Source organism: Clarias gariepinus, chromosome 17 (genome assembly GCF_024256425.1).
Source record: "Clarias gariepinus isolate MV-2021 ecotype Netherlands chromosome 17, CGAR_prim_01v2, whole genome shotgun sequence".
NCBI lineage: Eukaryota > Metazoa > Chordata > Actinopteri > Siluriformes > Clariidae > Clarias > Clarias gariepinus.
This window is the reverse complement of record NC_071116.1, coordinates 24824708-24896796: the sequence shown is the minus strand read 5'-3', so window position 1 is coordinate 24896796 and position 72089 is coordinate 24824708. Positions and strand designations below refer to the sequence as shown.

Genomic DNA, 72089 nt, shown 5'->3' with positions numbered 1-72089 from the left:
CACAGGGTTTCTGGTGTCAAGAGTATTTAAACAATCAAATCTTTCACTGGGAGAGTTCTATTAAAAATATACACCTGTTGTAAGTCTTCCATACTTACTGCTTTTGCTCTTTATATCCTGCAAACCATATTGAGTGAACACGCCATGTGTTACCATAAACACCTGCATTATAATAATTTGATTTATTTTTATGATATGCAGCAGCTTGCACTGAAATAAGAACCTCCACCTTGTTCAAATAGGATTTAGGTGTGTTATATATACAGGAGTAACCAAATCATCCCTCTTTATATATTTTATTACGAAAGGAAAGGGCCATTTATGAGCACCTCACAAAAATAACAGCCACTTTGCATGGTCTGTATCTCTGCCGAATCGTGTCTGATGCATTGTTCAGTGGTAATTTAGGTCCTAAATGCATCATTCAGTATTCAGAATGACTTCAGAACCTCCTGTTCCATGATGCATCAGGAGAGAGCTATTGCCCTCTGCAGGTTATACAACAAAGTACATGGAAATCTTCTGAAAGGAAATTATAAGATTCATTTAAGCAGCAATTTTGGGGATTTACATAAAAGTCCATGCATTTACTTGATACCTGATTATATATATATATATATATATATATATATATATATATTTTTTTTTTTTTTTTTTTTACCTTTTCAACAAATTGTGAAACATAGGAGTTTAATAAACTACCTGGATTAAACCATGCCCATGCCATGTAAATTAGTTGGAATAAGATAGCGATTGAGCCAAAGTTATGTTAAATGCCTTATTGATTAAAAAAAATAAAATTATAAATAATGATGATGATGATAAAACAGAGCATTCCATATGAGTTAACTTTTAAATTGATTTAAAATGATTTTGCATAAATTTTTACTGGAACTTGAATTTGCACTCAAGATTGCATGAATAATGTTTCCTTGATGTCTTTTGTTTTCAACTTAATTAATATCATTCTAGTGTCAATCATTATGGATATGAAAATAAGCATCAAAACCTGATTATCTGGAATGCTTTGTAATTAATGATCTGCACTTTAATCAGCAATTTGGAGCCCATCATTAGGGCTTGCAAAGTAATTATTAAAACTCTGTAATTCATGCTCGGAGTCCATCATTCATTTTCTACCACCAAGTCACTTACCAGTGCTCAGGAAAAGATTTCCAATTTTCTGAAGCTAGTGATTAGAGCATTATAGCAATTACAGCATCAACACTTTAGCCCAATGTTGAGGATCTGGACATGAAAATGATCATCAAAGACTTGAAGATAATCATTAAAGCAGTGCATGCAATAAGAATCAGTCGTCACATAAGTCAATTACCCGGAGTCTGAATGCTATAATTAACTCTAGCATGCTGTCACTATCAGTAGACCAGGCCTCTGGATGTTATCATCATAGCTTTCCATCCACCATCTAGGAACCTCTGTAGACCAAATAGGGACTGTGGAGGACAATGGTGATTATCATTGTATTTATTCCCATTTCATGACTGTGTTGGGACCTCCAGTCCACATTGACACGTGCATTCACACACTGTGGGCAATCTGGGAACACAAATTAGCCTAATCTGCATGTCTTTGGGAGGAAACCGGAGTACCCAGAGGAAACCCACCAAGCATGGGAAAAACATGCAAACTCAATGCACACAGAACCCAAGGTGGAATCCTGGAGGTGCAAGGAGTGTGTTAACCACTAAGCTGCCATGCCACCATCATAGCTTAATAGATGATTATTATAACTTTGGGTCTGATCCTCAATCATTAACAATGTAACCAATGATCAATATTATAAACTCGATATATATTATAAACATTGATTAATGGTCGATAGCACTTGTCAGAGCACTGATTGCTAATTTGACCATCAGAGATTTGGAACCAACCAGCTTGGTTGGTCAAGGTGCTTGAGGTAATAAGCAGAACACTACTGCAAATTAGTTTATAGTTATCTTAAGTGGAATCTTAGACTGTGGAGCTAATACTATTACAGTTCTGAAGTAAATCATTAGAGGTGCTTTTAGAGGGGATAATCAATATTCAGGAGCTCATCATCTTAAATTTAGTTGACCTGCTTCTTGAAATTACAAGCAAGCTAGAATGTATTTACTAATGCAATTAAAGATTAATTTTATTAATGATCATATAACAAACAAAAAAATAACATCAAAAACCCAACCATGATGAAGTTATTGTATGAAAGAATGTGACAAAATCTGATATATCAGTGAATTATGTTTATTAATTTATTTATTAATCACTCATCTTCATTAATTACATTATCATGGACAGGGTCTGGATGGATCTGGAGGTTTTCCCATGAGTATATGAGGGTGTGAAGCAGGAGTTCATTCTTGAGACGGTGCAGCCATTGCAAGGCACCATGCGCATACACACACACACACACACACACACACACACACACACACACATATATTCACAAATATATTTACACCTAGAGGTAATATGGAGTAGCTGGTATGCCTTCTAGCTTGCATTTTAAAAATTAAAGCAATAGAAAGAACCTAAAAAACATCGATGTGGACGTGATATGGTCAGGTGAGTCTATATGCTTGGCAATTAAATAAGTGAGAAAAAAGTAAGAGGATGCAGTAAATCTGTTATGCAGCTTTCTCACTTTTTTTGTATACAAAATATGTATATAAAAACGCCTACAGTAGCATTTTTAAAAGGACTATCTCAAAACAATTGCATAGAAACTATAACCTTTTCGGTAGATTATCATAGGTGGAAAATCCCTGAGCTTGAGAGCCCTCAGAATTGGAGAGGCCCGTTTCGATGTGTGTATCACAAGGTGGGGGTGGGTAGAAATATTCTAGATCTACATTGTCCTCAAACTCCTCATTGCCCCCATAATCATAATAATCCACTTCTTGTGAGTACATGCTCTCAGCTCCATAGGCATCGGGTGCACAATGGATGGCTAATCGCTCCATAGACATGCCCAACTGCTCCTCCTTACCTGTGATGTAGGATGTGTCGTTAGAAAGATTAAACTTAGAAGGTGAACTAGAATGGTGGTCCATGTTGTCAGGGCAGACAGTCAGATTAGGCGAATGACGTTCATAAAAAAAATCGCCTGTGCTGTCAAAAGCTTCGTTCCTGCGTCCATAATTATCAAAATTTTTCACTTCTGAGTAAACTGTTTCTGCTTCATAGCTCTTAAATGAAGTATGTTTGGGTGGTGGCAGTGGAACATCTTCTTCTTCCTCTTCAGTGTGGATGAAAAAGTCAGGAAGCGGCCCAAGTTGTTGGTTCTTGTGGTCCTTGCTACTCTTCGGGTGTGATTTTGGTTTGCTAACCAAAGCATAAACCGGATCTTGGACGTCACCTGAGGGAGGAGGAATGCTATTGATGTTCTTCCCTTTGCTGTCTTTGCCGGGATTATTACTCACACTGATAGAACTTAATGAAGAACTTGCAGTTAGTTTCTTCTTTGGGTGTTTCACTTGTGTCGGAGGTGTGTGAGGTTTTTGCGAATTCTCGCGAGTGCTCTCCTCGTCTTTTAGTTTTGCTCCGGGTGCGTCCCCCTTTGGAAGTTTCTTGAGAGAATCGCCGATGATGTTGAACAAGTTCTCACTGTGACTCGTGGCAAATTCAAAGTAGCCTTCACCAGACTCGCACCTACGCCCTGCTTCGAAGTTAAAAGTTAGCTAGGGAGAAAGAACAGAAATAAAGCATGTCAAGAGCAATATTGAACTTCTTCCTATGAAAAATGAGATACGGGGACATTTAACAAGAAGTGCTGTAACATTTTTACTCTGAGAGAGAAATTTTTATTTTACTAGTTGTCTTTACCATGTCTTGACCAAACTTCCTGACGTAGCGATACGGCCATGTGAGGAGAACCTGCTTCGTCTTCTTGTCTTTCAGGAGCAAAGAGTCATGTTTTGGTGTGAGTATGTATTCTCCATACAGCTTACACCGTACTGCTGCCTCTGTAGCCACGGTAACAACCAGGAAATCCCTGACTACACATAAAAAAAAGGATAAAAGTTCATTTTCATTTTAGATGAAAATAACCTAATTCATTTATAAAGTTAAACCTGTATTTGTCACATATACAATGATTCTTTTTTTCTTTACATACACCAGCCTGGGGTCGGAGCACAGGGTCAGCCGTGATACAGTGGCCCTGGAGGAGACAGGGTTAGGAGCCTTGTTCAAGGGTCCAACAGTGGCAGCTTGGCAGAGGGGTGGTTTGAACTAACAACCTTCTGATTACAAACTTAGAGCCTTCACCCCTTTAAGCTACCGCTGCCCAAATAAATTCTTAAAAGCTAACAATACAGGAGCACAAGTGATAAAGCTAGGGTAAGCTAGAGAACTCTGAAACGTAACAGCATTTTATTCCACAATGAAGAAGGACATGCAGTATATTTAAAACTTAAGACAAGAGTTACAAATTGCACTAGCAAACCAAAATTGAACAGAGAACATGATAGGGAGGTTTTTTTGTTGCAATTTTGCTAAACAAGTTCTTTGTGTAATAAAATTTTTTTAAAAAGCCGTTCAAAATTGGATGTCCAGAGGCGGCGAAAAGGGGCCATTTGAGCTCGGCTTTTATGTGAGAGTGTGCAAGCAGGAATGTGTTATTCGCTCGTGTTCTTTCCTTTCCTTGCCTCTCCTGTGTCATTCTGAATGAAGCACATGCGCCTATTGTTTTATCTGTTTCTTCTCTTCCCAGGTGTTTATCAGTGCTGTTGTTCGTGCAGACAGCCGATCCGGACACGAGCTTATACACAGCCCTTTTGCCAAACACAGCTGAAAAGATAATCAGGCTGTGGCAGAGTCTGCACCTGTCTTGCTTTTTTTTTTGCCCACAATCCTTTGCACCCAGAGCGAGAGAGAGCAAGAGACTCGATTACTTTGCAAAAGATTTCACTTTAGTCAGGTGCCCACTCTTTCGGAAGCGTTTTTCCTCCTTCTTTTTCACGGCTGTTTAATTTCATCCTCTGATGCTCAGCAACAGGGTTTTTTCTGTGTGTTTTTTTCACAGTCCATTTTAAGACATCTTCACTTTGATGCCGTCTTTGATTACAGCAAAATCGTTGTCAAACACTTTACACTTTACGCTTTTTGACGCAGGCGGCTCAGAATTTTCCACGTCGTCTGTCTGTCAGCGTTCAGAAACATTCCACTTTGAAATGCGTAATTGTTTATTTCCACAGACATATAATCTAGAGAAATGAACACACTACTAAAAGATGGTTATTTTATCCATGTTTTACACCCAGACTGTTTTATGTGATATTCCTTAAATGTAAGATGTTATATGAGGACATGGAAGGGAAAGTCACCGAAGGAGAATTCTGATGCTTATTCACACTGCATTAATTTTGGATATTTGGAGGTCTCATGAGTGTGTGTGTGTGTGTGTGTAGGACGAGTCTTTCGGCTGCTCCTATCTAAGGGATCGCCACAGCAGACCATTCGATCCGCACAACAACTTGGCACAGGTTTTTACACCGGATGCCCTTCCTGATACAACCCTTCTATTTTCTCCACGATTGGGACCGGCATTGCCTCCAGTGGGTGGGGTTTGTAAATTAGGTGGAAATTGCACCTGGGCCTTGTGTATGTGAAAAACCTACCACTAAGCCACCAATGCTCTTAACCCTCTGAGCAGACAAAATATGAAAAATATATATAAAAAAAAAAAGAAAGAAAAAAAAACATTTTTGTTACATATGAAAACACTGCTCAAATTTCTTGCCCATGGTGATGTCATTCCAGGCAAGAAGGGAAAAAGAATAGTGTGGAGCCATTTGCATAACCCCTCCGCCAGCTCGGCTCCTGGAAATTGTTTTGACGAAGGTCCTGCATCGTGTTCTCTGATTGACTACAAAAATGCACTTTCACAAAAAGGATGTGGGGGAACAGAAGCACATTTACATTTAAAGCTACAGGGTGATTTTAGAGAGCCCTTAGATTCATGCTACGTTGTTAAATATGATAAGCCTATGATATAGCATCTTAAAGAAATGTGCATGCATTTCCAATGAAATGATAAAGGAAGTTTCATGTAGGTATCACAAGAGTTAAGTTTACTTATTGATACAAAGTGTGGCCAAAGTGCACTTCCTTGCACAGGAAGAGGGCACAGGACTTATGTACACACAGCAACAAAGTTTTATCACACTAATGTAATAAATAAAAAAATCTAGTAATTTTACTTTGGAAATGTCATCGTCATAGTGTTTATTTTCCCATAGGAAGATATATACTGCATTCAAACATCAGTGATGATTCTGGTCTTGTGTCCAAACAGGTAAAAGGGGACAATATTTGTTTATCAGTCCAGCAAACAGAGCAGCTCTACACGTCTTTCGAAGCATGTCTTGCGTCTGTAATTCTAATGATGTTAAAAATGTGTGGCAGCCTGGGAAACCCGACACATTGTATCATTTCGCTAAATATAATCCTCTGCAATGCATAGTTGTGAAAATGACGGGGTTTTCTGTACTGAAGAAAGTTCCTCTTTCGCATGTATCACACTCATAAGTCAAGTTTTAACAGTTTACTCCTCGGAAAGTAAAAAGCAAGAAAACTTTCATTTTGGTAAAAAAAAAAAAAAAAAAGCACAGTGTATGATCAAAAGTATATACACACCTGACTATTACACCCATACAGTATGTTGGATACAAAATTGGAAGCACACAATTGTATATAATGTCTTTGTATGCTGTAGCATTACAATCTATATTTACATTATGCTTATACAAGGACTGTGCCGTAAGTGAAAATTACATTTTGTTCAAATTCTTGCCATGAGTTTTTTGTGCATGGAGTTTTTAATGTTCTTCTCATGCTTGGAAATTTTCCTACAGTTACTTTGGTTTCCCCTCACAGTCGAAAGACATGCCATTTTCAGATACCCTGTCCTGCAATGGATTGGCACCACGCCTAGTACACTACTATAGGCCCCAGGCTTCCAACAACCCTGTATCTTATAAGCGTTATACAGAATCAGTGAGTCAGTACGGTTGTTTAAATTGCACTTGTTGGTAGAGTATGGTCAATATAGTCTACATCACAAATGATGCATTTGCACCATTATTGAATCCAGCTCTCAAATCCTCTTTGAAAATCCCCTTCTGTTGTGGTTGATGGTCTCCCATAATGTTTACAGAGGTGACACCATCAACAAAAGCAAAGTGCACAGGTGGATAAAGAGTTTAAAGAAGGGGAAAGCAGCACTGATAAAGTGGTTCTGATTAAAACATTGGTGGTTACATTAACATGGTCATTAACATATGTAAATGACCTATGAATCCATACCTAAAATTTATAATACATGAATATGGAAAAAAAAATTATGAAAATGCATAAGACATTACACCATTGTTTATTATTAAGTAATAAATAGAAACTGACATGTCCTTACTGGAAATTTAAATAAATTTGTATTTGATTTATAATAATCTCATAATAAAGTTTTTATCCCATGTATAATGTATCACATATTAGAAATACATTTTAATGTCATATTACAAATATTTTGTACAAGAACTATTAAAGTCTTCTTATAAAGTAATAAACTGCGATTTTTTCCATTTTGACTGTGTTTTATATGTGTACCGTGTTCTGTGTGATATCATTATTAACACTGAGAAACGTTCATCAGCGCTGATCGTCAAATCAGTAATTAGGAGGTTCCGCAATGACCTCAGGTCGCCAAGGGTACAATACAAAACAGTGTTGCTATGAGACAGCTATGAGGAAACCATTGGTCTGCTAAGAAAGTCTTTTTGTATATCAGTATGCAAGACTGCAGTTCGACATGAGCTGTAATTATTAGTAGTATGTGTTACGTGGTGCGGTATGGAGAGCCGCACCACGAGATGTTATATGGGTTATAAGAGCCCTGACGCAGGGCTTTAGAGGCAATCAGTGAAATAGGCGTCTTAAGGAGGCAGAAGTTGGGGCTTTGCCTCTGTCTTTCTTTGCGGGCTTGTCTTGTCTTTTCTTTTCTTTGTCTTGGCCCTGATACCTTACCAGTGCTACCTAATATTTGCACGAAGTGCGGAGGTATCAGGACCCTTATATAGACGCGCTGCCAGGTGCGGTTCGTTCAGGCTGATTGCCTGAAGGCGGTGTTGCCTGGCAGCCGTGTGCATAAATGGCCGCGTCTTTGCCTTTACAGTTTAAGAGCGGCTCTGGCTTTCGCGCGAGCTGCATCGTTACAGTATGTTATTGTGTCACTATGTTCTTAGTTGTTTCTTTTTTTTGTTACCATTATTTACATTTTTTTTAAATTTATTTTATTAATTTATTTATCAGTTTACCGTTTTATTATAAAACACCTTGCTGTTTATGGCCTGATTGTTGACTTTTGTACAGCATTTTGGTCAGCTTTGTTGTTGTTTTACAGTGCTTTAGAAATAAAGTGGTTTGGTATGGTATGGTATGGTATGGTATGGTATGGTACGGTACGGTACGGTATGGTATGGTATGGTAATTTTTTTTTTCCAGTAAATTTTGAGCCCCACCTAAAGCAAATGTCTGGTTCAAGACCCGTCTCATGTTGGATGTCTGGTCTTGAGTGAGTGACTGAACTGGCTCTAAATAAAGTCTATCCTGTGGTTGTGCATGCTATTTCTGCTTGAGCAGCATACACTCTTTAACCGACAAGGAAGGAAGTGGCAAGTCTGCGCATCTTTTGTTTCAAGTGCATTGAGATTGTTTAACACCATACATTTGAAGTGTACTGTAGATCCTTTGAGCTTTTCTCTCTCCTAATTGATCCATGATCATATTTATTTGGTTTAAAGCCTGGTGTTAGAAAACTAAGTTGCATAGTCATGGGTTCAAACATAAGCATATTAATTTAAATTTTAGAGATTTTATGTACAAAGGAAGATTTTTTTTTCCCTTATGGAAAGAGATCCACTTGGTCATGGCATCACAAACTAACAGTTTATGCCTTCACAAAACCCTACATCTTTTATTAAGTGCACAGTGTGAACCGAAAACAAAATAACAAATTCAAAAACAAAATAATTAAACTGAAAAAACTAAATAACAAAACTACAAACAAAATGAAAATTCAGACTTAAGACAACATAACAACAACATATCCAGAACTAAACTACCAAATGAAAAAAAAACAATGACAATTCATTCAAACCGGAAAAGGTAGTTATAGCTAGCCACTAAGATTCTTATCGCTGATCGGAAGAGACATTCTTCACTTAGGATATACAAGAAGTTCTACAGCCTCACGGCATTTTAATGTTATGTTGTTTTTGGTTTTGTTTTTTTGTTTTAATTTTTGTTATTTTGTTTTTGGTTTTGTTATTTTGTTTTGCACTTCTGAGCCACCGTAGTGCCATGTTCAAACCCCACTACCACCAGGTTGCCATTGTTGGGGGAACGAGGCCCTTAACGCTCAACTGATCAGATGTATAATGAGGTTCCAAATGTTGTAAATGTAAATTGTTCTTTCACCAAACTGTTACCACAAAGTTGAAAGCGCAGTATTGTGTCTTTATGCTGTTTAGAATGTGTGTATGCTGTAGAATTACAGTTTAGCTTTAAAACTAAGATGAAACTAAGAAGCTCAAACCTGTTCCAGCATGACAATGCTCTCGTGCAACAAAGCGAGTATATGAAGACCTCGCTTGCAAACATAAGATTGAAAGAACTTAAATGCCCTTCACAGAGCCCAGGTCACACCACCACTGAAACACCTTTGAACAAACAGGAGCACAGGTCTCCATGCTTAACATTTATGCATGACCTCATTAATGCTCTTGTGGTTAAATGAGCAGGATGTTCTATATCGGTTCATATTGGTTTTGATGGCTAGATGCGTCAAATTAAATATGCAAAAATAAAGTTTAACAAGGTTAAAAACGAGCAGAATGCAACAAGCAATGGTAATCAGTTATTGGCCATTGGGAACAATGGAATTTAGTGATTTGTTGATGAGAACATAATTTTGCGGCAACACACTTAGGCTGTACACACTGGTGGTGAGTCAAACAATACACCTCTCTGACCTTGTATAATCAGCAGCTGTGAGATGAGCGGGGGGCTGTAATGAGTGCAGGATGTGTGCTCAAAAGCCGCCATAGCTAGTGATAGTAACAACCTCTGACCTTGTTGATGCATACGCATGATATATGCAACAAATGTTATGTCTGGTTTAATGGTTGACCAGCCACTATTTATGTTGTCTGTGTCTTAACAAAAACATTTATTCGCATAGATGGCCAGAAGTCTTACGCTTTCTTATATTTAGCTAGCTGATATACTGTAACATGGCCTGACGCTTAGGCATTCTGTTAATCATTTGCTGGAAATCAGTTATTTGGTGATTTGCCGTTTTAGTCAAATTGGGAAATTTCTGGTGAGTAAAGACGTAAAACTAATATACTTACATTTACAGAATATTTCAAGCACAATACAATGATATGACTTTTTTGCTGAAGTAAAACATTTAAATGGTGCAACAACAGATTCTTGAGAATTGACTGATAACTTGTCAACAACTGCTGAAAGAGACGCATCTGTATGTGGGAACTGTACACACAATCATTCACCAACACCACTTGCCTGTGATATGAACTATTCTGAGAGTTATTGTCACATCCCCTGTACAGTCCCGATCTCGCTCTAAACTATTTCTACTTATTTGGGACATTAAAGGAGTTCCTGGGAGGCCAGCGTTTCAGATGTGAAGAAGGCAGTCGGATAATGGCTCTGGCGTACTCAGAAAACGTTCTATCATGATGGGGTCTAGCACTAGTGAAACAATGGAATAAGTGCATTGGTGTAGCAGGAATTATATAGAGGGTTTTTTTTTACTCTCATAACTCTGTTTTGTTATCCTGCATCTTGTTACCCACAATCAAAAGTCCTGGTTCGACTTGAACGCCACTTGTATGTATTGAATAAAACACTTTAGGTGATGTTATAGGATAAATAATTATGAATAAGGAGTTACTGTTACCACCAAGTTTTTTTTGTAAACAGTGTGTTATTGCTCTTATATCATGAGAATTTGGCAAATTCCCATGATTTTATTTATAAGTGAATGATATTTCATGCCTTATTAACTGTTTATAGATGCATTAAATGGTGAGTTTACACTTGGTAGTTGGTATAAGGTCCTGTTTAACTTAGCATTCACACTTGTATTTTCAACATCAGCTCAAAAGACACAACAGAAGACATGTAAGGAGGAATGTAGCTCAGGGTCTGTTGGGAGACTGGACTTTACTACGCAGTGTGAGTGCGACACGCGCGCAGAACACGGAAGAGCGGCATGCAAGCAGGGCAATGGAACGCGCCCCAGGGACTTCAAAGAGGCGAGTACGCCTTTGATCGCCACATATGGTGGTATTTTTACCAGCAAAAATCTATTAACAGTTCATAAAATGTAACGTCATACATTGAGAACAACAAAACAGCTTTTATTTAGACAGCCGGACACTTCTGCGTCTGCCTGCCAAGACAAAACCGTCCATAGTGAAGGTTTTTGGATGATCATTAAATTAAACATTTAATTTGGCAGTGTTTCATTTATTTATGTAATTTTTAAGTAAATTTTTTTATCCTGCCAGCTTTTAAGCTAACACATATGATGTAGCTAGGACTTTTCCCTTACTCCCTGCCTGTCCACATGCTGCCTACTCTACTGTACATCAGATGTCACAGATACAGAGAGAACAGTGAAAGTTCTCAGGTACCGTCATTATTATCAGATAATTCTACAAAAGCAGATTTGGTTCGAAGCGTTTTAAACATTTCAATCAAATCGAACCAGAGCTCGATTGCACGCCAAGGTTCGGCAGGCAACGTTCACACTTGTTCAAGTTAAGCACAATAACAGAACAACCACAACAGAGTTTGTTTTAATGGAAACCAAATATGTCAAGTGTGAACACACCCGAATATTATAGAACATTTGCAAAATAAGTCTGTTCCTGTTATCATTTATAGCATCTACAAAAACGTTACTCACTCATTAGTCTTTTTTTTTCTGATGACTTCAGTGAGAAAAAAATGGAGCTTATTATGTTATTTAGAAAATGTAAAGCACCAAAATGGAGCATAACACTGGCCAAATGTCTTTATTTAAACTGCTGCTCATGCTCTTGTTCACACAAGGAGGAATGTGCTACACAGATGCTCATGACGTCTATTGTCTCTGTGATTGTCACAAATTTAACAGATATTATAAAAACAGATAGCCTTTTAAATATACACAGCGCATGCATGAAGTACAACCACCATATTCTAATCTTTGCATATCCGAGTTTAAAATAATTTGAAATTAGGGCACGGTGTCAGACTACAATGTGAAGGTTGCTCTAATGTCCAACAGATGCAGCGTTTTAGCCTAAAAAGTCTGAAAAGAATACTTCTTTAACATTTTTAAGCCACAAGGTTTATTTGGCAGGCAGTTGCTCTCCCCTCTTTCCAGTGCGGCAGACCGTATCAACCCACTCACTCTACCCACTGTCACGGCGTGCGTCTTTGATGGGTGTGTCCCCAAATCAATATCGTTCCTCGCTCACTCCTAAGCTCACTAGATAGACGGCCTCCCCTTCTGCAGGTGCACAAAGAAACAGGGCCGCAGAATTAGGCACGGCTGGTGAGCCATCACCAATAATGATAAAACACAGTGGAGAGTGTAGCTTGGGGTCTGTTGAGTGACTGGATTTTACTACGCGGTGTGATTGCGAGAGGCACACAGAACGCGAAAGAGCGGCATGCAAGCGGGGCAATGGAACGCGCCCCAGGGACTTCGAGTACGAGGCGAGTACGTCTTCGATTGCCACATTACAGACAGCCATGAGCTCACTGCCGGAGCTCCTGCGGCTCTTCAATTCTCACAAGGAGCCAGATTATGGTGACCATGCCGCCAAGGAGGAAAAAGCCACAAGGAGGTCACGTTACAGTCCCTGTTCCCAGCCGGGGAAAGCCGCCCAGCTGCCAGATGTCAGAGGGGACTCACGTTTGGAGCCGCGCCCACAGAGAGAGCTGGGAGGGGCGGGTCCGGCCATCCACCGAAAGCAAAGTCAGCGCAAGTGGACAGAGGCATGAGCTGCCGCACTGCCCACCAGTCCTGCACGTGCACATTATTTCCTATCATTTCCTTCCATCCTTTCTCCTTTAACCCTTTCCTTCCCTATTTACCTAAATAATTACCCCTTTTCCCATAAGACCTCGCCTCGTGTCTGTGCTTTATTGTGCCGGCCATGCAATGTGGGTTGCACCCGTTACACCACTAAGTATCATCACTCGTAGAATGCCTCTCGTCCAATCAGATTACTCAGTCAAAACTAACTTTATGTAATTTGCATTGTACTCTTGACTTGACTTCCTAGTGCAAAGGTCATCAACCTTATCTGAACAGTGCCAGTGTAACCACAGATCTCCATTCCAACCAAACAGGAGCCACACCTGATATTCGATTGAGAGCAAAGATGTACAGGTTAAATAGGTGGAATCAGAAGGTCAGGAGTAGCTCAGTGGTTAAGGCATTGGACTACGGTTTGGAAAGTCGCAGGTTCAAATCTCACTACCACCAAGTTGTCCCTGTTGGGCCCTTGAGCAAGGCCCTTGACCCTCAATGGCTCAGATGTATAACGAGATAACAATGTAAGTCGCTCTGAATCAGGGCATCTGTAGATGGTTAAAATAAAATCTCAAGGCCAGATCTGCTTGAATACCTCTACCTATGTAGTACCCAAGTAAGTTGTAGCAAAAGGAGGTGAACTGCTACTGTACATCCATGAACTGCTGGAACATCCTGTAGAGGAATAAAACATGGTCTTATGTCTAAAACTTTTACTATTTTTATGGCTATGCTAAACTTTTGTGGCTGAAAAGGGTTTCGATTCATTTCTTAAAAGTTCTGATTCACTCATCATTAATTTATTTTGGGTAAGTGCTTTATCCTGGTTATTGGGATTTAGGTGGATGCAAAGACTAAGAAAAAGAATGAGGTAGGAATCAACTTTTGATGAGACTTATTCAGAACAGGCAACTTTTACAGAGCTAGTTCACAGAAGGAAGCCAGGGAACATAAAGGAAATGCCATACAGACTATCGCCCATGATCAGAATTAAAGATCTCGAGCTGTGTGGCAACAGTGCTAACCCGTGGTGTCACCATGATTCTCGGTGTAATGCATTACAACTCACTGAGGTTCCCGCCTACTTTTTTCTTCCTCTTTCTTGCTTGCTGTCTTTGTCCTCTGTCGTTCTAACTTATACAGTACTGTAGCTGTCTCGAACACAAATCGGTTTCACTTCTTCTCCACGTTTTCCCATGACACTGCATATACAGAGCCCATTTTGAACTAGAACACCTTTGTCTTTTCGTTCTTGCAGGACCGATAAAGAGCAGGGTTAATATGAATTCACTCATCAGACATGAGCTTGAACGCCCCGGAGCATCCAAACACTAAGTCCTCTTGACGCAGAGTGTGTTGACATGTCCCATAAGGACAGAAGAATCAGATCTATTTTTCGATTTGATTTGAGATTTAGACGCCCACAGCTGGAAAAACCAACCACCCAGTTTTAATGGAATAAAGCTTGCACAGCTGTGGTCCAATGTCTCAGGCCTGAGGATCTGAAAGTGGAAATAAAGAAAACACACATAGACAACTAACCTTAGGAGTCTATTGTGGAGACTTTGTGGAGACCTATATCTATATATTCCGTAAGTTAGTAGTTAACCGCAGAACTGTATCTAAATCTTAATTTTCTATGACAGTAACTCTGATGATACTGTAGTGCTAACTGTAAGAAAAGTCATATGTAACCTTGCGTCACATAATATACATGGGGAGGCGGGGGGGGTGGTCTCCAGTGTTGGGACATAGTAACTGTCTGAGATAATGCTGTAACTTAAAGAATTAGAACAGAAGGTTGTTTTTTTCATGACAATCTGTGTATCCATTGTCTACATCTACATCTAGGCAGACACTCTTATCCAGAGCGACTTACATTTTTTTTTTATCTCATTACACATCTGAGCAGTTGAGGGTTAAGGGCCTTGCTCAAGAGCCCAACAGTGGCAACTTGGTGGTTGTGGGGTTTGAACCTGGGATCTTCCGGACCGTAGTCCAATGCCTTAACCACTGAGCTACCCCTGGCCCTGGTCTAATTAACTTCAGGAGAGAAAATAAAGGCTAGCATGTGGGAGGTTTTAATGACTTTGTTTTGTGTTCACTTCTTTTTTTTTTCATTTACAAGCCATAAGAACGTTCTGTCATGGTGTCTGTGTTTATCTGTTCCAACTTTTACTTTTATTAAATATCAGTCTAAAAGTGGTAATATTTGCCATCAGCCATGCTTTTAATTTATTATCAATTCTTTATTGAAAGAGGGAAAGGTCACACACTGATTCAGTATGAGTAGTATACTGTACATGGTCTCGCTGTTGCAGTGTATCTGGTGTAGTGATGTAATTTTGTTCCAGTGAGAAAAAATGATTTATAGCATGAATTATAAATAATAGGATTTGACATATTAAATATACAGGCGACATATTTTATGGGTCAGGTTTCTAAGCATGCAGACAGACGTGCATTTTTATACTTTATTCGAAAATGCAACACAGTCGCTTCAATTTCAAAAAGTTTTTTTTTTTTTTTTTTTTTCCATATGAGCAAACTAACCCTACCCAGCAGCTAGAAGCGGTCAGGTTTTAATAACCTTTACTTATTAGCTTCCTGTGCTATTACATAAAATGCTGTTATAATTATATCGAACACTTTCATTTTGTCTTTTTGAAATAATTTTTAACTTTTGTCTAACCAAAGACAACATATTTTAGATTGCCATAACTGAACTGTTTCCCAGTGTCTGCAATAAATTATAATAACTCAGACGCTGTACCACATCCTTTATCACACCATCTTCTCATCAAAAACAGCTTTCACAGTTTAATTTTGGTGCTTATGTGTGTTCCAGTTTCTGTTACACTTTTAAAAAGAATGAGATCAATATTTTGCAAGCTTAAAAATGCCAATTTAGTACATTTGTGTTACTTTTAAAGACTTGGGAAGATGGGGACCTTGTCTAAGGCTTTGTTTTGGGGATATTAACTGGTCCTTATGAGAAAACCTGCGTTCATGCAAATACATGCAAAAATGGAATTAAAATCGAAAATTGTATTTAAAATTATCATAAGCCAAAATGTGACCTTTTGGGGATATTGTGATTTTGAAATAGCATATTATCACTTTTCGGCATTGTGGCAGTAGAAGTTTCGCTCAAGGCCAGAAAGGAAAAGGTGTTTATGTATGTGTGTGAACATGTTTGTCTTACCACATTCAGTGGTGGCATACAGTGTGTTCTCCTGCATGTCTACAGGTTGATGCTCCTGCTTCTGTGATCTACACTCAGCCTGATTCAACTGAAAAGCCAAAAAAAAAAAAAAACAGTAACCCTACTACTACTAATATTAATAATAATAATAAGCATAATAATAATAATAATAATAATAATAATAAGCATTATAATAATAATAATAATAAGCATTATAATAATAATAATAATAATAATAATAATAATAATAATAATGAGAAGAAGTGTACATACAGGAAATGCCAGCTTGCACAGCTCTGAGATCCAACTATAGACCTCCAAGGTTGGAGAGGCAAACATGTGTGTCTTGTCTGCAGTTTCAAGCAGGAAGGTCCTGCACTCTTTTGGACATCCCTCATCTTCCTTCTCCCTTATCTTGATGCAGTCTCTCATCACGATCACCTTCTTACCCTCAGCACGTTTCTTACTATCCTTCATGGAGGACTTGCTGAACTCGTAGAGCTCCAGACGAGAGACACTTTGCATGCTGTCCGCTACAGCCTCAGCCCATATCTTCTTCCATTTCTAAAACACAAACAGACGCACACATCCATTTCATGCGAAAGTCTTAAGCCACCATTTCTTCATAATTTTCAGTCCAGTCCGTTCATCTGAGCAGTTTCAGAAATAAGATTTTGGGGACATATGCATCATTGAAGCATAAAAAACATGTATATTTAGGCATGAACCAGTGAGAAACAGGTGCAGATGTGGACAGATGATGAGGCGTGTGATTAGTATACTGGTGATGCTGAATGCTAAGTGGTTGGAACAGACGAGACGGGAAATGAAGTTGCTGCTGAGGTGGTTATACAAACAATCAATTTTTAAATTGCATCTTTAGTCACTTTGCAGCCGCCACAATAAAATATTTGTTAACATTTAACTGAATTGAATTCAATTTAATTCAATTTGAAGAAATGTGAGTTGCCTCAAGAATTTTTCCTAGTACTGTATGTCTTACTATCCTTATAAAGACCTTACTTTGACATAAGTACTAATGCAACAAATTAATGCTAACCCTACACCTAAACCTGAGTCTAGCCTTGGGCATATACAGGACATCTTCAGGACCCTATCACATAAAGACCTATTGGGGATGTCTTCAGGACCCCATTAAAGGCTTACAAAATGTTACGTAGGTCTTCAGTACTAATTTCCCATAGCCCTTATACCAAAGTCACCTTTAGGGAAACTTCACAAAGTAATTAGTGAAATTTGGTTCTTGTGAAGACATTGTAAAGTACTCTTAATGAGTCTTGAGTTTTATCTACGTTCTAAAGAAGATCTGAAAGCTAGCCTGTATAATTTAATAGAAATGTTAAGGAAAAAAATTGTGTTTGTAAAAACGTTTCTTACTTTCTTACTCTGTAGTTTCCTTTCTATAAAAGCAGTGTTTCATTTGGGAACCAGTGACATGACCCCATATGGTCAAAACCGTCAGATATTCCTGTCCTTCTGGGGTTCATTCTCACTGCGTACTAATCTGATATGTTACCACTTGTTCATTCCTGCTGGATCAGACTGTCTCTTCATTGCGTCGCTATACATTGAGAAATTCCGTTTTGTTGAGGGTTCACACATTTTACACATGCTGCACATGTCCTCAGACTGTTTACACACATCGATAGACACTTATGAGTCATGTTTTCCATGCCTGTACTTCTTCTTTTGCTACTTTATTTTTAGAAGCAGAAAGAATAAGAAATTCTCTTTAAAAAACAACTCAACGTTTAATATACTTACTCAATCAGAATAACAATAATCGTAGAAATGATAGAAATGGTAGAAATGATAAATCCATACGGAATTAAAAAGAACAAAAAGTAAGGGAACAACGTATTAGTAGATAAAAGCGCAGATGATTTGATGAAAATGAGATCAATATATCCAGGGAAATCATTAAGCAGTGAAGGGAACACTGTTATAAAATATTTTGTGTCTGCTTTTCTTGCATAGTAGAGGAGATGAATGCAGCTTTTACAGTGAATTAATAAATGTACATCATTTCCCACTTTATTGCTTTACCTATTGCGTTTTAAATAACTTTTCCACTCATCTTATTAAGGAAGGAATAAAATATGACAGGAAATGGTCTTATCAAATGCATAAGATTGTACTGTATTTTTGGTCTCCTATGCCACTCCCATGTCTGAATTTTTTATTAATTTCAGAATGATATGGAATCCTCTTAATCCTTTAAAAATAACATTTAATATTTTGATTATTGGGGATTGAAGGCGACATCCACAAGGTTCCCAATTTCATGCACAATGAGACAAGTCAAAATTGAGGTGCATATAAGCACATTTCATTAGGTCTTGGTTGTTATAACTGTTGCTCATGAGCCATAAAGTCTGTCACCCTGGACACGAGTACAATATAAATAATCTGGGTCAAATTGCACGACACCCATTCTGCGCACAAATGCATTCCAAAGTTTAGCTGAGGCTCGTATAGAGATTCTGCACTCTATCATTGAGCTAAATCGAGTTGGTATGTTTCAAAGTTGCCCTGCATTTCATACAAATTTTACTCTTTTCTTTCACCAGAACTAGCCATATGGTTAAGCTCTAAGTAGAAGATTCAAGAGTCTCAGCTGGACTTTGGAACGTATTTTTGCATGGAATGAGGGTTGTGGAACTTAGCCCCAATTACTCACATTGTACACACGTTGCGTGTGTACAAACTTATGTGCAGAGCAGGGATGTTTATAACGACCAAGACCTATGTTAATGTACCTATATGCACCTCAATTTAGATTTAAGACTTGAAAAAAAACTATTCCCTTAACTACACCAACATGTTCTGTCTCTCATACATCCTGCTGTTGTTAAGATGGTTGTCAGGAGCTTTGTCTCAAATCAATACCCTGCCATTTGGCAGACGGCTTTATTCAGAGTGACTTACATTTTTATCACATTACACATTGTACAGTACATCTGAGCAGTTAAGGGTTAATGGCCTTGCTCAAGGGCCGAACAGGGGCAACTTGGGTGTGTTGGGGTTTAAACCTGGGACCTTCTGAACCATAGTCCAATGCTTCAACCACTGAGCTACCCCTGCTTCATTTTATATTTATAAAAGTATGTAATAATGTACGATATCTAATATGCATGACAGACCTTTTGGTAAGTTTGTTGACTTAATAAACATTTGCGTCTTTTTTTTAAATTATTTTAATTCAAATAGAAAGTTTTGAATAAATGTTTAGAATAGTGCATACTGTAAGTATGCATTTTGAAACATAACCCTATTTGTTTGTTTGTTTTTACTTGCCACTGTTATTTTTGATACAGAACCATATATCAATATATCATATCATTTTTAAGGATATGCATGATGAATCTTGCATATTTGTATGTTCAAATAGCAGCGAATACTGTATAACCAGGCTAAAGTTTTCTTTGACAAAAAAGAAAAACAAAAGCAAGCAGGCATTGAGAAATGAGTGGAGGAGTTATGAGATCTGACTTTTAAAGACCTTTAAATCCAAATCTCATCGGAACAACCGTGACACATTTGCATGATTCTTAGAATCGACGCATGCAGTGACTCTTTTTCGTTTTTGCTGAAATCGTGGCTGTGCACTTAAACAGGAAGTTAATGGTCATTTGTCATTTGTTACTGCAAACACAAAGTGACACTTTCTAAAGTCTATCAATACGGAGATCATACGATCAGCCATAAAAGGATAAACATTAACGTTAAAACCACCCATAGGTTTTAGGTTCCCCGTGTGCTCTGACTGCTTAAAGACACGGACTCCACAAGACCTCTGAAGGTGTTGTGTTGTATCTTGCACCGGGAAATTAGCAGCAGATCCATTTAAGTGCTGTAAGTGTGTATCCTCCATGGATCAGATTTCTTTGCCCGTCACATCACAAGGATGTTCGATCAGACAGAGATCTGGGGGATTTGGAGGAGAGATCGACGTCCTTGAACTCTTTTCCTGTTACGGCTGTAATGCGTTGAGTGCCCTGATACCTTCATCACACTATAACCAGCATGAACTTCTTTCAGCTACAGCAGACTTCTAGCTTTTGGTCCCCATAAATGAATCCTGTGTGCCCATGATCTTGTCATCAGTTTACTGATATACCGTATAATTCATAATCAGTGTTACTCACTTCACCTGATAATGTTATGGCTGATCGATGTAAGTTATATGTTGCTATTGTTAGCTGTATTAGCAGATGAAATCTCACCTTCCCAAAGCGCTGCTGCTGCTGATAGAGCATTCCTTTCTTTCTGACGTCTCCCTCCATCATTCTCCCGCAACAGTCTCTGAGTCTTCCTGTCTCTTTCTGTTTCTCGCTCTCTGCTTGTATCTCTTTCTCGTATCTGTCCTTCCTTCTCTACTTATGTTTTTCTCTCCGTTAGCTCGTCTGTCTTTCTTTGCACTCTCTTCTTCTCTCCGGCAGCGTCCTCTTTTGACTTCTGTGTTTTCATTCCGCTTGTCGTGTTCCTCTTTTTTTGTGTGTGTAATGTACTGGGTTGTAGAAGTTTGTGTGTGTGTGTGTGTGTGTGTGTGTGTGTGTGTGTGTGTGTGTGTGTAAATCATATACTTTGTGTGTGTGTGTGTGTGTGTGTGTTTGTGTGTGTGGAGGGGGGGGGGTGTTGAGAAAGACCTTCTTAAATTCACTTCCTGTGAGTTGAGGATCTAAAATAAGCCTCACAGTTAGATGAGTGGGTGTACATGTATTCGCGTGTTTAGTGTGTGTGTCTGTGTATGTGTATGTGTGCATGTGTATACGTGAAAAATGTGAACCGCTGCTCCTCCTGCTTGCAAAACAGAGCTGATATGCAGAACAGAGTTAGATTGATGTGCAAATAATTCAGCGTCTTTTTCTCTTTATCTCAGTGATAATCAATATAAAAATGGTTATATAGTGAAAAAAAAAAGCCCTGACATTCTACTTTCAACTTGAAGATCATCCTCACATGCAGCTGTTTTTGCAGATGTCCTGTGACCCGTATAAAAGACTTATCCTGTTCAGCATGCTCTACTGCCTGCGAGATAAGTTCCATACAGTACATTTAAAGTCAGAAGTTTGCATACACTTAGGATGAAGTTATTAAAACTTTGTAAAAGCTCTGGCAAGTCATTTGGAACATCTACGTACTTTATGCATAGCACAAGTAATTTTTCCAGCAATTGTTTACTGTACAGATGAATTATCAAAATTCCAGTGGCTCAGAAATGTACAAACACTCATCTAATTCTGCTTTTAGACAGCCTTAAAAAAAAAAAATCCAGGAAATGATTTCATGGCTGTAGAAGCTTCAAAAAGGTTAACTGACATCATCTGGGTCACTTGCGGGTGTACCCGTGGATCATCTGGCCGACCTTCAAACTCAGTCCCTCATTGTTTGTTTAACACCATGTTAAACTCTAAAGAAATCGCAAAGATTTCACAGGGGGAAAAAAGAGGAAAAAACCAGCAGACCTTAACAAGTCTGGTTTATTTATTCTCAGGCAACAATCTCCAAATGAATGAAGGTACCATGTTCATCTGTACCAATGGTACTACGTGAGTATAAACATCATGGGACCTTCATTACAAATCGAATCCAGAGCAATAGCAAAGAACCTTGTGAAGACACTGGGGGAAACAGGTACAAAAGTGTTTATATCCTCAATAAAAAAAAACAAGACAAGTATAGGAGGTAAAAAAACATCTGCAAATTAGGAGGCCTACAAAACAGAGTGAGTTACACAGGTACACCAGTTCTGTGAGGATGAATGGACAACTTTTTGTAAGAAGTGCTGGAAGACTACCGAAGAGTTTGCTCCAATCTAACAGAAGACAGAGAAATTACTGTCTTCACTAGGAATAAATGTCACAAAAAAAAGATGCGTAAACTTCAAACTTCCTGAAACTATGTATGCCTTGCACATTTTAGTGCAGAAATACATGTCATGATTTCATGACACCATGGCACCCCTGTGGTCTTTACTGTCATGTATAATCTTCACTGAAAACCCCTTTCACACATTAACAGCAATTAAATTATATTTGAATACTTTTTATTTGTTCGGTAAATCTGGTTGGTTATGTCTGTAAAAACATTAGCTTTTGAATGTTTGAGCTGGAGCTGACAACTTTTTCAGAAAAGCTTGGAGTGAGATTCTGACAATAATTCTGTGCATAGTCGCACATGGCGCCCCACCATTGCGCATGCCCAGGTTCTGCATATTTTAGCGTTGCAGTGTTAACTTTGCTGCAGTCTGTAAATGCATTTGAATGTCTATTTATTTTATTAGATTGTTGATCTGTTTAGCACTATTATGACTGGTCCAATTATTATCCCTTTGATTATGCATTTGATTACTGCCATCATGCAGCTGTAAATGAATGTTAATTTCAACCAGATTATGCAAATATTTCTTCGCATAGGAAAGGAAAAAAGTGGTAGAGCATTGTTTTGAGGGCACGCAGGAAAGACGTAGTGGTTTGACTTCAAAATAAAAGCTGTTTATAGCTGACACATCAGGAAGAGGCTGGAGCCCAATGATTTTGCTCATATCTTCTATTAACAATTGTTTTGAAAATAAAAGCATGAGAAATAGGATGTGTGATAAGAGAGGGTGTGAAGATGGGTGATTGTGTGAGTCTCTCTCTCTTTCTCTCTCAGTGCGTGAGAGTTGGTAGCTCTGGTTTGAGTACAGAGCTAAGATGAGGACATGAGAAGGCTAGACTAACTTGTGAAATAAATGTCACACATGTCAAATGTACAGTGTTGTCCCTGCATCTTTAAATCGCAAGGGAAATCCCGGATGCCATTTTGTTTCAGACCAGTTTTTGGACTGTGAACTCTGTTTTGTTGAGGATTTTCTAAACTTAGGGTTATTCTCCATCAGGACAGCTTTACAGGACAGATATTCTCTATCGTCGTGCTCCCGGACTGATTCAGTGAAACCGGTGAGGCCGACTCATTTCTCCCGCACCCCCATACGCACACTCATACAATATACTGGACTGTAGACATTTTGTACATTTACTTGCATACTGAAAATATTGTATATAATTGTAAATATGGGTTTCTGGTGCACTGCAGTGTCTATTTTTTTTTTGTACAATACACATAAGCTACTTCAATGATTTGTTTGCCTCTACGATTGTTTAAAAAAACGCTGCTTTATGGGTTTCAAGTCAGGCAGATCTGCGGCTGCCCCGCAAGACAAAACAACTGACATGCGGACATTAAGATAAGATATCACTAGGTCTGGGAGCGTTGCTCTGAAAAAGAACAGAACAGAAATGTGAAAAGATAAAGTAAAGACAAAACTGAAAATAAAAGTGAAAAGTTGAAAAAAATGAGAAATGAAAAGAGAAGTGAAAAGAAAAAAGAAAAAACTGAAAAGAAAAGTGAAAAGATAAAGAAAAGAGAAGTAAAAATAGCATAAAGACAAAGGAAAGAGATAAGGATTAACCCTGCCTTGTGAGTATTTCTGTGTTCATGTTTGTGTTTGAGTTTTATTAATAAACCCACATTATCTCCAAACAATAAACTTTCCCAAAAGTTTGCACAAGCACTTCCGCACATACGGCCTCCCCTCAGCCGCCCTGCATAAGGACTATAAAACCATCCAGCATGCTACAGTAACACCGTTCCCCATAACAGCATCCTGACATGCTTGATTCTCATTCCTATTCCAAGCACACTTTTTTCGTGCCTGTAGCTTTAAATTTAAACATACTCAAAGTTTGTTGTTTCCTCTTTTTCTCATTTGGCTGCTGTAATGAAAAAAATATATATATTTGTTAGTTTCTTCGACAGGGACATTGTACATTAATTTGCAAAGCTGTAAATGTACCAGAATTAGCCAAATGGCGATTGTTTATTTTCAGTCCCTGAACAATAAAATGTCAGCCTAAAACGATTAATAATAACAATGTATAACAATAACACCATATTATAATCATCAAGTCATAAAACTATGAAATATGTAAATAAAATATATAAAACAAGCATTTAAAACACCAATATAACATCGTAGAGACAGGAAGAATGTAAGGTCAGGCTACAGGGGAGATCTCATTAATCAAGTTAATGTTTACAAGTCTAATTGTTCTTCAATCAGATTTTTCAGATTAATTTTGGGCATATCATATCAATTTAGTTGTCAAATACTCACTGGGAAAGATTTGCATTTTTGTGCTCTTTAACAGAAAATGACAACTGACTGAATGTGAAACGTCCCCTCTTACCTGCACCCTTGATTGCCAGGATGAGGTAGTTCTTATGTCCACGAATTGTCCAAGTGGAGGAGAAGACAGCCCATGGATCATTTTAAACATTAAACACAAATTTACGTAGATAGTCATGTTATCCTAACTGCATGCCAATATTCCGTCAAATATTTTCAAGGTTTGCTTATACAGGGACCCTAATGGTTTCAATGTAGAAGTGTTTGCATGTGACCAGATAGTTAAACAGTACTTAATATGTACCAATATCCTAATATATATGTAGACTTTTGCTTCCTGTACGGATAATAACGGCCTTATAAAACGGAAATTAGAAAGATTAAATTTGACTGGATTACCTGTGGTTAAATTATTTTAATTAATTATGGTTAAATTATAGTTTGTAATTTACACAAACTCTATGACATTTATACTCAGACATGAATTGTAACATCTCCCCTGTCCCAATGACACCAGGCTCTACACAGGTATTGCTATAGTTTTATTTTATTTCTTAGGCGCGATTACGATTTTTGGCCACATGATGACACTGTGGGGAAATAGGGCAGATTAAGTCAAGTGATTTGATTTGCTTTACACTGTATATTCATGTCAAAGGCGTATAAAACTTACTTTGTTGGACATAAGAACAAAATTGCCTTACGGATGTGATCTTGGAACAGAACTCGTTCGTAAGTTGGGGACTACCTGTAATCAGGATGTATTTTAAAAAAGACTTCAAAGCACATCTTTAAGTCACTCTAGGTAATTAATTATATAAAAAAAAAATGCCATGATGTAAATGTGCACTTATGTATACAGGAGAGGACAGATAGCACTGTGATGCAGTTTAAAATGTGGTGGCTGGAGTCACGCATTTTAACAAAGCATGTGTTAACCTTCACAGCTTGTTTGTAGCTGTCATATGTTAAGTGTTAGATAGTGGGGAGGAACTTACAAAATACCAGATTGAAAGGAAAAAATAAGCTAAAATTCGAATGAGCTTTCAAGTCAGTACATATAAAGAAAAAAAATAAATGCAAAAAAAATACACATTTTAAATAATAAATGATCCTTTTATGTATGCAATGATAAATTAGTATTTATATAAAAAAGAAGTTTAATGAGTGTATATTTTATACTAGTCCTTACAGCAAAGAAATCTTTCAGGATCATGGGTTGTGGGTTTATTTATTTATTTATTATAACTGTTTTATTTATTATAAATCTAAAGTCATCTATCAAACTGGCTTCTTTTAACTTTACACTGTTCTGCAATATTTATCATTTATTATAGTTATTTATTGCATTTGAAATTTAAGCCTAGCTTACATGTACTCTATATCTTCAACCGGTCCACACTGGTGATGCCTTTCAGTGGGATGGCACCCCATCCATGGTGTTCCTGTGCTCTAAGTCTCCTGGGATAGACTCCGGGCCCCCCGTGACCTTGTATACAGGATAAACCTGTATAGACGATGAGTGAGTGAGTGTGTAGGCCTGCGAGCAATGTTACAAAATAAAAACCCTTAATCACACCCTTAGCATGAAAATGAAAGAATTTCCATATGCTTTTGTACAGCAATGAGAATGAAACCTGTTTCAATTTCCTATTTACTCATTGTTGACGGGAAGAGTAGAAATAGTTAAACAGTAGAAATAGTTAAAAGGTTAAAGCTAAAAATAAACTGATTACCTTAAATGTACTCAGTGATGTTATTATTTCAGGTTGAAGCCTATGGACCTGTCTCTTTGTCTTTCTTTTAAAGAAATGAAAGTTTGTAAGGTTAAGTATCTTAAGTCTTGTTTACAACATAAGTTGTACTTTTTTTATCGTTAGCCAAATACACTCCCTGTTCGATATTCTGAGAGTGAATCACAGTGAATCAGATAAAGATTAGGTTTTGTCTTAAAATTACTCCAGTAAAAAAAAAAAAAAAAAACTATGGTAATCCCACTAATGAGTTTAACATTTCTAATTAATATGTATTGCAGGTGTTTATTTTCACTGAGCAAATAGCTTATTAGTAGCACATTTTAAACTAAATTAAACAACTTTAACTTAACTCTCTATTACATCGCTTTTACTCAACTTTTTAATTTCAATTATGGTGCAGGTTAAACTTCAGGCAGATATCTACGTAAGTACTGCAAAGGTTTCATTAAATTCTGTTTTGCATTTTGACAGACGCACACACAAACAGACAGAATGTTTTCTTAGACTGGTTTTAGGTCCTTCAATGTATGAAACGTAAAGATATCATTAAAAGAGCGAGTTCTGACCAATGTACAGACAGAACCTTTCTTTTATTTGTAGGAAACCCTATTTATGCAAACCTGTTATATGCTTCCCTGTAATGGAAATATTAGTTTATTTATATCACTACATGTGGCATAGCTAAAGTAGCTGCTTTTTGTTCGTTTTTTTTTAGTTAGCTGAACTGTCTTTTAGACTTTGACTCAACTGATGATATCTGTAACTTGCAGAGGATGTGTGGCTTACATGAGCTGCGACTGATTTGCTGGCTTTTTAATAGAGCTTATTTTTAATGCATGACTTCCTTCCCTATGGTTTATAGACAAAAATAAAACCATAGCTTTAAGTACTTGCTGAGAATCTTAGCAAAGATCTTTTCCGCAAGAGCCTATAACAGGTCTGACCGAAGTTCTATTGCACATTCAGAGCAACTAAAATTAAATGCACACAATTTCCCCTGTACCCCAAATGCAGTCACTCGACCAAAACATTCTTTCATTTTGCACAAGCAAAGGAAGTAAATAGCCTCCAAATTAGCAACTAGCTAAGTGCATGGCTTAATTAGCCTTAGGTGATATAGAGTCAGTGCTTTTTACACTTAGATTTCTGAGGTAATAAAGTCTCTGTTAGGCATTACAGACGCTAATTGTCTTCAAACAGCACCTGAGTAAACACTTTTAAGGACGTACAGTATATTTAATCGACTATTCTTGCAGCTAGCTTGCTAGTTTTCTTGGTGAATGGTGGAAGAAGTGGAGCTAATAATCAACTCATGAAAACTCATGATGGATAAATAAGATATCTAATTTTAAAGTTTTTGATATTCTTATGTTATTGCACGACTCGTTTATCTCAACTTTATTTGCCTTAAAACAGTTTTGGATTGATGGGTCATTAACTTTTAATTGTTGTTGGGGCCACAGAATATTATAAAAAGATAATGTGATATCGTTTGACCTTTATGGTTAAAAGGGAATATTTAGTTCATTGACGTAACAAAAAATGCTTGAAGGTATTTCACTTCATTTAGTTATACATTTCATCTTAGCAAACAAACTGAGATTCTTTTTTCCGTTAAAATGGGCCACAGTGGCATCATAGCAAAAAAAGCTTTAATGTAAGCTAGAGATGCATAAAGAAAAATAACATACTGTATACTATAGGAGGAAGATTAAATAAAATACAGCGAAATAAAACAGTTTGGGAACTCTAATTGGAAACAGTACTGTTAGATTACCGGTGCTTAAGGGAACCTGCTCGGTGAAAATTGCATACAAATTGGTCAGAGAGCTCTGAGAAATGATCTCTGAGGAAACGATGCTCTGTGTCAGTGATTAAATAAATCATACAATGCTGAAGTCATTGTGCTGCCATGGAGAAACACTGCACTCCTGTGTCTTACATGGGCATTACAGAAACACAGAGAGGGGGGGTGAGGAATGAGTAGGGAGTTTGGCTTTTTCCCTATTTTGTGGTGGTCTAACCTGGAACTGAAATAGAGTTATTAAAGATTTCGTCATACATTTTACACAAATAAGACCATAAAAGTAGGGCGAAATAAATATAAAATGTGTAATTTTATTTGTGTTTTGCTATGACCCCTAAATTAAATCTTTGGTGCAACCAGTTCCCATCCAGAGTCAAACTGCATGCAAATAAAGTGTTTGTGATCCCAATATACACCAATCAGCAATAACACTAAAAACATTAACATTAAAACCACCTACAGTAGGTTTTGGGTTCCGCTTTAAATTATGGGGTGGGACATCTGTGGATTTGATTTGTTTGTCCAGCACATCCTATTGCTAACCCGGATTAGGCTCTGAGGAGTTTGAAGGCCATCTTTGGTGGCCTTGGTATTTCGTGCTAAGCTCTATATGCAGCAGTCCATTGTACACTGGGTGTTTTGGTGCCTTTCTACTATGACCAGCATGAACTTTTTTTGGTGGTTTGTGCTGCATTGGATTTCCTGTGGTGTTCTTTGGTCTCTGCTGGCATGGGTGAGTCTCGAGTGCCTTGATCTTGATGTTATTTAACAAATTGGTCAATGTTATTCAACAAATTGAATTCTTTGCCATGTTCCTCAAACCATTCCTGAGTTTTTTTGTACTGTTACAGGGCACATTATTTTGCTGAAAGAGGAAAATACTGTACCATAAGAGTCAACTGTTGCCATGAAGAGGAATACAGTATGTGGGTAGGTAATACATGTCAAAGTAACATCTACATGAATACAAGAATCTAAGGTTTCCTTTGGATGCTCACACTGCCCTCATTGGCTACTCTTCTTCGCATGACACATCTCTTTCTCGTGTAAGTGAAGCACACGCATCAACATGATGCAAAAAAAAATTGATTTATTAGACCGAGTCAACATCCTTCAATTCCAGTTGTCAATGTTCCAGTTGTGATGCTTACATGCCAGTTGTGGTCACTTTCTGGAATTTTTGTGGAAGCAGACCAGGCAGATAGGCTTCACTTTGCACATGCATTATTGAGCTTACAGTGTCCATGTTCCTGTCACCAGTTTAAAGGTTGTCCCCCCTTGGACTACTTTTAGTAGATCCTGTCCATGGTATACTGAGCCCCACCACAAGACTTGCCATTTTGAAGATGGTCTTAAACAGGTTGTCTAGCCATCCAAATTAGCTTCTTGTCAAAAAGCTCTGATCCTTACCCCTGTCTATTTTTCATGCTTTCCACAGGGAAAAAAATAATCAAACAACCCATTAAAACTACTCACAGGTAAAATGAATTAATTTAATAATTTCATTACAATGGCTCCTGCTAAGTGGTGAGATATTTTAATGGGTTGTCTGATTGATGAGATCATAGTTTACACATAGTAAAAACTATGTGTTTCTGGAAAGAAATTTTATCTTGTAGACCATTCATGTTCAATCTTCTCCAGAGAGGTTTTTTTTTTACCAACCAAGGGTGGAATCAAGTGTGACTGCTTGGTTGGAATGAAAATCTGCACACACACACACACACACACACACACACACACACACACACACACACACACACAATCCCTTTCTGGAGAAGATTGGACACCACTGTCATAGATGTTTAAAATATATGCACACCCTCTGAATAATTTATTCATTCATCTTCTTCTGCTGCTTAGCATGTACAGGGTTGCAGAGGGCCAGGATCCTATCTTAGGAGACTTTGGGCATAAGGCACAAGAGGTACACCCTGGACAGGGTGTCAGTCCATCACAGGGTACACACACGCGCACACTATGGGCAATTTAGGAACACCAATTAACCTAATCTGCATGTCTTTGGACTGTGAGAGGAAACCCTCCACGCACTGGTACAGTAGAACATGCAAACTACACCTTGAATGGGGTGCCAATCCATCACAGGGCATACAAATGCTCATTCAGACACTATGGGCAATTTGGGAATGCCAATTAGCCTAAACTGCATGTCTTTGGGCTGTGGGAGAAAACGGCAGTACCTGGAGAAACCCCAGCAAGCATGGGGAGAACATGCAACCTTCACTTGCACATATCTGAGGTGGGAATCGAACCCGGTTCATTTCAAGGTGCTCGGTGAGGTTGAGGTCAGGGCTGTGTGCAGACAGTCAAATTCTTTCACACTGAACAAACCAAGTCTTTAAAGTGCTTGCTTTGGGCACTGAGGTACAGTCATGTTGGAATAGAAAAGGGCCTTTCCCAAACTGTTGCCACAAATTTAGAAGCATAGCATTGTCCAATAAGGGTTGGTATGCTGTACCATTAGGATTGCCCTTCACTGGGAAAGAGGGGCATGACGGTGAACCTGAATTTGACAGTTAACAGGTTTGGCCAAATATCTTTCCGTAGCTGAAAGTTTTGAGAGTGACACAAATATTAATTTTCAAGTCTGCTGCTTCAGGGTTTTTAGATTTATTTTGTCAGACATTACTATGGTATAATGAAGTATAATTACAAGCCGCTCATGAATGTCAAAGGCTTTTACTAATAATTACATTAAGTTTTTTCAATGAGTTAGTATTTGCAGTGTTGACCCTTCTTTTTTCAAGACCTTTGCAATTCACCCAGACATGACATCAATCAACTTCTGGGTCACATTCTGACTGACAGCAGCAATTGTTGCCAAATCAATGCTTGATTTTGTCTAAATTTGTGGGTTTTTGTTTGTCCACCTCTTGAGGATTTATCACAAGTTCTTAATGAGATTATGGTCTGGGTAGTTTCCTGGGCCCAAAATTTGAATGTTTTGTTCCCTAGCCACTTGCTTATCATTTTTGTCTTATGGCAAAGTGTTCCATCATGCTGAAAAAGGCATTGTTTGTAACCAAACTCTTTTTTAAAGGTTGGCAGAAGTTGCTGACCTTCATACATTTAAAGAAGGGCAGCAAAAAAGTCAGTTCTCTCCAGGAAAAACATCTGGTATAGACTGATATTCTGCAAAAGGTACAGAGATTGTACTGCTGGGGTAAAGTAATTTTTTCTGATGAATCCCTATTCTGATGGTTTGGGGCATATGGAAAAAAGCTTGTCTGAAGAAGAAACGGTGAGTGCTACCATCAGTCCTGTATCATGGCAACAATAAAGCACTCCGAGAACATTCATCTGTAAGGGTTGCGTCTCAGCCAAGGGAATGGGCTCACTCACAATGTTGCCTAAGAACACAGCCATGAATAAAGAATTGTACAAAAACACCCTCTGTTTTGGATGTTTGGGAGAAGAGCAACAGTTTGGTGATGAATGCCTTTTCCAGAATAATGAAGCACCTTGCCATGGGGAAAAAATGATAATAATTAATTAGAACTTTATTTATCCCAGAGGGAAATTGCTTCTTCGCATATCCCAGCGTAACTGGGGTCAGAGCGCAGGGTCAGCCATGATACAGCGCCTCTGGAGCAGTTAGGGTTAAGGACCTTGCTCGAGGGCCCAATAGTGGCAACTTGGTGGAGCTGGGGATCGAACCGCCGATCTTCTGATCAGTAACTCAGTGCCTTAACCCTTTGAGCTACCACTGCTACACATGTCGTTCCTGAGCTGCCAGTGATCCAGACTCCCTCTGGACCTGTCTGACTTATCCTGGTGCCCCGCTTCTGGTCGGAGATCTGGTCACATGAACGCCCCATGTGTCTCTTTGGGATGCGTCTGTTGTCAAAGCTGCTTTGCGACAATGACAATTTTTTAAAGCACTATACAAATAAAATTTAATTGAATAAAATTTAATTAATCTTTAATAGGTGGACAAACAAAAACCAACGAATTCTGACAAACTCCAAGCATTAATTATACAGGTTTATTGACAGCGTGCCAGGGTAAATTACAGAGGTTTTGAAGAAAGAAAAAAAAGGAATCAGCACTGCAGATGTTAAATCTTTGCATAAACTGTCAAAGCCTTAAACACTTTATTAAATACTTAAAATTATACTTCAGTATACTATATTAACATCTGACAAAACTATCTAAAAACACTTAAGCAGCAGAATTTGTGAAAATTAATGTTTGTGTCATTTTTAAAGTATTTGGTCAAGGTTTTACTTGGCTTACCCACTCGGATTGTTGCCCTGTCCAATATGGAGGCGCTTTTGACGAGTGCGGCGGACTGAACAGAGTCTGCGCGCGAGTTACGCGCCGGCTGTACTTACGCAGGATATGGACGCCGCTGCAAATTCCTCATGCTGTACGCTAGTAGCGTACGTGCTGTGTTGTACGTAGCCATATGCACGCAGGGAGAGTGAGAGGAGCATGAATGGAGCAAAATGGCGGATCATGTGCAGGTAAGCAAAGCTTTATAATTTGTTATTGTAGAAGCAGGGAACCTTAATGTTCGTTCAGCATGGTCGGGGGTTAAGTCTGGCCTTGGGGTTATAATTTATTATTATTATTTTTTTATTGAGCGATTTAAGAAGGTTACGTAAAACGATGACGGACCGAGCGGCGTGGTTTATTCGATGCGATGATCAGTGTGTTGTTGACTTGTGGCCTGTCATCATGTTGATTTGCCTGTGTGTATTTATATGTGTGTGTTCCTAGGTGTTAAGCAATGCAATGTTTGATTTATTTGCTTACAATATGCATGCATGTGCTTTGGGGGAATCTAATAGCGTTTGTTTTGACATCCTGCATCCTGGGCAATTATTTTAGCACAGCATTAACCCCTGTGTACGACAAGTTTGATAGAAATATTGAGTTTAGATGCACAATTATTGAGCAATTAGCACTGAATGAATTGTAAGCATTGTATGCAGGTATAGTAATATTATCGTGTCACGGAGTGGAGATCTTTTTTAGTGCAATTTAGTTTGTTGTTTATTTTTTAATAAACGAGATCTTCTTTGCTATTAAGCTCACTGTAAACAAGGCTGGCTGTAGTGCAATACTGTGTAATAGTAAAACAAAACGTGATAATGTCACCACGCATTATATGCATTTTTTTTGATAGAAATTTCCGATTAAAAATACATATGTTTAATAGTTTATTATCCCAGTTAAATGTGTATATGCATTGTGTATATTTGTTTGTTTTTTTTTATTCGAGAAATAGACTTAAGGGAACGCCCTGCGTCTGCACAAACCTCTAATAGTCTTTTTTGTTTTTTTTTCTCTATGTAATTGTATTTTTTTTTAGCAAAATGTGTATGTACACGTATAGAAATCACACACTTTCTCTAATATCATCTGCTAATGTATTGCTAGCAAACTTCACCTTAATGCTAGGTAGCTTTTAGCCTTATTTAGCATTTTAGCATCAAGCACCGTTAGCATTAGCTCGTGTAGCCAAATTCTCCCGCGCGACTGATAAAATAACACACCCCCCTATTAAAGAAATACATATATTCCATGTTTTAACGTAACACCTTTAACATGTTATATAACACTTATATATTCGTTGCAGGAACTTGTTGCATTTAATAATCTCATTATTATACAGTGCAAAACAAAACGAAACCGGCTAGCTAGCTGGCTAACATGATACTTGTAAAATAGCCTAGGGGCTAGCTAAACTGATTTTATTAACGTTACTCTTGTTACACAAATTGAATTACTATGTTTTATGTGGTTAATTGCAGGTGTAAATTACCTTTAACTTGTGCAGAATGTTTGTATTTGTTTGTTTAATACTTTATTTAGCTGATTAGCTTGCTTGCTGCTATGGACTGTATTGTGAAGTGAATATTAGCATGATTAGCATGACTTCTGACCAACAGTAAGTAAGTAGGTGATTCGTGGGAAGTAGGTGTTTCAAAGTGTTTCTATTTCACACTGTTTCTCCCTGGTTTATAAAGGTAATCATCATTTACTTATAGACGTGTCCACTTAGTTTTTTCCTTTTAGTTTATAATTCTTATTGGCTAGGAAGTGTTGCTATTTATCAAACTTTATCATCTATAACCCTTTATGGTTCTCTTCATTTATTTTAGTTATCTATACTAATTTGGCGGCATGGTGGCATAGTGGGTACCATTCTCTGGGTTCGGATCCCACCTTAATTAGAATATTTGGGAGTACGGTGGCATAGGGGTCAGCATCGTCTCCTCGCACCTCCAGGGTCCGGGTTGATTCTTGCTCCGGGTCTGTGTGCATGTTTTTGAATGTTCTTCCCGTGCTTGGTGCGTTTCCTCCGGGTGCTCCAGTTTCTTCCCACCATCCAAAGGCATGCAGATTAGGCTAATTGCCGTTCCCAAGTTGCCCATAGTGTATAAATAAGTGTGTGCATGTGTGCATGCATGCCCTGCGATGGTTTGGCACCCCACCCAGGGTGTACCACTCCTCATGCCCTAAGTCTCTTGGGATAAGAATAAAATATTCTTAGCTCAGAGTAGGACATAAAAGTTTATGAAGCTGCTTCTTCTTTTTTTTTCAGCGAGGAGTAGAACTGCGCAAAGGAAAGTGTCACTTTTTACAACACTGAGAGCTGTAAAGTATACAGGTGTTGTAGTTTTGACCGGTTTTATAGTTTTTAACGGTGTAAAATAGAAATAGTGAAATCAGCAGGTTGTTCCAAAGCTTTATGCCCACAGACAAAACTTATAGATGCGTGACTTAGATGCGTGACTTTGCTGCATGACGTTATCCTAATCAGACTAATCAAACTGTTTCAAGCCCTATGGAAGAGCTGTGTAGGAGTCATAATCTGATCTAAATGACTTTAAAAAGAAAACAAAACTGGAGAGAGGATGAGGGCCTTTTTCCTTGCGGAGCTGGGAGTAATATGTCAAGAACAATTAAAGGCAAATTCTGCCTTACTCTTACCTCTAAAGTTGAATGAGTGAATGGCAATTTGTGAAAGCATCAGTACCACCTGTCAGTTTGCCACCGTACCCCTGACGAGTGTGAAAAACGGAGATACACTATGTTAATGAGGTGATGAAATGCTGCTTTTAACAGAGAATCTAAAATAAAACAGTTGTGTACACTTAAAATATATATATATATATATATATATATATATATATATATATTATATACATTAATATATATATATTAAATTAATTGGTGTTTATATATAAAATCCGATTAATAAGTGTGCCATGGATGATGCCTATTACTTCATGAATGCAGCTTGTTTTATCATTGGTTTCACTTTGTGCAGCATGTATGAATCTGCGCATGATCTGTGGTGCTGTAAGAGCAACGTTTTATTTATTATTACAGACATTACAGCCGTAACGTCAGCTACGTCACTGTTTCAAAGCTGCACCTTTGCTGTTACTAAAAAAGAGTAATGCAGAAACAGCATTTGAAATGTTTGTTAATAAAGCAGTTATATAGCACGCACGATGTATATTAAAAAAAAGTATTTAATTTTGTTGTCCAAACAGATCTTTAATGAGCTCCATGTCACTCAGTGTTACTAAAACGTCTCTCCTCCACGTGCGTCTCTGCCTAAATGTTAGGGTTAGGACTTTTTAGTTTCGCTAAATTTCCAGTAACTACTTTAAACCTGTGGACCGTATGAACTTTGATTGCCTGTATACTACCCTGTATTTTGTACCCAAACAATATTTAATAAATTTTTAGTGAATCTTTATTTGCACACTGCTGGGCTGTGATTAATTGTGAAAGAGCTCTGGTTGCTCTGTCATACTGAGCTTTCAATTCAGGTATTTTAGACGCCCACACCACGGACTGCTGCGGATAAGTTTGTTCTAACGACCCGTGTTTTGTCTCATAGTGGCGTTTCACATCGCTGCTTTTACTTATCACCATGGTTTCGGACCGTGTAAGACAAACTGAAGGAATAAACATACATTGATTTGTCCATTCATCTTTGAAGGTTCGTTTTTTATAGTCTGCCCTCCTTTTTTCTGAGAAAGCCATGCTGTGTTACTTTTTTTCTGTTTTACCTCAAGGGGGAAAAAGTGGCAGATTACTGGTATATTAATTATTCTTATTTATTAGAAAGACGTTAGAGTCTGAATAGAACAGGCATTCGGTCCGGGTCCAGACCGCCATTTAGTATTTAGTGATGCCTAAAAAGTTTGGACACAGGTTTGGATTAATTTTCCACATTCTAGAACAATGCTGGATTCTCTCAAAAATCTAAAATAGCACATATGGGAAATAAAACAACAACTAAAACAACAGTCAGGTGTTCTGGAATAGTTCTTTCAATAACGGTATTGTCAAGTGCATTTGCCTTGAGCATTGTTTTACAGTATAGAAAGAAAAAAAATCAGGAAAGACATGGAATTTGAAAGTGCGTTAAAATCGAAGAAGGATGAAGTTGCGTCAGTGTTTCTGAAGACACATTTGTGAATGCTAACAGAAACTTGTAACGTTAAAAAAACCTGTTTGACAGAATCTTAACTGTCGAATGAGAGAATGGACACGGTGCATGGCAGTGACCCGTACTGATCCGTTCATCTTACTGACTCGCTGAATTGTTTGAGAATCGATACGGTGAAGTGAAAAGTATCAACATAATCTGGATGTTGTATCATCCAGAACTAAGAGTTGGCATGAATGAAGTCAGGTTGTGTCCATTAAGCTAGTGTTACAGCGCTGGTACTGTCTGTGTGTGCCAGAGATGAGGACGTGTTGCAGTATTTGCAGTAATGGATTATTCATTAAGTCTCTTTCAGTATACGTTCGGCCGTGTTTTAGACCAATACCACACCTGAACACCTCAACATGGCATATTCACGTTTTCTTAGGATGAGTGACTCAGCACTGTTGGAACATTTAATGGTTTCAAATTCCTTGACATGTCTGTAGTCAAATAGTATTCGTGTTTTACAAAGTTTTTTTTTTTTTTTTTTTATCCCTACCTTTAAAAGATTTTCACAATGTCCTGTGTATTCTACTTTTTCTCTTTTCTTTTATTGGCCTCATTGACACTAGATTTATAACTTACGTAAATCATTCATCCATTCTTTTATAAAAATGGTGCCAGATTCTAATGATCGTAATGTTAACAATTTAGCAAAAACTTTTGTGAAATGCGTATTAGCCTTTTGTAGCAAGTACTGTCACTTTGTAATGACTTCATCCAGCTGAACTTTGACATGAATTTGTCAACATCTCCGTCTGTTGAGGCTGTTGGAGGAAAGAATGCTGGACTGTGTGTTGCGTATTTAAATAATGAGTATTCACACTGGCATTGTTTTCTACCTGTAACTTATCATGCTTACCAAGAAACGGAGTCATTTGGTTCATTTGTTGTTAGGGTGGTGTATGATTCATTAAAAATAATTAAAAGAATGTAATTTTGTCATCTTGCTTCAAACTGTGATATTTAACTATTAAACAACCATTTTGTATTCAAATGTATTCAGCTGAAATAATTCCAAATAGTTGGACAAATAATCCCATTGTAAAGATGTTTGCTTATATATATATATTTAGCAGCTCAAAATGATAAAATGTTTAAAAAATAATTTGGAAATTGACATTCCATATTGCGCTTTCAATTTTTTTTATGTGATAATTTGTGCAGCATTAATTTGTGGTGTATTAATTATTCTTATTAAACTATTCTGAATCTGTCTAACCAGTTTGCTAGTTTGACTCATGATGGTGCTAAATCACTCTTCTGTCGGTCACAGTGACAACAACCAATTAGGGGCCTCTGTGAGCTCATGCATGAGGAAATAGGTGGATAGCACAAGCTGTTACACTGATGCACTTCCCTGTGATGCAGTTTGAAAAGATTCAGTTTGCTGGCTTTATGTGACACAGAGGAAGCACCTGGTAGATTCAATTCAAGATTCAAAGAACTTTATTAATCCTCTGGTGGTATCTGCTGTTTTAAACAGTAGTGATTTGGGGAAAATTGTATTCAGTCATGTATTGAGATTCTTTTGTGACATAGTTCTTCTATCAGTACACTGTCTCCAAAATCGAATTTATTTCAAAAATAAATTTTGAAATTGTGCATAATTGTAGTTAAGGTGGTAAAATGTTGCTATTCCTCTAATCTTGCAGATGGCATGCTGTAAACTATTGACACAGCATAGTGTCCTGTGTGGTTGGAGAAAATTATTAAAGTCCCTTTAGAATTGTAACAAGATAATAATAAAAAAAATATCAAATCGCTGTATTTATACTTGCAGAATCACAATACAAACCGAACTGGCGTCTAGGTATGGTAATGACAGTATTGTATCGGGTGGTCCCTGGTCATTCCCGTCTCCAGCAAACAGTTATTGGGGGAAATTTCAGTTAAGACTTATTATATTTTATCTTGACATATTATGACATGATAATTATGTATACATGAAGCTTTATGACCCTGTAAAGGTATGAGATAAGTATAAAAGTAGTGCTGCAGAATGAATTGTGAAAAAGTATGATTATTTAATGTGAAATGTCTGCAATTTATTACAAATGTACATGTAGTAGAAAATGTATGTTGTTTGTTAATATAAAGTTAAATAAAAAATAATAATAAACGTCCTCTTAATGATGTTATTTGCTGTTAGCTTAGGTAGATATGTTTGAATATAAAATGGTGCATTTTAATAGTAACATTAAATTGCAATACGTAGCGAAATGTGATTTTATTAATTTTTATTTGTTTTAAATAAAAATGTGCAGCCCTTTATAAAGGTACAATTTTAATTATGAAATGTGCAGGTGTGGTTCCGCCAAATAGATAGAAGATTAATATATGGAAAGTGTGTAATGATTAGAAAACAGGAATCACCAGACACCGGCTGATATGATACACAATTTCACAACAATTTTATATTCAATTCTGTATTCTTTAGATTTTGTTCCCATTCTAAACGAACTTGGCAAATACTTTTCTCGTACTCTCGACGCTGTGCTGCCTGCCAGTGTGTGAATAGTTTAGAGTTTGCCACTAGTAGGATTATACCATAGATAACCAGCAAATGTACATTCAAAATTAATTTAAAAAAAGTCATTGTGGCAATACATGAATTGCCACATAAAAAAATTTATACATCAGTGAAAAGACCCCCCCATCTCTATTAAAAATATTATACACTGCTGAATCGGTTTCTGTTCCTTTTTAACTCCATGTTTATTCCCCAATAATAATAATAATAATAATAACAACAACAATCCCTTGTCACGGGACTAAGTATGCCTTTTAGAAACGGTCCTGAAAAATTACATGGTTAAAAATTAATATATATAAAGTCAATAAAATTAACAAATGTTGGTGATATTTTTCATGTTATAGAAATTGGTTTAAATAAGTGTGTATTATCATTATTTAAATGTTCATCTCTTTTTTTTGTGTAATAATACTTTTATTGTTGGTACTTTTTGGTTAACAAAAAACAGTTGTGATTTTGTTTTATAAAACGTTAAATTTTTTTTTCAATTATTGTTAAATATGTTTAATTGGGTTTATTATTAGTCATGGTGTGGAGCATCTGCTGTACAAGTCCATGTAAACAAGATCTCCCTATATAGAAACTATAATTTACTAGAATGAGCGCATTAACATAAACCAGCGGTTCACTTTGCATTTGTAAATGCCGTCAGAGTTGCACTAATCTACACCTTTCCGACCAATCAGATCAGAGAATTCAGCAGTGCTGTAGTCTAAAGCATTTTAGTGTCAAGTTTGTAGCCTTTCTCAGCTCTAGTCTCGATATCAGAAGCCACACACTTTTCAGTACAGTTTGGCAATTTAGCATGACAGTCGTGAAATCCCACAATGCATTGCACTAGGTTAGCATCCATGCCCAGGTTTATGTGTGTCTGCAGCTTTGGTGGGACTGCAAACATGGTAACTTCTTGCAGGCGCCTCTTATCTTGCTCACGCAGCTGTGTGTGCGCTTATCTTCTACTTTACACATCACATCTATATTCGAGGGTCCTCCTTAAGTTCTTTATATCGCACCCTTGCATCAGCCTCATGTGAAGTTACTACATGGGTTAAGTGTGTTCGAAAGTGAGCAAGTTGTTATAAAAAAATGGGGGAGATAAAGAATATGAGAGCTACTAATATTAATTATCATTTATAGTTCATTTATGAAGACATTTTATGACACGATTATTATGTATACATTAGGGCTAAAATGATTCTTCGAGTAATTCGATTACAAAAAATAATCGAGCTAAAATCGTTTGCCTCGAAGCTTCTTTTAATTAATTTTAAAAACTTGCATTACGTTTTTGTGCAATTATTTGTTTGGCGTGACGTAGTGCGCTTCCGGATTTAAGCCGCCAGTAAGCACAGACGAAGAAGTAGTGCTTACGTCACCCAATAAATATATGGGTGTATTGTATTTAAGTTTAAACGATGTGTGGGCATAATAATAATAATAATAATAATAATAATAATAATACAAGTAAGTCATCTTTTTTTTTATTTCTGAAGTGATAGCCTTTTGTCATTGATTCATGTACACATCAAGTAATGTTATGTCAAACGTCCGCGCTCCAGTTATATTAAAACTTAAACTGTAAAACTGTTCGATCATACTGTCTCCCCAGTTACTCTTGTGCAGGTGTGAAAGTGTTACATCAGTTCATTTGTAACTGCAGTACAAGCAAAAATGAATGCCTCACTTATGATTTGCATGAAAGAAGAGCGGTTGTCTTTTTGTGGTCTGAGGGTGTATCTGATGCTGTTATTTATCAAAGACTTTGGGCGCAGTATAGAGAAAGTGTTTGGATATCCGCAAAAGAAAAAATTTAAAGCGATACTCTAAAGAAGGTGAAAGTTTCTCAAAGAGAATCATTACTGGTGATGAGGCACAACAGCAGAGTTTGGAACTGAAACGCTCTCAATCACCAACCGAGAAAGTTTGAAAGTCAACAGTTAGTCGGGAAAATTGTTGCTTAGATTGATGTCTTCTGGTATTCTCATCTTAAAGGCCAGTATTGAAACATTGTCAGGAAAAAGGTTCAACAATCAACAGCGCTTATTACAGTGAGACGCTTACTGAAGAGCTGAAGCCTAAACTTTAGAACAAACGCAGATGACGATGTCTTGCATTGACGATGCACGTCCGCACTCTTCTGCCCACACAGTCGACACTCTTCAAAAACTTTGTTTTAAGGTGTTAAAGCATCTTCTATATGGTCCTGATCTCATTTCTTTGGGCTTTCACCTGTTTGGTTCCCTAAAAGCAGAACAGAATCAACATGTCGGTTTGGACGAGATGTATTGAGCACTAGTTAAAATGCCTTCTTTTGTTAGATTAATTTTTGAATTTGTGCAGTAACTTTCGTTACAAATTCTTCCAGCGACGAAAACTTAAGTGAAAACTTGAAGTCATGAAATATTTACACAAGTTTTTAGTGTTTGCTTCATCTTTTTTCTCTCTCTTTTTTGCCGTAAATGACAGCATACGGAAGATGAAGTAGGGCGCTCCCTCTCTTAGAGGATGTTTTAACCACTTTGTTAAAATTTTACCCATCTATATTTGTATCGTGAAGAATGATCCTGAACCCAGAGATGAGAGTATCGAGCTTGTTCTAATATATGTTTTTAAAGCTTACCTCAACACCTCAAGCTTATTCGTGTAAGATAATGGCAAGGGAATATGCTGAGTCATCTGTTACTGCCATGTCCACTGGGCCATATTTAAAATCATATGAGCTCAGCGTTTTTCTTTAGTCAAGTAACAGCGCAGATAAAGAGTGAAACAGGTTCTGTGGGTTGAGGTAAAATAAACCAAACCAAAAAAAAAAACATTTTTGTTTTCTCTAGAAACAGTTCAAGCTCTGGTACGTGTTACGTGTGGTGCGGAAATATCAATTTTTATAAACAAATTTTATTGACTCTTTAACAATAGAGTTAAGTGTAAAGCTTAGAAATGTCAGAAAAGTAATAATACTTTTCATTTAAAACTTTCAATTTCACATTAAATTGTAGGTGGGTAATGAAGTATTATGTAAAAAACATACATAATGTAGCATCTAAAATCCTCCTCATATACTAGAGATACGGGGTGTCGGTTCTTATCTTATTTGATTTTTCATCAACATCAAAATTCATCATAAAAAAAAAAAAAATACCACTAGATTAGTAGATTATTTCTTTTTAGATTGTGTTTGGATTTAAGGTGGAAAATGTTGCAGTTTCTTTATAGTCCTACAGGTGGTGCACTCTAAACTATTCACGTTATGGCTGCCATCCCATGTTTCCATTTCCTTATTTATTTTTCTTGTCTGTGTGTGTACTGTATAACGTGTGCCTGTTTATTTTAAATTAATAAAAAAAAATTGATTTCAAGGTCAGTGTATATTTTTATAAATATAAATAATGATTCATAATTAATTAATTAATGAATAATAATAAATAATAAAATATTTATCTTATAGATTTTTCGTCCATCTCTATTATTTAGCTAAATTTTGGACATATTTTACAACATTTCAATTAAGCCTGAGATTCTTGTTCTATTGGCAAAGAATTTGGATTATTTTTTTTAGAAAAAAATGCTGAAAATGTTTTAAATAATCTGCCAGCAGAGCATGAAATTTACCCTTTAATCTTGTATACGTCAGATTTTGTTTATTTATCTACTGTTTTCCTGTAATAAGAAATATTAGATGAATTTGACTAGATTCAAGAAATTATGAATGATAAAATTTCACCTTTGCAGTTTGTTTATTTCTCTTAAACTACAGCAGTTTACTATAATCAAAGTTATTTGTTTAATCAACATGTCATATATATTTATATTCATGTATATACATCTTTACTTCCTCATATTTATACTACTATGCTATCTCTGTGGCTTAAATGGGACCTGGATCTTAATTTCGTACCAGAACATGGAAGTGTGCTGGTATGACAATAAAGCTCCTTGAATCCTTGAATACTTATTTTTTAAAATCAGTTTATTGTTCTGGAACAACCTCAAAAGTTTTACAGTTCTGCTACAAATGATCTTATTTACTTTTAGCGTTTCTGAATGTTCCACTGACAGTGGAGACTCCTTCCATAAATAAATGTTATGTTGTATAAACATGTAATGCAAACATTCACCATTTTCTTTGTGAAATAATACGTTGCTAACTTTAGGTTATGTGGTTTAACTGTCGTTATTATGGAAACGGTAATGTATTCGATGGAGTGCTTTATTAACACTTACCTGTGATTTGAGCAACTGTCAGTAATCAACACTCATAGCTGATTGAGTTAACTGATACTGATTGTGTACACTGAGTGTCTTCGACTGTCCTTCTAAGGAAACTCCTTGTCTGTGGTTGTTTCAGAGCCTAGCCCAGCTAGAGATCCTGTGTAAGCAGCTGTACGAGACGACAGACACGAGCACGCGACTGCAGGCTGAGAAAGCGCTTGTCGAGTTCACCAACAGTCCAGAGTGTCTGAGTAAATGCCAGCTGCTGCTGGAGAGAGGCAGCGTGAGTGCATACAGTCACACGCACATTCCTTTTTGATTACTGTTCCCATAATATTTTTATTTTTAATGCAGGCATCATTGAGCGAACACTCCAACATGGTAATAATTGTCTCTTTACATCACACCCCAGGGACAAGCTGCCACAAAGAGGGCACCGTTTTCACGGCTGAACAAGCAATTTAATTCATTATAAAAAAAACAAGCATTGTTAATGATTTCTTATTAATCAGTGTATTGCGAACTTAACTAATGAAAAATGTATAACCGATAATGTTGTTCGTAATATTTCTCTGTAGCTTGCCTGGCTGTTAACTTGTACACCAACTTCCAGATTAGGCAGTGTGTTATATCGGACTTAATTTTTAGCAGCCTCATTTATTTATTTATTTATAAATTAATGTCTTTAAACAAGTTGGACTGAGTTCATTTCACTCACATACCTAAGAGGGTCGTACACGTCAAAACGGGACTTTTGATTGCACAGAATAACAGAATTAAGAGTAAAAACTTTCTTTATTTATCTATATAATCTCCTGATGGACTAATGTACAGTTCTCAGCGTTTCGCTAGTGCTTGGATACCATTAAGGTAGAAATTTTTCTCAGTACGCTACAGCTATGGTCAGACTGCCTCGCGTTTGAAACACTGGCCTCCCAGAACCTCCTTTAATGGCCCAAACATGTGTAAATGGATTGGAGCTAGGTCAGGACTGTACAGGGGATGTGGCAATAACTTCCAGCCAAGTTCCTGTGATGTCGTTTTTCAAGTATCGTTTTTCCACTCGCTGACTCCAGTGGGCTCTGATCCACCTCGGCCAGGATCGTCGTTCACCTTTTTTAAAACATTTGCATCATTCAGTTGCAGAAGGGTCTCATCACTGTGCCGCGCTTGAAGTCTTCTGTAAATATCATTCGTGTTTCATTCACAAGAAATTTCATGAGAAAAGAGTCCCGGTTTTACGTAAGCACTCTGCTCATGTGTCTGTAGAACTGTTTAAATTAGTTGAGAAAATTTGTCTTGTTATAATTATTCATTAATGACTGATTATTGATTAATATTTTATTAACAAGTTTATAAATATTGTAGCCGGGACCTGGATCACTGTTGGTTGCATGTATAAAAAACAACAACAACAAAAAAAAAACATGCATGGGTGTGAGAGTGTTAGTTTTCTCACACGCTCTGATCTATTTAAAATTCAAACTCGAGTAAAATATTGCACCGTCTGTGAGTCACTGATGCCTTTGTTAATGTGTAGAGTGTTTAAAAAAAAAAAGTTTGTTTTGAAATTGTCTGCTAGTTTGGTGTTTAAATATAGACTGCTGCATGTTCTTTAGCAATATGGTCTAGTTTGTAATAGTAAAATAGTGTGTGGTTTAACATTTCTCTTATTGTGTGTGTATGTGTGTGTGTGTGTGATTGGGCATCTGCAGTCGTCTTATTCTCAACTGTTAGCAGCTACGTGCCTCTCCAAGCTGGTGTCTCGGACAAGCAACCCTCTGCCACTGGAACAGCGCATCGATATCCGTAAGACTCACACACATTCTTTCTCTCTTGTCTCTGTCTGTCTTGCTTTTGTCCTTGTGTCTCTCATCCTTTCTCTCTCTCTTTGTCCCTCTGCCTCTGTCCCACTTTGTACCTCTGTCTCCACTGACCCGTTTCTCTCCTTTGTTTCCATCTCTCTCCCTCTCTCTCACTCTCTCTCTCTGCCAAACCCCCCTTTACTTAGTTTTCTCTTTCTTAAGATTCGAGATTCAAAAGTGCTTTATTGGCATGACAAATATTTACATTCGTATTGCCAGAGCATAAAAAAAAAGTTACAAGAAACGTAACAAGAGTCAGTAGTTAAAAAAAAAAGTATAGAAATAGTAATAATAAATACATTTATATAAAATAAGAGTATAGACATTTAGTTAAAGTCAGATTCTCTCTCTCATTCTGTATCTACATCCTGATTTTTTCTCTTTCTCCTTTTTGTCTCTCATCTTTCTTTTTCTATCTCTCTATCAATTTGTCTCTCATTCTCTTCTCTCTCTCTTTCTGTCTCTCTCCCCCTTTCTCCAGTCAGTTAATGTAGCAGAATGTACAACTATATATGGTACAAACAGTGAACATAGTAGTATTCATGTAGTATATCTGTATAAACCTCCCATATATAAAAGATCTCTCACTCTGTGTGTTTGTGCGTGTGTCAGGTAACTACGTGTTGAACTACCTGGCGACGCGGCCGAAGCTCGCCGCGTTTGTCACTCAGGCTCTGATTCAGCTCTACGCTCGAATCACTAAACTCGGCTGGTTCGACTGTCAGAAGGAGGATTACGTCTTCAGGAATGTCATCGTGGACGTCACGAGATTCCTGCAGGTATAAACCTCAGCCCGAGTGTAAGGTTGACGATGTCACATGATTGAGGATTTGTTTCAGGTGATCCTAAAAAATCAAAATAATGTTGAGTGAGTCTGGTTGGCTGCTCTTCACGGCCGGGCAAATTATTTTCCACACTTGCGTATTTACCGTTTCTTTTTATATATAAATATATATGAAATTAAGACATATAAAAAAGTGTATATGATTTGAAGTTGCTGTCTTGTGTTTTCAGGACAGTGTTGAGCACTGCATTATCGGCGTCACGATTCTTTCTCAGTTAACGAATGAGATTAACCAAGTAAGTTCCTCCGCCATCCTACATGATGTAAGTCCTTGTTTTTTTTTCTCTGTTTTTTGCGTGTGAGCACTGCTACATCCACTGTGGCTTCGCTTTGCTGGTAAGATTAGCGTGCCCCCTCAAATTCCTTTTCAGGAAAAAAAATGACGTTTGTACATATCATAGCAAATCTCTCAAGTCTCCCAGTCTTTAACTGTTTATCATCTGTTAGTGTAGAAGCTGCTGAGTGTGCGCTAATATGATACGATAAAATGTTTACCATCAGTTTACAGTGTTATTCATTTCTTGCACGTGTTTATAGAAAATCTAATTCCGGGTTAAAATTTTAACTAAATTTTTAAAGCATCTTGCTTCATTTCTTAAAAGTACTGTTGCTGATCCTGAGTTTATTCACCACATACTTAAATTCATTTATTTTAGTATGTGCTGAATAAACTTGAGATGATCAGCAGCACTTTGAACTTTATTTGTTCTTTATTTTTGATTTTATAAATTTCAAATGAGCTGTGTTAAATTTTATTAATAGATTAACACTTAAAATATAAATGTAGTAAAAAGAAATAAGTAATATAGAAAATAAATAAGAAATAGAAAGATAAAAAGATAGATTGATGCATATTATATTTATCTTGAAGGAAATTCTTTATAAATAAGATTTAGCAGATATTAAGAATGTGTAATGCAAAAGCTAAAAGCAAATTATAAAATAATTTTTATAATTATAATTTTTATAATTAAAATAGATAAAATATTTGCACTATATTCTTTAGAAACCAATAAATAAATTTTGTATTATTTCAGTGAAGCTGCTTCACAACAATGTCCCCTGTTAAAAACATTTTACAAATAAAATAGAAATAAATTGGTGTTCGTGTCTCGAATTGAAAATGTCACTCATACAAAGCATTATTTTTTTGTTCCTGTTCCACATTCCTGTCCAGTAGGTGGCAGTATTGTATTAACTGCCCATAAGCTCAAAAGATGCCATGATGATCTTGTAGTTTATATTTTCTGTAAAAGCTGTGACATCATTCAAAATTCATACATTTTTGCGCGTTTAGTATTCGTGTTTTAGTATTAGTATGCTCGTGAATTGATTCTGAATTCTAATCCGACCAAACAATTCCATTAACTAAATTACCCAGTTAAAGATCTGTTAAATTCCACAATAGATAAGATCACACAGCTCTGTTTTACCAGGTAAAAGTTTTGAGCTTTGCCGTTAATATGCCGGCTTTGCAAACTTACAATCTTAGCAATGCTCTTACAGTTTTAAAAAAATTTCTTTACTGTAATAAATAGTTAATTTGTGTAACGTTTGCTTCTTAATCTTTTTTTCCTTTCTCCAGGCCGATACGACGCATCCGCTTACAAAACACAGGAAGATCGCGTCGTCGTTCAGAGACTCGTCTCTGTTCGACATCTTCACACTTTCCTGTAATCTTCTTAAACAGGTGAAGCTCCATGATCTCAGAAATACAGATTTACAGTGCGCCCAGTGTGATTTCTACAACGCTCCAGCTAAACCGATTGCTTCGTCTCCCAATTTATGACATGAGACTAGTATTGTGTGTGGTGCGAGTCATATATTTGCAGGCAAGCTCAATAAGTCGAGGCTAAAAAGAGTTGATGTATGTGAGCTAGTTAGATACTTGGGGGAAGAAATACAGAAGTATGTAATTATTAGTGTCTCCTTACATAAATTTTTAATGCAGCGTGTCATGTTTGAACATTGTTTACAGGTGTTTTGTACAGCTTGCGTAGTCTTCAGATGATTCACGCTAATGAGACCTGCAGATCTACCATATATTGCTGAGGTTTTCAAATAGGATCATATAAAAGTGTGTCTGCAAAAGCCAGTGAGAGTAATATTTTTTAATATATTGTGTTTCGAACCCTATGTGAACCTTAATAACCTGCAGTCTGAGTTTGGAGCAGGGCAACAATACTTTTTTTTAATAATTTTTTTTTTTTTAGCGCATTTTTTATGGCGTTACAATATCAAAATTTGCACATGTTAAGTCTCTGATTGGTCTTTTTCTCCAAACACTATGAGCGAATTTGTCTTAAAACCACTTATTACACATGCTTACACCAGTCTTAGAACTGAGCTAACGCTAATTAGTTAAAAATCGTGTGGGTCATAAAGTGCTAATATTTATGGCGCTAGGAAGAATGGTAGCATTTTCCACAGACTTATTGTGAGAAAGGACCTACAACGCTATATTTAACCGCGGTGTGACGATGTGTTATGATAGCAGTACATAGCAACTGTTTTTTTTGGATCTTATTCTTGCTTAGTTTTGACAGTGTGTCCACATAACCCATGCATCCGATTATCTTTATACAAATGAATTCAGCTGGTTAAAACCTGTTCTACAAGTATAAGTCCTAAGTGGAGGTTTGCAGTGCAGCAATGAACGGCACATAGATGTCACGTGCAAGTAGTTACACCATGAGCATCTATCACGCGTGTTAAACTTTTTTTTCCCCTTCCTTTCTCCTCAGCATTTCCAAATAAAACATTAATAGACTGTTTACAGTCTCTGTTAAAGGTCATCTTGCTTTTGAGCATTAATCATACTAAAGATGTTTCTAAAGATCACCTGATTCTTGCGTAATACTGCCAGAGGCTTTGTGTAGGGAAAGTCATTTAAAAATTCTGGATTTGCAAAGCAAAAGGCCGGGCTCGAGTTCAATGACCAAGCATGAGAACCTGGCTCATCTGCGGGAAGCTGTTTAGCTTTTTAATTAGAAATTAGCCCGTTTTATTGTTTGGGCTCTCATCACACTCTTTAACTGCGGCAAATTCATGACCTCATTGGCTGTGTGTATTATATACACAAAAGACAAGAATAAAAATGTGACTCTTCAGTAATCTTTAGACTATCAGGTGCATTTCCAGTATGCATGTACAAACAAACAAAACAAAAAAAATAAAAGGCAAGGTGGGGGAAATATTACGTGCATTTTTTTTTTTTGTATTAATAATGTTAATGATTACCTGACAATTTAAAGATTAAAAATGTACTTGTTCATTCGTAGCTTACATATCTACTGTAACACCACTTAACTTGTACACCACAAGATGGCGCCCTTGCAGTTCAGGTGGTGCACAATGTTGGACATTGTATTTATAGCAGGATCGTTGTGGAGTTAATAAAGAGAGACTAGCAGAATTATAAACAGCATCGTTTTAAAAATACAGTTTTAACTATTGCGTAATTAATTCGCCTTGTATAGATAATTTTATTCATTTGCGCTCTTTTTTTTATTGTTTAAATAAACTGTTGGGATCTTTTTATAATTGATGATGAATGTATCATGGTCTATTATCAGATTGGATAAACACCCAATCAGCCAAATAAAAAAAAAATCAACCCGGTATTTTCTGGGTTCCCCTTGTGTCACAGAGTCGACTCCCTCCTCTCAGGGTATGACTCTACAAGACCTCTGCGGGTGTGCTGTGGTGTTTCGCATGGGGACGTTAGCAGGATATCTTTTGGGTGTTCTGGTTTGTTGGGTGAGGCCTCTGTGGGTCAGACAGTGGGTGCTCGATAAGATTGTTGATCTGGGCTTTAAATTCCCCAGATCTCAACCTTGAACTTCGTACAGGCAGGCTCGGCTCTGATGCACAAGTTCTGAAACTTTTATATCATGGCCAGCTTTGACTTTTTTTTTTTTTTTTTTTTTTCCTCAGCCGTTTGCTACATTAACTTTTCCGTCAGATCAGATCGGACAGGCTGGTCTTTGGTCCCCATGGGCATGGGAAAGCCTCGGGTGCCCACGATTCTGTCACCAGTTTACTGATATATGATTAATAATCAGTGTTATTCAATTGATTGTGGTGTTGTGGCTGATCGATGTAGACATGTTGAAGCAGTTGACAATTTTTCAGATTGTTTTCTAAAATACAAAAGATGGAAATAACTCAACAAGCCAGGATAGTATAAAAGCAGGAACTCTTCTTTACTCTATAAGTCTAATTTCATATTTTTATTTTCCAAAGTTTTGGCAAAATTTCCATATTCTGTGTGAAATTCTGTTTAAATTGAAGTTAATGGTAAAAGTAAATAATAAAATAATAAACCAGCATGTGTGTGTGATTGCAGGCATCAGGAAAGAACCTGAACCTGAACGATGAAGGTCAGCACGGTTTGCTAATGCAGCTCCTGAAGCTCGCTCACAACTGCCTCAACTTCGATTTCATCGGCACGTCCACGGACGAGTCCTCGGACGACCTGTGCACCGTCCAGATCCCCACCAGCTGGAGATCAGGTGACCTCCATTACTCCATCTTTAACCTTCAAACACTTTTTTGTATTTTACAATTCTGATATTAATAGCACCCTGAGAAAAGTCTGATTTACTTGTTAATAAAACATTTAACTATAACTATTCTCTGTTCTGATTGGTTTAGGCAATTACAGGCAGTTGGGCTTTTATAAATATGCCTGCTTAAATAACTGTTTCTGTAATACCTTAAACAGACACCAAAATTTAAAAGCATGTTATTTTAGTATTTTGTCATGAGAAATTGACGAATCTCCAAGACAGAGCGTTTTTTTTGTAATTTGATAAACAGGCCTTTGTCTTATTTACTTAAAGAAAAATAAATAATTGACAATTTAAGAAATGCTGTAACTCAAATGTTAACAGGAGTTAACTTGATGCGCGTTCAGGTCAAACCAGGATTTTTGCTTGCAAGTAAAAATTCCCTATATTTCTCGATATAATCCCCTGCTACACTAATACACGTATCCCAGCGTTTCAATAGTGCTTGGATACCATCAACCATGATCAGACTGCCTCCTTCATGTCCCAAACCTCGGCCTCCCAGGAACTCCTTTAATGGCCCAAACATGTGGAAATGGCTTGGAGCTGAGTTCCTGTAATGTGCAAGTGGTGTTGGTAAATGATTGGGTGTACAGTTCCCACAGAAAGATGCGTCTTTTTTTTGTAAGCTGGCGATGAGTTATCTGTCGATTTTCAAGGATCAGGCTTTCCACTGGCTGAGCGTTCACAGGACCGACTGCAAAGTGCTCCAAGCCACCTCAGACTGAATCATTGTTCACGGACGTGCTGCCTTCTGTAAAACGTTTGCACTGTTTAAATGTTCTACTGTTTCGCTAAATATAAAATAAAATTTTATCACAAGTCCCAGTTTGACTTGAACGCTCCGCATGTAAACATAAGAAAAAACAGCATCACTCTTTAATAAAATTAAATAGTTAATAAATGTAACTATTTGATATAAACGGAATAAAATTAGCTGTGGTATAAAAATTGGCTTCAACCAGAAATAAATGTACAATATAATACTACAATAATAAGGCTTTTTCATAGACCAATATTTAGGGTTTAGGTTTAACAAAATGTGCCTCATTATAACTCATAAATAAAAAAAGTTTTTTCTTTCTCCTTCCCCAGCCTTTCTAGACTCGTCGACTCTGCAGCTGTTTTTCGATCTGTACCATTCCATCCCTCCATCCCTCTCTCCTCTGGTAAGTAAAAGACAGGACAAACCTCTCCCTCTTTCAGTTCCACCCTCTGTTTGGATGAAAAGTTTCTCATTTATTTTTTTTAATGTATTTTTTTTCCCCTTTGAGTTGAAATGGACATATCTGCATATCTCTGAGTAGATATCATTTGGGTGGTGAAGCGTTTTCATTCTATTATATCTGTATCTCAGTATGACGCAGACATGTTAGTGTGTGAGACTGATATGGCTGTATCAGACACAGCAGTGCTTTTAAACTCTACACTTTTTTTTTTTTTTTTTTTTTTTTTTAACCAGAGACATCACTGTCACTGCTGTACTGATGTGAACCACTAGAGGGCAAAACATTGATATCGAGTGGAGAAATCTGTGGCTTTCCTGTTCATGCATGTCTCTGCACTGATGCTGTGCAATATTTTAGCAACATCAGCCAGTGTGACATTTTCCTAATCTTCAACTGTCCAGCTTGGGTGAACCCCTGCCCAGAAATCTTGCATTCATTCAAGAATTAATTCATTTATTCATTCATTCATTCACAATTCCTGTTTCTGAGTGGCTGCAGTGGAATCCTTTACTGTCGTAGGGTTTTGTAGCCAATCCAGCTTAAGGTTTGCTGTGTTGTGTGAGATGCTTTTCTACTAACTGCGGGTTGTAAAGAGAGCTTGTTTTCAGTTTATGGGCAGTCTTATCAGCTCGAACCAGTCTGGCCCTTCACCTTTGACCTTTCTTATTAAGCAGGCGCTTGAAGTGCTGCATACTCACACCATTCTGAGTTATTATTATTATTATTATTTTTTTATTATTATTTCCACCAGAAACCTGGCAGTGACGCACAGGAAAAGTGCCCGGTGTTTTGGCTTACTCTGATAAAGTGTAAGCACAGTCAGTAATAATGCCTATGCTGTCCTGAACTAACTCCATTTTTTTGTTCCCGTCAGGTTTTATCATGCTTAGTTCAAATCGCATCAGTCCGGCGTTCGCTGTTCAACAACGCAGAGCGAGCGAAATTCCTTTCACATCTCGTCGATGGCGTTAAGAGAATACTGGAGAACCCACAGGTCTGTGTGTGTATGTGTTTTTTTTTTTTTTTTTTTGCGTGTTTTTTTTGTTTGTTTTGTTTGTTTGTTTGTTTTTGTTGCGTGTGTTTTTTTTTTGTTTGTTTTTTTTTGCGTGTTTTGTTGTGTGTTTTTTTGCGTATGTTTTTTGTTTGTTTCGTGTGGGGTTTTTTTTGTGTGTGTGTCTGTGAAACAAGCTGAAATAATAGTTTTTTGTTCCTAACTTTTATTTTTTTATTTAAATAAATTTGATTATTGTTTGTAAATCATGTGAATCTTGAGCACACGGCAGTCATTTGTACATTTGTAATTACTCAAGTTCTCCAGAGGTCCGTTCTTCGTACGTCGCTTGACACATCCGAGATGAATTGACACATCCGAGATGAGATCATCGTGCTAATTACGATCTGGCTAAGTCGGTTCTTCGAGCTCTTGTTGTTGATGATTAGTATAGCTGGATTGGGTTGTCTAGGATTATTGCGGGTTCGTGCGTTGGTTTAAAAGGCGATAAGCATCGACAATAGAAACACTGATCACAAGCCCTCTGATTGGTTGATGAAATGGAAAAAGAGCGGCTCAATTTTTTTTGTAACGTGTCATAACGTGTTATGCGCTGAAATGCCCCACTGCCATGGATTGCCCCCCTACGTAATCGCTATCAAATATTATATTAGAACATAAATTCATAAGTTTATGGTTTTCAAATTACAAATTACATGAGACAATAAAATAAAATAAGCAATATGAAAATAAATATGTTGTACATGAAAAAAATAGAAATATTATGTATACTTTTATATTGTTTATTTTATAATAAAATTAGTTTCGTCCAATTTATCATTATAAAATATTTCTTTTTATTATATATTATATTATATATAGCATATTTTTATGACAAGCCCCTGAAAAATAAATGTGTTACAAAATAAACATTATACACGAATTTGTATTAATGGTCTTGACGGCTGTCTCGTGCCTAGGGTTTATAATAATAGTAATATCATATTTGATAACAATATGTAATATATAATATTTGATAGCGATTATGTGTGTGTGTTGTCCATGGCAAGGGGCATATACTTTTCTTTTTCCACATGAGTCAGTCGTGCTCTTTAACCAATCAGATGTGACCTCGCCATTTCAACCAATCATAACCCGCCAGGAGCGCAGGCTAAATCCTGTTTACATGAAATAAACCTGCTCCCGAGCAGGTTCAAGCTTACGGATATGTTGCTATGACAACAAATGCTAGAAGCGCATCGAAGAACGAAACAATCCAAGATCAGGACAAATCCACAACAATCAAATCCAGCTAACCGAGTTAGCGACGTACGAAGAACGGACCCCAGTTATGTACTAAAATCCTGTTGTGTACTGAAATAGCTTTTTAGAATTTTCATTTATATTTTGCCTTTAGCTTTTGTTTGGTCCTAAATTTGTCTAGATTTTTTTTTACTACAATAAATACTATTTAGTTTATTTTGTGATAAATTGCAGAAGTTTGTATTAAAAGACACATTTCTTTCTTTCTTTCTTGTAACACTTATTTATGCGTGTCTGTGTGTGTTACATTAGAGTTTATCAGATCCGAATAACTACCATGAGTTTTGCCGCTTGCTGGCCCGACTGAAGAGTAACTATCAGCTTGGCGAGTTGGTGAAGGTGGAGAATTATCCAGAAGTTATCAGACTTATCGCCAACTTTACTGTCACCAGTTTACAGGTGAGAGACGCACAGGGCGAGGCCGTCTAAAGAGACACTCACCCATACACTCATGCACATGGACGCAAAAGTGCAAGGCAAAAATTGTCACCATGTTCAACTTTCTACAAATGCAACCCTTGACCATAAGTCAGATTTGATGATTCAGCACTACCTTTCCAGGTTTTATTAATGTTTATGGACAGTTCTTAACCTACTTCTAGCAATGTCTTTAGTTGTTTTCTTTGGCGAATTATAATTGGACCCCTCTGAAACACAGCAACAACTTATCCACGACAACGTATGTCTTTCGATCTGGTTGTCTAAGAAATGAGGAGCTTCTCATCGGTTACATAATAGTAACACATTAATTAATGCCTTCATTATACAATCAAAGTCTTGGCTTAATTAAATCCAAAAGGCAGTGTATGATCTAACTTTTTTTCATTTGCATTTTTATTTATTCTTTTAAAAATGCTAAATTTTCCAGGTATTTCCGTGTCACCTGTGTTATGCTGATTAATGCATTCCTGTTTTATTTTCATCTTGTATTGTAAAAAATCCTCAGACAGCATCGTTTTGCGCACTTATGAACACTTAGTGATATGATCATTGTTAAATGCAGATAAACGGGAGATAAGTGTTCAGGTATTCTACCGCAGTGTCATTACAGCTCTATGTTCTGATGATGCATTGCATTTAGGTTGATTTCTTTGATAATTTTTTTTTTCCGTGTGTGTTTGTAGCACTGGGAGTTTGCGCCCAACAGCGTTCACTACCTGTTGAGTCTGTGGCAGCGCTTGGCCGCGTCCGTGCCCTACGTTAAAGCCACAGAGCCTCACATGCTGGAGACATTCACGCCCGAAGTGACCAAAGCTTACATCACGTCCCGTCTGGAGTCCGTGCACATCATCCTGAGGTAAAAACACGTCATAAATACTAGAAGAAAAAAGGTCGAAGGCAGTAATGACAGTTTAATTGGCATTCAGAATTACTTAGAGGACTTTTTAGTGTGCTGTTGCTCCCGCTTGGGGTTTGGATTTAAAAATGGTTTTAAAAACTGTTATCTTGTAATTAACAGAATGGGGACCAAATAGCGCATGAGTTTCATTAGCCACTGAAATGTCTATAAGCCCTAATCCTGCATGTGATGTTGAGGGTTCCTAGAGCTTTGTGTTACTTATCTAAGAATCAAATGTAAATTCAATACTCATAATTCAATTTTACTCTAATTTTAATGATTTCAGTTTATAGCACTGAGATCCGACTTTTAACAACAATCAATTACCATAAAAGGTTACACAAATGACCAAAATTGCAGGTGTAGTGGCGATCCATAAATCTTTACTGTAAACACTAAACAGATATCGATGTGTATGTTGTAGGTTGAGTTGGTTCTTGGCTTTTGTTCCTTGTTGTGATGTTGATGTCTTCGGGTGTGTTAAATATTAGTTATTAATTAAAAGTGTTAATGTGTGTGTGTGTGTTGAGGGACGGGATGGAGGACCCTCTGGACGATGCCGGTTTGGTGCAGCAGCAGCTGGATCAGCTTTCCACCATCGGCCGCTGCGAGTACGAGAAAACCTGCGCGCTTCTCGTCCAGCTGTTCGACCAATCAGCTCAGTCCTACCAAGAACTCCTCCAATCAAACTCCAGCAGCATGGACACTGCCGTACAGGAAGGTGAGCTCGTGGTATTCCTTTATACAGCTGCTGACTCTGATGTAAAGAGAAGCTTTGGTATTTTTTGGAAGAAACCAATTATGTGTTGTGTGTTCAGGTCGTTTAACGTGGTTGGTGTACATCATCGGGGCAGTCATTGGGGGCAGGGTGTCCTTCGCCAGCACAGACGAGCAGGACGCCATGGACGGAGAACTTGTGTGCCGGTTAGAATTTATAAAATAAAAAAGTCTTTATTATTATTATTGACATGCTCAGTGGCAGTGATGACAAAAATGGATTACTCAGGCAAGTTTTTGTATTTCATTGCAGTGTCTTGCAGCTGATGAACCTGACAGATTCTCGACTCGCGCAGGCCGGAAACGAGAAACTCGAGCTCGCCATGCTCAGCTTTTTCGAACAATTCCGCAAAATCTACATCGGCGACCAGGTGCAAAAATCCTCGAAGGTAATTACAAACAACAACTGTGCCGTCGAATACTCTATGCTGATCGGCTAGAAAGTGTCAATTAATTTTTTAGTAGCTTTGATTTTACTCCTGACATAGTATCTCTCCGATGATCTGTTTGATCACACCAGATAAACGTCAGAGGTGGAAAGATTAACAAAAAATTAATTAGATGAATTTTCCCTTCAAGTAAGTTTGAGTAAGTTGACAAGTTATGTTAACTGTAAGTTGACTGTTATCTTACTTAAATAAAGGTAAGAAAAAAAGGAGGTCATTTGAAATTTACTCAGACTGTGTAAACCCTCGTTTAGTAGCGCAGTGGTAAAGTGCTCGCCCTATCATCCAGAGATCGCTAGTTTAATTCCCGGGTGATGCTGTAGCCTGAAATGTGGCCTAGAAAGATCCTACCCTCCTTCAGTGGGGTGGAATGAGGCTGGCTTGCGTCAAGTGGTACGGAGGGAACACATGATAGTCACATGATAGACTTCCCTGACTGGTGGTAGTAGCAGCCTTAAAGGTATTGTGAACTCGGACATGAAGGTCTTTGTAGTAGTGTGATGTGGTTGCAAAAAGGACTTAGGGGATATAAGTCTATTTATTTTTTTTTATTTTTTTTTTTTTTCCAAAATGAAAATGCAAGAGCTAAATAAAATGTCAATATGTGACATTAAATACAGACCCGCTTTAAGCTGCCTCTGCACCACTGGTGTCTGTCTTGTCCATCTCCATCTTGCTTTCTTCTGAATTTAGCACCAAGTTGTTCTTCTGCCCAACATTCACAGCAGTATCTACGGCAAGTATCTACCTTGCCTTTATATTTGCATATCAATCAGCAATAGATGTGAATTTAAAAAACAGTGAAGTACAATCCATCTAACAAAACGTACTTGAGTAAAAGTAAATGTACATATTTTAAAACCATCTTAAAAAATACACAAAAACATCTCCGTTACAGTATCAGTATACAGTATCCTCATAAGTAAGTGCAGATTGTTTGTGGAAAAAAAAGTTGTTACCTCTTGTAATGACTTAATAACTTAGGAATATTCAGTTAATAATTTTACACACATTATGTACAGTAGGTTTGAACAGCATCCAGGAATTAAACAATAAATATAAAAATATATATTGACTGGACTAATAGTGCCTGAAATGATCATTCAGGTTTATTTAGTGACGTGTGTGTGTGTGTGTGTGTGTGTGTGTGTGTGTGTGTGTGTGTGTTTGTGTGTGTTTGTGTGTGCGCTCCCTAGCTGTACCGGCGGCTTTCAGAGGTGCTGGGACTCAACGACGAGACGATGGTGCTCAGTGTGTTTATCGGCAAAATGTGAGTTACACAAATAAATAGTACGAACACACTCTTTCTGTTATGATTGTCAGAAAATGTAGTTTATGTGTAAAGTAAAAAAAAAACTAGTATAAACTAACATTAAAGACCGTACTCTGTTATTTAGAAATAGCGGGGGAATATTATTTAGTTAGGTACCACAACTCTTTTAAGTGGCAGTTCATGCATTGCCACACAGATTTTTTTTTTTTTCCATTTTTAATTATTGTATGTGCTTGTGAAGCGGTGATGTGTTGCAGTTTCTCTTTAATTCTGCAGATGCAACTTAAACTATTTACACGTCACAGTGGTAGAAACTAATTATTTTGGACGTTTAGGATTGTAACAAAATTAACAAAGTTAATATTGAGTTGTGATATTTGTAAAATTGTATCAGAATCGCAATACAAGTCAAATTGGCACCAGGCTGTCGTTATGAGATCGTATCAGCTGGTCCGTTCTGATTCCCATCCCTATTGTTATTACTGATTTAACCAGCAGTCTCACATAAACTGTAACATTAAACACTGACTTTACAGTTAGTATTGAGGTAGATTTGGATTTCTTTTGTTTAAATGTGTTTTGGTTTTGTGTTTATTTGTGTTTTAGAATCACTAATCTGAAGTACTGGGGACAGTGTGAACCAATCACATCCAAAACACTACAGCTTCTCAATGATCTCTCCATCGGATATCCTTCCTGTACACACTTCACAGCTTTCAGATTATTATTATTATTATTATTATTATTATTATGTCTGTAATAAAGTGCTGATCACCTGGTCAAGAAGATTTTTTAAAAACATAATTTAGTTCAATTTGACTTTACGGTTTTAGTTACAGTTCACTATTGTTGGGGGGGGGGGGGGAGTCAGCAAAGGTTTTTACCATCTTGTACCAAACATTATTTGCTGACAAACCGACAGATGTACAGCTGTAATTCATTGTGTTCAGTGAATTCTTTAGCCATGAGTGTGAGTGTTCTCTAAATCAAACGTAAAGAAGCATTTTTGCTTTCGCAGCTGATTGTATTTTCAGTTATTGTGAGTTTCCTTAACCTCTGTGGTGCACGTACAGCAGTGTGAGGAAACTTGTGAAGCTCAGCGCCGTCCAGTTCATGCTAAACCACCACACAGTAGGTCCTTTTCACTGTAAACTATTAAGATACAGTACTGTCTTGAGCCACCCCTCATTTTTTCACATTCGATTGAATTAAAGAATTGAAAACATTAAAAGATGTTTTACTGCAACAGGCTGCAAAGTGGATAAAGATACAACTTCGTGTAACAATCTCCACAGCAACCTCATTTCCCCTCTGATCTGTTTCAATCATTGAGCATTCAACATCACATTCCCGGCCTGATCATCTGTCCTCATCTACACCTGTTTCTCGCTGGTTCATGCTATAAGTGTTCATAAGTTAGATTTTTTAATGCTTGAATGATTCATAGGTCACTGTGTGGCATAACAAACAAACAAACAAAACATTCCTTTGAAACTGCTCAGGTACAGGGACTGGACTGAAAATGAAAGACAAAGTCCTTCAGCAAGCCTGGAGAATTATTCCTCAAGACTACATTAAGAAAGTCCAGCTCTTTGAATGCATATGAAGAAATGAAGGGTGGCTCAAGACTTTGGCACAGTACTGCATATCCAAGAAAGCATTTGTATGCGCTGTTACATGTTGTATGGTATGAAGTAGTGGGGACTCTTATGCGTGTTTTCGGACAGAGCGAACACTTCTCCTTCCTGGGTGTGAACAATCAGTCCAATCTGAGCGATATGAGATGCAGAACTACGTTTTACACAGCATTAGGACGCCTGCTCATGGTTGATCTGGGTATGTAGGCTTCTTTCTCTATATTTGTTAAAACCTTATAGTCACTGACTTCCAGTAGTAAATAATTTTCTTAAGCATTATAATATCTCTGAATGTGTGTTTGTGTTTATACAGGTGAAGATGAGGATCAGTTCGAGCAGTTCATGCTCCCTCTGACTGGCGCCTTTGAAGCCGTCGCACAGATGTTTAGCACGAACACCTTCAATGAGCAGGAAGCCAAGGTTTAGCCCACGCCCACTTCGAGCTTAACTCTGATTACTGATTTTTAACAATTGTTATTGTCGCAAACAGCTTTACACAGTCAACAGAAAATTATGAAAGTTTGTATTAAATGTGAATGTGTATGAATCAGAATGATCAGATAGCTCATTTGAGTGATGATGGATAACAGGGACTGATCTGCAGTCATACTGTGTGTTAGGAGGCTGGAAATTCATTATAAAAGTTGATGTCTAAGTTAATATAGAGTCTAGTTTGTTATTGAAGGCTCAAGTAGACTTAAACGCTGAGACTGTGTCTGAGTCCCGAACCTTAATTGGAAAGCTATTTCATAACTTAAGGGGTTTGTTTTAAAAAAAAAAAGAAAACTATGCTTCCTGCTGTAGTTTTCATAATACGTGAAACTAACAGCCTGCATCCTTTGATCGACGTAGGCTTGAAGCTCTCGCATGCAATATCAGATCTAATGTAAAGCTAAGCCAGCTGTTTTTTGACTGGCAATCTGTCTATAGGTTTAATGCTGAATTGATTTATCATTATTAAGCAGATTGCTACACAAAATGGCAAATGTTTTGACTATAAATATCCATAAATATTTTGAGCACTAAACAGACATCATCTTTGTGAATCTACAAATCAGCTTTCTGTAGTTCTAATGATTACCAAATGGCCTTTGGTCTTTTTATTTAGAGAAGCAGCTGAGAAAGAGCTACCAAATTATTAATTTCTTAAAAAAAATTTATGGAAGGAGTGATGGTTAATATTATTTTTTCTTTCCAGAGGACGTTGGTGGGTTTAGTGAGGGACCTGAGAGGTATCGCCTTTGCCTTTAATGCCAAAACCAGCTTTATGATGCTTTTTGACTGGATGTATCCTTTTACTTATTTTACCTCATGACCCGTTTTACCTACTGTTTAATTGCCCTCTTTGCTTTGTTGACGAGTAAACTTTTTGTCTCCTTAACTGAAATCGAACAGCTACCCATCGTACATCCCCATCCTGCAGCGAGCTATAGAGCTGTGGTATCACGTTCCAGCCTGCACAACACCTGTGCTCAAACTCATGGCTGAGCTCGTCCATAACCGGTAAAGTTGTGGTTTTGGATTACAGGTTAAATTCTGCCAGTTTGTTTGTGCGACTTTAATTGACTCAGCAAACCTGTATGTGTGTAACGTGCTTTTGGGAAAGTAATACATTTTTCTGAACTAATTTTCTTGCCAGGTCTCAGAGGTTACAGTTCGACGTGTCCTCGCCAAACGGGATCCTGCTGTTCCGAGAAACGAGCAAGATGATAACGACGTATGGTACGTTTAAATGGGTGTGACTGGAGCTTGAACAGCTTGTAGTAGCTTAGCATCTCAGAAACATTCTAAATGGAGCACTGTTTCAGTATTCAGAAGAGAAGGTTAATGAGGATGAAGGCATGATAGGCGCTTGGGTGGGTGGACAAATTAATGACAGAGAGGTTGATGGATGATACTGTGATGGTGATGAAAGATGGGTTGTATGAATAAGGGATCATTTGATGGGGAAATGTATGGGAGTAAGGAGATGAGCAGAATGGATAGTTGGCTGAAAAGGTAAAAGGGAAAGACAGATGAATGGAGTAAAAAGATTGATTGGGAAGATGAGTAGACTTAATGGATGGATGGCCAAGAAGACGAGTATATGAAATGGATAGATGGGTGGAGGGGAAATAAGTGTGATTAATAGGATGGATGGTTTCAAGAAGTTTGTGATGCAGGACGAGATGGGAGATGAATAGAAAGCATGTAGAGTGATGAGTGGGATAAATGGAATTTCTTGAGTGGATTAGTGAGGGGATGGATAGATGGGAGATAAGAAAGATAGATGGATTGGGAGATAAGTGCTGCAATGGATAGGTCAGTAAAAAGATGCATTGTATCCGCTCTTTCTCTACTCTCTCCCTTTCTCATTTTCTTATAGTTAATATAATTAAATAATAAATATTTGTGGTGCAAAATGTCAAATTGTTCTTCTCCTGCGTAGGAAACCGTATCTTGACTCTGGGTGAAGTGCCGAAGGAACAGGTCTACGCTCTAAAGCTGAAGGGAATTTCCATTTGTTTCTCCATGCTGAAAGCCGTGCTCAGTGGAAATTACGTCAACTTTGGCGTTTTCCGTCTCTACGGCGACGATGCACTCGATAATGCTCTCCAAACCTTCATTAAACTGCTGCTGTCAATCCCACACAGCGACCTACTGGTGAGAACTACTGATTGCAATCATGGCTGCGTTTAATCAACATAATTTGAAGGGAATCACTCGAAGAGTCTTTCACAAACTTGCTTTATTGTGAAGTAAAATTTACAATAAATGTTTTGCAAGATTAACAAGGGTTGAACATAGTGTTGTGTGTTTGGTTTTTGCAGGATTATCCAAAGCTCAGTCAGTCATATTACTCTTTGCTGGAGGTGCTGACGCAGGACCATATGAACTTTATCGCCAGCCTCGAACCCCACGTCGTCCTCTATATTCTGTCATCCATATCAGAAGGACTCACGGCTCTCGGTGAGAGGGAAAAACATACTGTATTTATATTTAAAATCCTACTGTGTATACTCCTGTTGTTCTGTTTATTATTTGGAAAACAGACAGGACCGCTTGTTTCCTAGCTTTTCAAATATCAGCAGAAATTGTATGCTTGCTTAGGTTTAAGTAGCAGATTCAGCAGGCCTGATTTTTATTAAATGCCTAATACGAAGGGTGTTCAGGTCAAACTGGGACTTATGAAATGCCTATTGCCATTTACAGGAGACTTCAAGCACAGTACAGTGCTGAGTCTCTCTAAAAAGCACTTTAAATGGTGCAATTGTTTTAAAGTAGGCAATACCTTTATGAACGACCTTGAATACCTTGAAATTTGACTGATAACTTGTTGCCAGGAGACCAAGCATCTGTCTGTGGGAAGTGTACACGCAATCATTTAAGGACAACACCTGCACATTACAAAAACTCAGTTGCAAGTTTTTGCCCCACCCGCTCTTACAGACTTGACTTCGCTCCAAGCCATTTCCACTTGTTTGGGTCATTAAAGGAGTTCCTGGTAGGCCAGCATCTCAGACAAGAAACGGGCACACGGGTGGTCTTGATGGTGTCCAAGCACTTGTGAAACACTGGAATAAGTAGCAGAGGATTATATAGAGAAATAAAGGGAGTTTTTTTTTTTACCCTTGTAACTGCGATTTGTTCTTCTGCACAATCAAAAGTCACTGGTTCGACTTGAACGCTCCTCGTAGAATGCTTTAAGATCAACAGGATGGTGAAATGAGATGTAACATGTAGCTATAGATAGCATCACAAAAAAAAAAAAATTATGTTCCTGTAACATGAGGCTCTGAAGTGTTATTATTATTTTTTTTTTTCCCCTTGTGTACCGCAACAGGGTGCCAATGTCAACAATTTCTATTTATCACTGAAAAAAAAACATTTACAGTTACACTGAGTTTGGAGGAATGTCATCGCATCTTTAGCATTTTTTTTCTCTCATTGAAATTACTAAGACAAAAATGCAGCTTGTCCTGCTTAGCTTGCTATCCTGAGGCCGACTTATTTTAATTAGACTTCCCCGGCTTTTCCTCCTCTCCGCCAGACACGATGGTATGTACAGGCTGCTGTTCGAGTCTCGATCACATAGTGACGTATTTGTTCAAGCAGCTGTCACGCAGCACCAAGAAGAGAGCAGCTCCCATGGCTCAGGAGAGCGACCGCTTCTTCCACATCATGCAGCAGCATCCGGAGATGATCCAGCAGGTCAGTGCACCGCCTTTCCCCCAGTTTATTAATATTCATGCTTTTGTTTTATTTTTAGACTCCAGACAGCTTGACTCTCTCACTTGTCTTGGATATGGACCAGACATGTGTAATGCAATATAGTGCAAACATACAGGACACACAAGGAAACTTGTGTGGAAAAAGTGTCACTTCTCCAGTGTTTCAGTACAGAGGGAGACACACAGCAAGTTCAGATGTCTACAATATTTTTTTTTGAGGTTGAAAGCATCTTTTAAGTGTATTTCTGGAGTATAATTATTGCTGGAGGCATCCTCATCAATGATTTTGTCAAGAAGTTTGAGTTTTTTTTGTTTAGTTTTGAAGTTGCAGTAAATTAACTTAACTTTGGCAAGCAGTACTTTAATTATATTTTAACCTTTGTGTTTTCTGCAGATGCTCTCCACTGTACTGAATATCATAATCTTTGAAGACTGCAGGAATCAGTGGTCCATGTCTCGGCCTCTGCTCGGCCTCATCTTACTAAATGAGAAGGTGAGAATAAACCCAAGGCTCTTGAAGGAATCGTACAAGTGTGAACGCAGCGTCTTGTCAAGCATACAACCACCTACCCCCCATCTCAGTATCCTGCTCACTTCTTACTTACAGGCGTCTTGGAGTTAAATAAAATAGCGTCTTTTATGTTTCAACATACTTTCGCATCCAGCTTGAATGCAGACAGACAATACAGGAAGTTGGCTGTCAGTCTTTTGAGCTGAATCACAGGATCATAGTAACATGCTCAGTTTAATATAATCCCTTAGATATTTCAACAACCTGCCCTGGGACTTGTGTAGTACAAAAATGCACATGAGGTGTAATTATTTCAGAATTCATCATATAAACCGGCAGTGCTCTGCTTAGTGCTGCATGGTATAAAGTATATTTTAACAGATTCCTTAACTACCAGTAACTTAGTGTGTTTATTTTTTTTTCATTTTATTTTAAAAGTGATATGCTTCAAATAAGAAACACTGTAATGCATGAAATGTGTGTGTTTTGTTTAGTATTTTGCAGATTTAAGAAACAGCATCGTGAACAGTCAGCCTCCGGAGAAACAGCAGGCCATGCACTTGTGCTTTGAAAATCTAATGGAGGGTATCGAGCGCAACTTACTAACTAAAAACCGCGACAGGTGAGTATTTACTCCTTTATTTGTAGAAACTTTTTTCGGGCATGCAAACTTTAAAACCATTAACACAGGATTTGTGTTCCACCTGTGTAACCTGAGCAGCTCTGGTACCTCTGGGTTTGGCTCCATGGGACCTCTTGGGGTGTGCTGTGGTTCCTGAAACTAGGAACTTGGCGCCTTTAGCAATCTTTTGGGTGCTGTGGGTTGGGCTTTCCATAGATTGGACTTACATTTGTCCGGCTCATCCTATGGATACTCGATCGCTAGCGAGTTTGGAGGCCAGATCGGCTGCATGTGAACACTCTGCGTTCTAAGCCCATATGCAGCAGGTTGTAATGCACAAGGTGTCCAAGACAAGCCCTTACAGAAACAATTAGCGTATGTCAAATCCCACCCCATATATATAAACAGAACGGGAACAGTACCAAAACGACAAATTATTCATTATAAACAAGCTATCACTCTTTCGAAACAGGAGTTTCGAACAAGACACGACCAGGTCGTATATACAAGGTGCCGTATAGGCCATACAAATATTACCGATGCTTATTTATTAAAGGATGAAGAAGCTCCAAAATGTCAGCGCTGCAGATCTACTTTAACCATAAAACACATACTATTGCACTGCCCAAGTTTTAATACTATAAGAAAACAATTTCTACCAGAACAAGATTTATTCTGCAAGACAAAAACAGAAAAACATTTACAATTTCTATCTAAAGTGCACCTAAAGAACCAAATGTAAAACCTTGTTCCCCTTGGACAAGACCATGCTATAATGTGATCTTTAATTTTAGGGCTGCAACAACTAATCGATAAAATCGATAATTATCGATAATGAAATTCGTTGTCAAAGAATGCCGTTATCGATTAGTTGAGCTGCTCACGTCACTGAGGCGCGCGACCACAAGATGCACAAATACACACAGATACACAGCCGCTCGCGCAATGGAGGTTACAGAAGCGTCTGCAGGAAAAAGCGCGCGCCCTCCAAGGTATGGGAGCAATTTACATTAAACTCCTCTAGGAAGACGGTAACCTGCACGCTATGCAAGACCAAGCTATCATGGCATGTCATGCACGAACACTTAAAAAAAAAAAAAAACATGTTGGTGTTGCGGATGGCGAAACGTCAGCAGGGTCGGTAAAAACTGTATCTCTTCATCGTGTAAAAGTTGTATAGTTTAGGTGCTTTTGTTTAAACTGTTTGCTAACTTCAGGACAGTCGTGCTAGATCTGTTCACGTGCTACTCGCTAGCATCACATTGTGCAATCACCTCATGAGCAATAGTGATTAGTTAAATGGCGCTACTTTAGATTAGCTTAAATTACACGGTGCAAATAACAGTAGAATATTACATTTAGTGATTGTTGTGGTTTTCAGCGAATGCAAATAACAGTACATTTGTGACTATTAGCTTTTTGCATTTTTACAGTTTTTTTTATAGTCCCTGTACAAAGTTTTACAAACGTAATTTGCTGTGGTTTTACTTATGCATACATCATTTTATTATACAAAATTACATTACTTTAGCTGTTTATATCTTATCAACTGAATGTCAGTGTATGTTTTAAAACATATATATATATATATATATATATATATACTGTATATATTATATACTACATTTCATTTAAGGTTAAAAATGTCAGATTTAAAGATCATTGAACTCTATATGTGGCTTTTGCATTTTTTTAAGTTAATTTTTATACATTATTACCCTGATTTATGTTTTTTTTTTAATAGTTATTAGCAAAATATCAAATAAAAGAAAAGGTTTTATCCTATTAATCGAATAATAATAATAATTGTCCAACTAACCGATTATTAAAATAATCGTTAGTTGCAGCCCTAATTTATTTATTTTTATATATTATATCCTTTTTACTTTCCCACAACTCTCTAAATCACTTAGATTATAACATAAAATTGGTTCGAATAAACCAGCTTAATATTTGATATGAATCTTGCCATGAAATAGCCTGAAAGGCTGATATGGCATTAAATCCTAATACAAACAAACAAACAAGCACTGGTGTTCTGATATCTTTCTATCACAGCCAGCACTTACATTTTTCAGAAGTTCGTGCTGCATTGGTTTTTGTTTGGGTTCTGCAGGATAAGGCTCGGGTGCTCATTTAGTTAAATAGTGTTGGTGTTGTGGCTGATTGGTTTAGTTTATAGGGCGTAGTTTAGAAAATATTTTAGGTTCTAACTACCTTTTCTGTGGAAAAAGGACGACTTGGATGAAGTGCTTGAAGTCCTGAACAGTGCTGATTAGTCAAACAAAAGCATTACATTGAGATAAAACAAAAAAAACAAAAAAAACCTGAGGCAATACAAGCAGCATTTATGACCATTTTAGTTTTATGATGATGATAGTCCTTATTTTTTCTTTATTTTACCTCATAATTCTGTTTACATAAAATGTATCGTTATTTTTATTATCATTACTGCCGTACTTCTGACTACCTCTTGTTTTTAATCATCACTATTATCATGTGTTTTCCAGGTTTACGCAGAATCTTTCAGTATTTAGGAGAGAAGTGAACGACTCCATGAAGAATTCCACGTACGGTGTCAACAGCAACGACATGATGAGCTGACATTCCACTCCGCTGCAGGCACCGCCCACTCAACTCAACCCCGCCTCTGGGGCCCACAGGCCCCTCCCACTCTCCTCCCCCCACACACTCCACTCTTCCTTCCTCCCTTTTTATATATACACATATAAATATATACATATTTTAAAGCCAGTTTCCAGAACCCATGAGAGCAAGGAACGGTGTGTATTGGGGGTGTGGAGTTGTGCGTGTGTGTGCGCGTGCGTGTGTGCGTGCGTTTGTGTGTGCGTGTGTATGGATCGGAACAGGGTTGGGCTATGTGTTTGAGAGAATGTAGTGTCTTAATTGCAATGATATGGAGATATAGATTGGCATCATGTCTTTAGAGTGTGTGGTGTGTTTGTTTGTTTGTTTTCCTTTTTTTTTTTTTTTTTTCAGCTCTTTGGGGTAATAAGTGAGGTGGGAAGTTTGTGTGATTGAGTGTGTGTGTGTGTGTGTGTGTGTGTTTGAGGGGGAAGGGGGCAAGCTGCTCTGCTTCTGCCTGCCTTGTATAGAAACACGCAAGAGGAGAAAAAGTGTACATTTTTTTTGTCATAACAATTTTTGATGATGTTTATAATGATTAAAGAATTAAGGACAAAAAAACTAAACAAAATGTGTGATTGGATAAAAACCAGATCTTTTTACAGTGTAGTTAGTGCAGCTGTGCTGAAAGTGTGGCTTGTCTGTGTGGAGAGATGGCATGACTGATGGAGATGATCTTTGTTTGTGGTGAGAATTGGGTAATTAGAAGATTTACAGGTTTTAAATGATGTACATTTTCCTCTAAACAAACCTGAAGTAAGAGAGAAAAAAAGCGCCAGAGACTGTAAATAAATATTTTTGACGTGCAGCAATGCCTGTTCGTGGCCACAAGGGGGCACTTGTGTGACGAATCAGTTTGTTAAAGTAATGTCTTTCATTAACAGGTCTTAAAGCAATCTATAGTGTTTGTCATCTTCGTTTAAAGTCATTGTGCTGCTTTTAGCCACCCGAGTTGAGTTCCCCTGTTTACCCAGAAGTGTGTTTTTATTTTTATTATTATTATTATTATTGCTTGACAAATTTCTGTTACAGAAATCTCTATTCCATTCCCACTTTGTCATCCATGTCCTCATTATCCAGGAAGGTAAATTATTAAGGGAATAAAAATTTATTTGAGCATGGACAATCAAATGTTAGCATAAATATTTATTGCTTCTGTTTAAGCTTCCATTTTTTTTAATCACTCAGTGCTTTAAATAGAGAACCAATCAGATTGAAATTCCATCTGAGCTATCCAGCTGACTCGATCCCTCATCTAAGGAGCTGAAATGTCATCAGGAACAGGAGTTAAACAAGGGGAAGTCAACACGGGCGAGTTAAGAACAGAAATGGGACGTATGGCCAACCGACTCTGTGTCTAGGGTCTTTTGAGAAGTGTAACGTTCAAGATGACTCGTGTTTGTGGATACATTAGATCAGCCTTCACTTGTTTTCTCACTGAACACTTTTTTTCCCCCACAGACTGGTGCCCCTTTACAGGTTGCAACTGTGTACTTTAAAAATAAAACACAACTTGGTACTAAGCATTGTTAAAGCAAGAGCTGATCACACTTGCCAGTTTTCCTCTAGCTTGCCCCTTACCCCTTTACCTCTCTTTACTTTATTTTTTTTCCCCTCTGAAGAATTCCATTTCATTTTAAAAGCAACAAAGAAATTGTGCATCAGAAATATGATAGATTTACAGAACCAGAATGGAATATTTTTAGCGACGATATTGTGCTACTTCTCAACATGCTGCTGCTAACTGTTTGTGAAGAACTAGCTCATCTCTTTAACTATGTTCAACACTCAATTACGTTTTCCTTATTCTTTTGGGGGGGGGGGGGGCGATCCCTGATATGAATGTGTCTGTTTGGCGTGTGTGTGTGTGTGTGTGGAGTCCTTTCTGCGTGATAAGATAGCTGGTTGAATTGTTTGGATGTCTGCTACATATAGTGTAAGCATTGTGACTGCAAAATAAACGTCATTGGTTTGTACAGGCGTGCACTTCTTTGTGTGTAATGCTGTAGAATTTACAGAGGAACAGTCTAATCAGATCCGGTCCTCACAACTAGGTACTTTTACGATAGTAAGTTGCCAAAGAAAAAAAAGGCTTAATCACATTATTGCATATTGTACTAATGATTTTTACAAACTCATCCGTGTATTCTGTGCACTTTGCGGCTAAAAGTCTGTGGCCTCTTGATTAGTGTCGGTCCCAAGCTCAGATAAAATGAGAGGGTTGCGCATCAGGAAGGGCATCCGGCATAAAAAAAAAACAAATTGTGGCAAAAGTTGTGTGCTGACCGTATGATCCGCTGTGGCGACCCCTCGATGAGAGCAGCTGAAAGACCAACAGTTTAATAAGCATTTAAATTCTACATAATCAGTGCTACTTTATGTCGGGTGTAAAAAATCGAGTAGGACAATCATTCTGGTTTGAATTTAAATAATTTATTCAATTTTATATATTTTTTCCAGGAAAAAAAAGCTATAAAAATCCCTTGACAATTAAGAGACATTCAATGTTCAACATAGCAAACCTGAGAAACTGCTTAAATGTTTAAGATGTGAGATATGCACACAGTTAGGCAAAAACAGACTAGAAATGGCACCAATCAGATGCCATATTATTGTTGGTCTAATAGCACAAAATGATGGATCAGATGGCAGGGAGGGAAACATGATGTAATCAACAGTGTAAATCAGGATCATATAATCATAACCGTAGCCACATGGTCTAATGAGCCAGTCAAAACAAATATGCAGGCGTTATTGTGATGTCTATTGTGTGAAATACACTGAAGAACTTCTTCTTTTTTTTTTTTTTTTTCCTGGAAATGGAAACATTTACACAAAGGGACTTGATTAAGTGTTTTGTAAGGATAAAATTTAAACGTAAATTTAATTCTATCTAAGAACCCCTGTAGTCCAACTAGGGACCGTTGAGGCCAATGGTGACCACTGTATTTATTTCCATCTTGTACAACGGTGGCAGGACATGACAGTGATAGGACCTTTGGTTTACATTAACACGTGCATTCACACACTATGGGCAATTTGAAAAAGCATAATTTGCGTGTCTTTGGACTGTGGAAGGAAACTGTGCAAGAACATGCAAACTCCAATTACACAGACCTGACACGGGAATCAAACCCAGGACCTGGAGGTGCAATGATATGCAAGGCTTCAGTATCAGTACTGTATATTGTTAAAGTGCCATGTACAGTATGTCATTTACTTTGAATTCTTAAGCTGACACACTTGTGTGGAACAACTCAAATAGTTGAAGGTGCAACACAATACTAACCAGCTGAATAGCTTGAACCGAAATGTATCCAAGGTACAAAAAATATCAAACCAAGCGTTAGTGTTCACTTACAAAAAAAAAAAAACATGGCTCAGAAATGCATTACTTGATAATTATTAAGACTTATTTACTATAACTGTACAGAATAAAAAGCAAGTATAATTTTAAACCTTCATTTAAATACATCTCTTTAAATAGCATTGTCCAAGAGGAGTTTAACGACTGATAAATAACTTTTAATTTTAAATGTTCGGATTTCATTAGGCTTGAGGTAACCAAGAAAAAAATAAAATCTATGTTCGCTAAATATAAAGTTACTGTTCAATCGCCCTTTTTAAGACATAGATGAATCTTTGGTGCAGGTTAGCTTAACACAGCTAAACAACTCTATATGGGTTGCTTGAAGACGAAGACAAAATGCCGCTTTCCTGTATGTGGTAGACATCTGCAATAGAACGTAATGTTGGTAGCAATGAGAAAATTAAAAATATATATAAAAAAAAAAACTTTTAGAGGACTTACAAAATCTAATTCACATTACAGCTCATCTATTAAAAAAAAAATCCTGCAGTGGAACGACTATACATAATACATACAGTACAATAGAAACCTTTTAATTTTTTTATTCATGTATTTACAGTGGGGCAAAAAAAGGTATTATAAATCAGCCACCAATTGTGCAAGTTCTCCCACTTAAAAAGACGAGAGAGGCCTATAATTTTCATCATGGGTAAACCTCAACTATAAGAGACAAGATAAGAAAAAAAAAATCCAAAGTTTTAAAGAATTTATTTGCAAATTATGGTGGAAAATAAATATTTGGTCAATAACAAAATTTCATCTCAATACTTTGTTATATACCCTTTGTTGGCAATGACAGAGGTCAAAGTTTTTCTGTAAGTCTTCACAAGGCTTTCACACACACTGTTGCTGGTATTTTGGCCCATTCCTCCATGCAGATCTCCTTTAGAGCAGTGATGTTTTGGGGCTGTCGCTGGGCAACACAGACTTTCAACTTCCTCCAAAGATCTTCTATGGGGTTGAGATCTGGAGACTGGCGAGGCCACTCCAGGACCTTGAAATGCTTCTTACGAAGCCACTCCTTCATTCCCCAGGCGATGTGTTTGGGATCATTGCCATGCTGAAAGACTCAACCACATTTCATCTTCAATGCCCTTGCTGATGGAAGGAGGTTTTCACTT

The 72089-nt window shown here is 37.4% G+C and overlaps 3 protein-coding genes across 4 annotated transcripts in view; 1 reads left to right on the top strand and 2 right to left on the bottom strand.

Moving 5' to 3' along the window:
- Positions 1 to 2243: 2243 nt before the first annotated feature.
- On the bottom strand, positions 2244 to 20911 carry LOC128505639 (docking protein 2). Its single transcript, XM_053476168.1, has 5 exons — positions 20576 to 20911; positions 16602 to 16892; positions 16329 to 16416; positions 3832 to 4004; positions 2244 to 3686 (listed from the first exon to the last, which is right to left on the bottom strand). The coding sequence occupies exons 1-5, from the start codon at positions 20636 to 20638 to the stop codon at positions 2733 to 2735; spliced, it is 1569 nt and encodes a 522-aa protein (XP_053332143.1). The 5' UTR covers positions 20639 to 20911; the 3' UTR covers positions 2244 to 2732.
- An 11568-nt stretch (positions 20912 to 32479) lies between these two features.
- Positions 32480 to 69562, top strand: xpo7 (exportin 7). 2 transcript variants are annotated; one of them, XM_053516266.1, is made up of 28 exons: positions 32480 to 32573; positions 43450 to 43596; positions 45029 to 45122; positions 45791 to 45957; positions 46193 to 46258; positions 47608 to 47712; positions 50371 to 50536; positions 51689 to 51762; positions 52697 to 52816; positions 54389 to 54535; positions 55261 to 55433; positions 56006 to 56196; positions 56294 to 56399; positions 56506 to 56641; positions 57895 to 57968; positions 58578 to 58658; positions 59039 to 59102; positions 59699 to 59807; positions 59922 to 60028; positions 60807 to 60895; positions 61004 to 61111; positions 61248 to 61330; positions 62037 to 62251; positions 62419 to 62557; positions 63639 to 63799; positions 64214 to 64312; positions 64825 to 64952; positions 67463 to 69562. In XM_053516266.1, exons 1-28 carry the CDS (start codon positions 32556 to 32558, stop codon positions 67554 to 67556), a joined length of 3261 nt encoding a protein of 1086 aa, XP_053372241.1. In that variant the 5' UTR covers positions 32480 to 32555; the 3' UTR covers positions 67557 to 69562. The 2 variants fall into 2 exon arrangements, with proteins under 2 accessions (XP_053372241.1, XP_053372240.1); XM_053516265.1 differs by having other exon boundaries at positions 46193 to 46285.
- A 1544-nt stretch (positions 69563 to 71106) lies between these two features.
- Positions 71107 to 72089, bottom strand: part of LOC128545604 (adhesion G protein-coupled receptor F5-like) — a 12358-nt gene continuing 11375 nt past the window's right edge. Inside the window, exon 14 of the mRNA XM_053516065.1 lies at positions 71107 to 71332. Within this exon, the coding sequence (XP_053372040.1) occupies positions 71265 to 71332 (68 nt within the window). The 3' untranslated portion in view covers positions 71107 to 71264. The remainder of the gene's footprint in view (positions 71333 to 72089) is intronic.

Excerpts from the sequence above, each read along its gene's own strand:
- LOC128505639 (XM_053476168.1), bottom strand. The coding sequence starts at position 20,638 with ATGATGGAGGGAGACGTCAGAAAGAAAGGAATGCTCTATCAGCAGCAG. Across the intron at positions 16,893-20,575 it reads AGCAGCAGCGCTTTGGGAAG|AAATGGAAGAAGATATGGGC; the intron begins GTGAGATTTCAT and ends TTTGTGTTTTAG. Across the intron at positions 4,005-16,328 it reads GTATGCCACCACTGAATGTG|TCAGGGATTTCCTGGTTGTT; the intron begins GTAAGACAAACA and ends TTTTATGTGTAG.
- xpo7 (XM_053516265.1), top strand. Across the intron at positions 56,400-56,505 it reads GACGGAGAACTTGTGTGCCG|TGTCTTGCAGCTGATGAACC; the intron begins GTTAGAATTTAT and ends ATTTCATTGCAG. Across the intron at positions 56,642-57,894 it reads AGGTGCAAAAATCCTCGAAG|CTGTACCGGCGGCTTTCAGA; the intron begins GTAATTACAAAC and ends TGCGCTCCCTAG.